Source organism: Euleptes europaea, chromosome 3 (genome assembly GCF_029931775.1).
Source record: "Euleptes europaea isolate rEulEur1 chromosome 3, rEulEur1.hap1, whole genome shotgun sequence".
Lineage (NCBI taxonomy): Eukaryota > Metazoa > Chordata > Lepidosauria > Squamata > Sphaerodactylidae > Euleptes > Euleptes europaea.
Window position 1 is genome coordinate 124,125,839 of NC_079314.1, and position 69,540 is coordinate 124,195,378.

The 69,540-nt window shown below is 56.0% G+C and overlaps 1 protein-coding gene and 1 non-coding gene across 2 annotated transcripts; one reads left to right on the forward strand and one right to left on the reverse strand.

The window, feature by feature from the left end:
* The first annotated feature begins 493 nt into the window (after positions 1-493).
* On the forward strand, positions 494-28,137 carry IMPDH1 (inosine monophosphate dehydrogenase 1). The gene is made up of 15 exons (XM_056846237.1): positions 494-543; positions 754-852; positions 7,035-7,083; positions 8,830-8,931; positions 9,480-9,554; positions 11,662-11,868; positions 12,410-12,497; positions 12,704-12,903; positions 14,075-14,165; positions 15,633-15,728; positions 16,855-16,998; positions 18,623-18,767; positions 19,802-19,945; positions 21,885-21,968; positions 28,050-28,137. Exons 1-15 carry the CDS (start codon positions 521-523, stop codon positions 28,069-28,071), a joined length of 1,569 nt encoding a protein of 522 aa, XP_056702215.1. The 5' UTR covers positions 494-520; the 3' UTR covers positions 28,072-28,137.
* A 1,169-nt stretch (positions 28,138-29,306) lies between these two features.
* TRNAA-GGC (transfer RNA alanine (anticodon GGC)) lies at positions 29,307-29,378 on the reverse strand. Its single transcript has one exon. It is a non-coding gene; the product is annotated as a tRNA-Ala (tRNA).
* Positions 29,379-69,540: the final 40,162 nt, after the last annotated feature.

Genomic DNA, 69,540 nt, shown 5'->3' on the forward strand with positions numbered 1-69,540 from the left:
CCCCCCGTCCCTCCCTGGCGTCGGGGCGCTGCCGGAGTCGCCTTGGCTGGTGGGCGAGCCCCGCTGAGCGCCAGGGCGCGGGGCGGGCCAGGCGGCTCGGGGCCGGTCCCCGCTGAGCCGCCCGGGGCGGCCACCCGCCCGGCACAGCGGCGCTCCTGGCAGCGCCCGCGCCGCCGGACGGCCGGCCTCTGCCTGCCTGCCTACCTGCCCGCCTGCCCGCCCGCCCGCCGGGGGCCGCCGCTTCCCATCCCTGCGCGCCAGCAGCCGTCGGGCGCGCCTGTGGGCAGCGGGGGCTGGCCGGAGCCGGGAGAGGCGCCTCCTCCTCCTCCTCGGCAGGGCGGCCGGGCTCCGCCTCGGCGGGGAGGGGAGGGCAGGGGAGGGGAGGGGGCCGAGGCCGATGCGCTGCGCTCCGCCCGCTGCGTGGCCCAGCGCCACAGAGACGCGGAGCAGCGGCGGCGGCGGCGGCAGCAGCGCCGGGAGGCGGCCGGGGCGCGCAGGCAGCCGCGCCCGGCCCGCCGCCATGGGCGAGGGGGAGCCGCTCAGGTAGGCCCGCAGGGCAGGGGAGGGGAGCGGAGGGCAGGGGAGGCGGGCCGCGCGTCCCTGCCCGGGCTCGGCTCCGTGGCGCTGGCTGCCAGGCGGGCTGGGCCGAGATGCGGGCGGGGGGGGCGCCTGTGGGGCCAGGCGCGGCTGACGGCCCCCCGGGCCTGCGGGCCTCCCTGCCTCCCCTCCTGCCTTCCTTCCTTCCCCGCGCAGCATGGCCGACTACCTGATCAGCGGCGGCACCGGCTACGTGCCCGAGGACGGCCTGACGGCCCAGCAGCTCTTCGCCATCGCCGACGGCCTCACCTACAAGTAAGGGGGGCGGCGCCGCGCGGGGGGGGGAGGCGGGCGGGGCGGGGCGCCGAGGGGGCGGCGCCGGCCCGGGCAGCCGGAGGGCTGGCGGGGCGGGGCGGGCGGCGGAGCAGCCGCGCCCCGCTCCACCTGAGCGGCTGCCCACCTGGCCGCAGCGCCCCTGGGGCGGGAGCTGGAAGGGCGGGGCGGCGGGGCAGGCGGAACCAGCCGGTGCCGGGTCCAGACCGCTGGCAGTGAGTTGCCAACACGGAACTGGGGGGAGAAGGCGCCTGTCCCCCTGCCTCCCCTCTGGGCCATTTCTGGGAACGTGTCCATCCCCCCCCCACACCCCTTGTACCAGGGCAGTTCTGCTCCCGCCTGCCCCAGAGAAGGGCAGAAGCCGCCTTTTGTCTTGGGGCATTTGCTGTCACTCTGCTGTCGCTCCCTTTCTGGGCTGCAGCCACACTGCTGCAGCCAGGTGACTCCATCCCGGGGGCCGCTGTGGTGTTTGCTGCCCCGGCTCCGGGTTCCCTTCCAGTTCCGAGCCTGACTTGCAGCCAGATGAGGCTCCTGCAGCAGCAGCTGCGTCTACAGGGCAGCCGGCTTTAGGGCCTGAGAAGAGCGGCTGGAACGGCTCTCCCTGGGTTTTCCCCCAGGCCCTTGCTTGCTTGCCCATCTGATGGCCAGCATGGTGAAAGGGAAGAATCCATGCCTTGCTTCTGAAATGCTGGCACGGGGCTGCTGTTCAGTGGGGATGACCCCACTTTGAACGAGGCAATTCCCAAGGCAACAAAGATGGGGAGGGGTCTGGAGACCAAGTCCTATGAGGAAAGGTTGAAGGAGCTGGGTATGTTTAGCCTGGAGAGGAGACGACCAACAGGGGATCAGATAACCATCATCAAGAACCTGAAGGGCTGTCATATAGAGGAGGGTGCTGAGTTGTTTTCTGTTGCCCCAGAAGGTCGGACCAGAACCAACGGGTTGAAATTGAATCAAAAGAGTTTCTGTCTTGACATTAGGAAGAATTTCCTAACAGTTAGAGCAGTTCCTCAGTGGAACAGGCTTCCTCGGGAGGTGGTGAGCTCTCCTTCCTTGGAGTTTTTTAAGCAGAGGTTAGATGGCCATCTGTCAGCAACGCTGATACTATGACCTTAGGCAGATGATGAGAGGCAGGGCACCTTGGCCATCTTCTGGGCATGGAGTCAGGGGTCACTGGGGTGTGTGGGGGAGGCAGTTGTGAGTTTCCTGCATTGTGGAGGGGGTTGGACTAGATGACCCTGGCGGTCCCTTCCAACTCTATGATTCTATGAGGCTCACTCGTTGGCGTCTCTGGCTGGAAGTTCTCTGGTCACAGGAGCCGCCTCCCAGAGGGCCTTTCTCTCCCGGATGCCCTGAAGAATCACTGCTAGGCGGAGTGGTTGATGCTGAGCTGTCTGGGCTGGTGGTCAGACCTGGTAAAAGGCGGCTTTGTGTGGGTGGGGGCCTGCATGTACGGGTGCCTTTGGGAGAGGGCTCTGGCTCAGCAGAAGAGCCTCTGCTTGGCATGCAGAAGGTCCCAGGTGCAATCCCCGGCAGCATCTCCAGTTAATAAAAGGACCAGGCAGTCAGTGATGCAGAAGCCGGAGTCCCTGGCCAGTCTGAGCAGATAAGGGTGACCGCGGTGGACTGATGGTCATGTTCAGTATAGGGAAGCGTCATCTATGTTTGTGCACTCTTCATGTGCTTTGGAGTAGACCTGGTTGCTGGACCATGCTCACCTGCCAAGATGTCTTTTTAGAGGCCCTTCTGTGGGTGCCCCCCTTTTCAAAATGAGGCAGCGACTGGGGAGGGGGTCATTTAATGGTGCTGCTCTGTCCATCAAGCTCCTCCCTCCTTCTCTCAGTTGCCCTTTTCAGCTCCAAACGGATTCCCAGATTTGAGAGGCAGGCAGAGAGCTCTCTAGAGCCAGCATGGTGAAGTGGTTAGGAGTGGTGGACTCTAATCTGGAGAACTGGGTTTGATTCCCCGCTCCTCCATATGAGCGGCGGGCTCTAATCTGAAGAGCTGGGTTCGATTCCCCACTCTTCCACATGAAGCCTGCTTGGTGACCTTGGGCCAGTCACAGTTCTCTCCTCACAGGGTGTCTGTTGTAGGGAAGGAGATTGTAAGCAAGTTTGAGACTCCTTAAAAAGGTAGAGAAAGTAGGCATTTAAAAACCAACTCTTCTTCTTTATTGAAGAGCGCTGAAGTCAGTGCATTGAAGGATTATATTATATTGCCTATTCAGTGTGAGCTGCCTTGCACCTATTATGGGAGCCAAGCCTTTCTGACATTTTTTTAAACAATAAATTAAGTGTGGGACCTTGTGAGGGGTTGGTGCTAATCTGCTGTGAATTCTGCAGGTGCTGTGTGGGTCGCTGAGCCAGGCTGACCTCTGCCCTGACCTTGGCTTCCCTTGGGGGCTTTGCGTCCAGAGATGAGTCGGGGCAAACTGGTCTTGAGCCCTCCAAAAACATTCTGACTCAAGGATGGGTTTGGAGTATTTGAAGACTGTTGTTACGGTGGCTTTGAGCCAGCCAGAGCTTTAAGAGGACACCCATTTTCAAATTAAGCCCAGTGAGCGCTACTCTGGGTCCCGGCAGCTCTGCCATCAGCAGGGGTCCCTGCCTTCTTGTCACTACTTTTGGAAACCGCCCCGCCTGCCTTTCGAACCAGGTTCCAGGTTGTGTGTGCGTCCATTGTGTGCCACAGCCAACCATTCACACTCAAGCATTTCTCTGTAGGGAAAAATGCATATTCCGGAGCTGGTGTTGGAACTGTAAGAACATCTAAAGAGCCCTGATGGATCAGAGCAGCAGAGTCCATCTGGTGCGGCATCCTGTCTCACACAGTGGCCAACAACGGCAGAGAGGCTGAGGCCTTCATAAGAACATCAGAAGAGCCCTGCTGGATCAGAGCAGTGAGGGTCCATCTAGTCCAGCCTCCGGTCTCACCTAGTGGCCAGCCAGTAATTTAGGAAGGCCAACAACAGGGCATAGATGCTGACACCTTCCCATCATATTGCATCTTGGCACTGGGATTCAGGGGTGGACTGCCTCTGAACATGGAGGTTCCCTTGAGTCACCATGGCTAGTAGCCACCGATAGACCCATCCTTCATTAATCTGATTGCCTTTTAAAAGTGGCGGTGGCCATCATTCCATCCTCTGGCAGTGAATTCCACATTTTAATTGCTCGCTGTGTAAAGAAGTATTTCTTTTTGTCCGTCCTGAATCTATCTCCCATCAGCTTCATTAGATGCCCTCGAGCTCTAGTATTTTGGGAGAGGGAGAAGAAGTTCTCCTTTTCAACTCTCTGCGCTGCACACATAATTTTATAAACCTCTATTCTGTTCCCCTTCAGTATTGCAAATACACCCAGTACTTCAGGAAGAGCAGTCAACTGCTGGGGCGCCCTGTGCTACCTTAGCACAGGTGTCTTAACTTTTGCCATCTGAGAGGCAGGAAAAAATAAAAGTTCAGGATCCATGGCTGGCAAGCCGTGGGAGAAACACACAGGAGGAGAAGTCTCTTTGAAGACGTGTCTCCTGTTGGCTTTCTTATAGCATGTGTAAATGGATGGCAGGATTCCTCATCACTGGGGCTGTCATGCAGTTAAAGAGGTGGTCTTAGGCAAGCCGCCCGTTGTGCAGACCTTCTGGGTTTGTTCCGTCTGCTCTTTTTGGGGTTGGTCTCTGCTTCAGTCTGTGGTGGTCAGGCCAGTGGCCGGGCAGCCCTGCTGAAAGGCCAAGCTGCCCCTTGAGCCCCCGCTCCGGATTGCAGCCGGTCAATCTGACCTCCAGGTCTGCAGCAGGGTTTGTGTTCCTGACTTTTCTGCCGAAGAAACCGCCTCAGTCTGGAATCAAAAGAGCAGTTTCAGAAAACGCACCCAGTCCTCTTCAGGGCTCAAGCATCTTGTTGCTGAACTGGGCACAAATCTCCCATCCCATAGTATAATTCCAGAAGTGTCCTGTTTTTGAACGCCACACACTCTTCATTCCGTGGCAGCAGGCATAAAGTCCTGGTCCCCCTCCTGGCCCCACTCAGGTCTATATGCTTCAGCCCAAGCCCTCTGAACAAATGGTTGTCAGCTGTAGGGGAGGGGTTGTGGCTCAGTGGCAGAGCATCTGCTTGGAGTGCTGAAGATCCCTGGTTCAGCCCCTGGCATTAGGTAGGAGGTAATGGGGAAAGACCCCTGAGCCCTGAGAGAGTGGCTGCCAGTCTGAGTAGACTAGTCTAAACTCAATGGAACGGGGGTCTGATTCAGTATGACCCGTCAGCTTCATGTGCGTTCAAAATACATAATTCATCCAAAGCAGAAAACAGGCAGAGTATCTTAAAGAATGACAAGTTGGGGGGAAAAATCAGCTGCTCTGCACAGGCTGAAGCCGGCCACAGCCAGTGGGGTTGGCCCAGAGGGGGGGAAGTTTCCACGATGTGCACCCCAGCAGAGAAGCAGCTTGCTGAAAAGTGAGCCAGCCTTTCAGTAGATTGAGGGGGTGGGGGGGACTCGGAAATAAATGTGCCAGATGCAGGTATCACATGACCTGCTGCCTGATCCTTTTAAGAGGAGATGATGCTGGGGATTGAACCTGGGACCTTCTGCGGGCCCAGCAGATGCTCTGCCACTGAGCCACAGCCTCTCCTTGGGGGGCAGCCTTTGGACTGCTGCAAACCCCAAAGCATGGCCAGGTACATGTGGCTATGTGGCACCTAAGAGATGTGAAAGCCCCCCCATCCTCAAATTAGGGGGAAATCCCTTTTTTTTTTTTTTTTGCTGATGACTTTTCTAAGGAGAAATTGAGAAATTTGGGGAAACACTGGGGAAAAGAAATTCCTATGAAATATATTCTCTTTTTTTGAATGAGTGAAAATGCTTTCTAAGACAAGGTTTTTCTCACTCAAAATGTATAGGCTGAAAAAAGTCTGAAGACGGCCTCAATTTTTCCTATGGGAAAACTGGGAAATTTGGGGGAGCGCTGAAAAAATATTAGTGTTTTTTAAAACTTCGTATCTAAACATTGTGGTAGTCCTACCTGGTTGAGTGTGCAAGAGTGTTTCTGTCCAAATAATACACTTTCTTTTGATTACTACAGAATTAGTTTTCTAACATCAACTTTTGACGCTTCCTTTCAGATGGCAAAAATCAAGATACATGTGCTATGTTAGCGTAGGGAATAGCAACTCTTTCTCAAGTACACTTGTAATTTTTTTTGTAGAAAACTAAGAAATTGTTATGTTTAAATTTAATAAATTGGCCAAGTAGTACAATTTTATATGCTATGTTATAAATGATGCATTTTGTGTTGTTGGCTCAGTAAAAGACGTTTAGGCTTGCTAGGTCAACTCTTGTTGTTTTTTCTTGGGGGGAAACTCCCCCAGAGAAGAACCGTTTCCCCCACCCTGTAGTTTCAAACTCTCCGGAAATCTTTCACCTCTAGTGGTGCTCTGGATGAGGACTGAGTGCCAGGGAGCAGGAGTAAAGCTGGAGTTGCTGTCCCTTCAGTGACCCTGAGGAGCGCGGGGCAGTCTGGGGAATTGGTCACCCGGCAGCTAACAGTATGCGGAGGGGGCTGAAGGTGTGGCCACTCTTGGTGGATTGTTTGTTAGCACTTTTCATTAACAACAACAACAACAACAACAACAATAATCTTTTATTTCTGTCCCGCCTTCCCCAACGATGCCAGGGTGGCTAACGTCAGAATTACAATCCAATACAATAAATACATTCATCAAAGACAATAAACATTATACAACGCTCAGTATTTACTCTGATTGATCTAATTACGGCACCTCAGTCATTCCCAGCGGGGGAGAGGTGTCCCTGCAGCTGTGTCGGCCTGCCTGTGAAACCGCTGGATTCGAGCCCAGCAGCACCTTAGAGCCCAGCAAGAGGTTTTTTTGGTGTGTGTGGGGGGGGGGTATCAGCTTTCGGGAGTCACAGCTCCCTTCATCTCAAATGCTCCTTCTCCCCAAACCTTCTCGGTCTCTGCGGTGCTGCTGGACTCCGATCTGGCGCCTTTCTGTGGCTGCTGCTGTGGGCACCACTCATGGCCGCTGCCCCGTTGCTGCACTCGAAGCCACGTTCTGGTATTTCTTGCTGCGGAGAAGAATCTGAAGTGGGAGCCTCTCCGCAGCACCGTGGCTGGCGAGCAGGGCTGACGGCTGACGGTTTCTGTTTCCACAGTGATTTCCTGATCCTTCCAGGCTTCATTGACTTCACAGCAGACGAAGTGGTGAGTTCGAATCTTCTGCTGGCATGTGGTGTGCTGTGGTGTCTGGTTGCTTGGAGCTGCCGGGCAGTGAGCCAGGCCCTTCTCCTGTGGGCTCTGCCTTTTTCAGCACAGAGCCCTTTTCAGTGGCCAGAATCCCAGAGCGGTACGGTGTTGTGCCCCCTTAAAGACTAGCGAGGGGTTGCTCTGGCAGAAGGTTTTGGTGAGCCACGCCTGGCATGGTCAGGTCCAGTGGAGCTGGGAAAGTCAACAGAAACAAAATCTTGTGCGTCTTTCAGGTGCCCGAAGACTGGCCCTTCCATGGGCTGCTCCAGACCCTTCCCTGCACCCGGCAGGGGTCTGGCCTCGGAGATCTGCCGACTCCCCATTGGGCCCTGTCTTTCCTCCTCCTCTGTCCACAGCAAGGGGGGGTCTGAATGGCAGGGCTGTGGTGCCCCCAGGGTTGGCACGGCTTCAGTAGGGACACCTGCAGGCCTTAAAAGAATCCCTCCTCTTTCTCTTCCTTGGACCCTGACCTGGGTAGCCCAGACTAGCCTGATCACCTCAGATCTTGGAAGCTAAGAAGGATTGGCTCTGGTTAGTACTTGGATGGGAGACCCCCAAGGGACATCAGGGTCGCGATGCAGAGGAAGGCAATGGGAAAGCACCTCTGAACGTCTCTTGCCTTGAAGACACTACAGGGACGCCATAACTTGCCTGTGACTTGACAGCCCTTTTCACCCACTCTTCTCCTGGCCCAGAAGGATCTCTGCACGTGGGCCTGCAGGTGCCTCTGCCGCAGCTCAGGGGCAGGGCCTCCAGGGAGTGCAACCTCCCCCCAGCCCCATTCTTGCGGTGCATTTCATTTTTGAAGGTCTATCTCTTGTTCTGTTTGTAGAGTTTCATCACCTCCCCTCTGATGAGAGGGGGGCTTTGGTGCTACCTTCCGTTTCGGCACCCTTTTTAGGTTGCAGATGGCCTTAATTTGGGCTTCACTATAAGCCCATGGAGGTCAGTTGTCCTTCAGCTGAGTTTGGAGGTGGGGGGGTGAGTTTGGGAGCTGGTCATTTCCCCAGGGATGCGAGCAAGATTCTCCCCAGCACATTGGGAAACCCAGTTCTCCGCCCTCCCCCGGTCCCAGTCCCAGCTTCCCCTGCTCACAGGTCGGGCTTCTTCTTGGCCCCTGTATTGGGACTGAGCTTGCTGGACAGAGACTGCTGGAGGGACGGGGCCTGCTTTCGATGGGATGTTTAGAGTGAACAGTGTTTTATTTTGAGCCAGTTTAGAAGAGGGTGTTCCGGAATGACTCCTGCCAAGCTGGCTGTAGGTCTGTGTCTTGAAAAGCGGCCCCACAGAGAGGAGGCACTGAGGTGGGGGGGGGAGGGGGCATGCTGGGGCAGATTTCCCAGCTGGCTTGGGGAAGGTCAGGCCGGGCAGGGATGGTGAGCAGCTGGGGGGCTGGCTCCCCAGTTGCTCTTGACTGGCTGTGGCAATGGGGGCAGGAGGGGGGCATCCAAGCTGTGAGTGATGTTCTAGTGTTATTCCCCCCCCCTTCCTGGCTAAGCACAGCCCCGCTGTCCCTCGTGCTCTCTGCAAGGCTGGGAGAGGCGAACAGGTCGGTTCAAGGGCTGGGAGATGTTTCCAGTGGTGGTCCCACATGCCCGCTCGTGCCCGCCATAACAGGCATGTGGAGGGTCAGCTAACCTGCTGGGAGCACAGCTGGGTGGGGCATTCAGAACTGACAGCTGTTCCTTCCTCTCTTCTCTGCAGGACCTGACCTCGGCACTGACCCGCAAAATCACCCTGAAGACCCCGCTCATTTCCTCCCCCATGGACACCGTCACCGAGTCCGATATGGCCATCGCCATGGCGGTGAGTGGCTTTCTGCCCCGAGGAGGCATTGCGGCACAGGTCACCCGCCTGTTCTCACGCTGCTTCCTACCCTTGCCCAGATAAGAGACCCTCCCAAAGCCCCTCCGGGCCACGCCACGTCAGGCATCTTCTCTGATACAGGGCGTGGGGGATGGAAAGGAGTCAGAGGCTGCCATTTGAGCCCACTGGGATGAGAATTACCCACTTTTCCCCACCCCAGAGGACTGGCAAAATATATCCAAGGTGGCAGATGGCACGAAGCTTTTTCTCCTGGGCTGAGAGCGAGGGGGTGTCCTGGCCATGAGAAACCTTTCTCTGGGGCAGATGGGCTAGTGACCCCACGGGGGTGTTTGCCTTGTCCCCCCCCCCCCGGACATAAGCCACTGGCTCTACTTGTCCTGTCCTGCTGTCTGTTTGCAGTCCTCTGCACTTGGGAGGGAGGAGGAGGATGGCCTCTCCTTGTGGCGCAGGGGGTGGGCTGGGGGCGCTGGGGGGCTCCCTCTTTGTCTCGGTGACTGCAGGGTCCCCTCCTTGTTTCTCCCTTGCAGCTGATGGGTGGGATTGGGATTGTCCACCACAACTGCACCCCGGAGTTCCAGGCCAACGAGGTCCGTAAGGTCAAGGTAGGGGCCTCTTGTGAGCTTCTCGGGACGGCCGGAGTCATGGTGTGTGGGGCGGCACGCCATACGAGGGGGGGCCCTCGCTGTGGAGGGAGGGGGGTTCTACTGGGGTTGGAGGAGAACCTCCTCCGGCGGCCTCATCTTCACAGGGGGCTCAGTTGGCTGCAGAAGCTGGGGGAGGTCTGTATCGGAGCCTCCCTCGCCCCCTGGGAACGGACGGCCAGCGGCTTCCACTTGGCCGGCAGGCCCTCGTTGCCCGGTTGCCTAGGGGCTTGTTTTTTCAAAGCCTTTTTGGCCAGCGCCTCTCCTTGGGGCAGCACCGTGAGGGGAGAGCCAGTGTTCCCGAAACCCAGCCAGCAGTGGGGAGGGGGCCAGGGGCGCTCGCTCTGCCGTGGTCTGACAGAGGACGTTGCTCCTGGCGTAGATTTTGGCCCAGCCGCTTTCTTGAGAGAGGGCCCGCAGGTGGGGTGCCGCTGCGTGGACTCTAGGATGGGAGGGGGAATGGCTGGTGGTAGGCCCCAACTCCCACTTTCTAGTTTGGGGTACGCCAGTTGGCAGTGAACATAAGAAGAACATAAGAAAGGCCCTGCTGGAGCAGCCCAAGGCCCATCAAGTCCAGCAGTCCGTTCACACCATGGCCAACCAGGTGCCTCTAGGAAGCCCCCAAACAAGACCACTGCAGCATCATTGCCCTGCCTGTGTCCCACAGCACCTCATATTACAGTCATGCTCCAGTATGACTAGTATCCATTTTGACTAGTAGCCATGAATAGCCCTCTCCTCCATGAACATGTCCCACACTGTGCTGTTTTCTCAATACATTTTGAGGTTTTGTGAGACAGCGTGGAGTGTCGAGCATCCGGCTAGGATCTGGAAGGACCTGCGTTTGAATCAGCCTCTGTCAGGGAAGCTTGCCAAAGGGACTTCATGGCCCCTGTCTAACCTACCTCACAAGCATGGTGGTGGCTATGAGAACAAAATGGGGGATTTATTTATTTTAAATGTTTACTAGCTGTCGTTCTTCCTTACGGAGCTCAAGTCCGCTTACAATATAGATAAACTACATAAAATAGAATGTATACAAAACATTAAAAAACCAAAATTTAAAATCTCAATTTAGAAATGCCGGTATACTTATGGGGATGGGAGATTGATGGTTGTAAGCCGCTTTGGATTCCCATGGGTGAGGAAAGTGGGGTATAAATGTCAAGATACATTTCCGTGAACAATGAGTCAGTGGCACCTCTTGAGTTTTCTGTGCGTCTTGAAATCTACGGGATGGTGGGCCTGTCGGCTGGCCCACAAATCACAGGAGATGCCCTGCTTCTGAAGCTGCCCACTCCAGCAAGTCCCCAAAGTAGCAAAACGTTTGATTAAGTCAAGCAGATTACCCGTCTGCTGTGTTCTCCCTGGGAAACACAAATATTGCATTTGGAATGGACCCTGGAAACATGTCTGGTGGGTGTTGTGCTTTCACCAGCAGCCAGTCTATTCGTGAGGTCGTTGTTGTTGTTTTAAAAAATAAATATGCTTCAAGAACTTCAGGAAGAATTGCCCCTCTGCCAGGCCCTGGTGATTTATGGAAGATGCCAAGCAGCTGGGACTAATTGTATCCGTACAGAGGGGCGTCGATTGTTGTTTGTGGGGCTCTTTGCAAGGGTGGCTCTTCTGAGGTCTTGGAGGGTGGGGAGCTTCTGGCTCACTGGAAGGCTTTGGGGGGGGGCAAAGACTTGTGTGGGTGGTGCAATGCCAGATTGGCACATGAACACATGAAGCTGCCTTGTACTGAATCAGACCCTTGGTCCATCAAAGTCAGTATTGTCTACTCAGACTGGCAGCGGCTCTCCAGGGCCTCAGGCAGAAAAGGGTCTTTCCCATCACCTGCTTGCCTGGTCCCTTTAACTGGAGATGCCGGGGATTGAACCTGGGACCTTGTGCTTGCCAAGCAGATGCTCTCCAAACTGAACCACAGTCCAGGGTCCACGTGGGGGGCAGAATTGTGACCACAGTGCGGCTGGGCCGTGTGGCGACTGCAGAGTCGAACTTGGAAGTGTTTCTTGAAGAGGAGGCCTCTCTCCCTCCCTCCCTATCCTGTCTTTGCTTCCTGCAGAAATTTGAGCAGGGCTTCATCACAGACCCGGTGGTGCTGAGCCCCACCCATACGGTAGGCGATGTCTTTGAGGCCAAGATCCGGCACGGTTTCTCGGGCATCCCGGTCACAGAGACGGGCAAGATGGGCAGTAAACTGGTGGGCATTGTCACCTCGCGAGACATTGACTTCCTTTCGGAGAAGGACTACGGCATCCCCCTCAGTGAGGTAAGCGAGTGCGGGGGGCCGTGCTGGGAACCTTGCGCTTGCCTTGCTCCCCGGGAGGGCCTCTTTTCCCCATGGGCAAAAAGCTCCTTACTCAGCCCTGCAGAATCTCCCACGTAAACCCTCCCCCCATGAGAGCCTATCCTGAGGAAGCTGGGGTGGGACTCATGGGCTGGGGGGCTATGCTGGGGGGCTGGGGTAGGTTGGGGGGGCTGGGAGCTCCAAGTGCCGGCAGCATCCTGTACACACATGGAGCTGCCTCATACTGAATCAGACCCCTGGTCCATCAAAGTCAGTATTGTCCACTCAGGCCGGCAACGGCTCTCCAGGGTCTCAGGCAGGGGTCTTTCCCATCACCCACTGGCTTAGTCCCTTTAACTGGAGATGCCGGGGATTGAACCTGGGACCTTCTGCATGCCAAGCAAATGCTCTGCCACTGAGCCACAGCCCCTCCCCTGTAGAAAGCCTGGACTGGCAGAATAGGCCTTGAGGGGGGAGTGGTGCTCTTGGCCCCCCTGCCCCATATTCCTGGCTTCCCGTGCAGGTCATGACCAAGCGCAACGACCTGGTGGTGGCTCCAGCCGGTGTCACCTTAAAGGAGGCAAATGAGATTCTGCAGCGGAGCAAAAAAGGTACCATCGAGGGGGGGGCTGTCAGGATGGGCGCAGAGCCCGTTTCAAGCCAGGTTTTTGGGTTGGGGCACGCGGTCAGCCCCCCCAAGCACCAGGGCCCTGTGGAGGGAGGCATGGCTCCAGTTCTGTGGCAGGGAGGGCCGCTTCCCCCCCCCACCGTGTACTGCCCGCAGGCTGAGAAGCCCGCCCCTCACCGTCCCCCTCAGGGAAGCTGCCCATTGTGAACGACGTGGACGAGCTGGTGGCCATCATCGCCCGCACGGACCTGAAGAAGAACCGCGACTACCCGCTGGCCTCCAAGGACTCGCGCAAGCAGCTGCTCTGCGGGGCGGCCATCGGGACCCGCGACGACGACAAGTATCGGCTCGACCTCCTCATGCAGGCGGGCGTGGACGTGGTCGTGCTGGTGAGCCCTGGGGGAAGCAGGGAACGGGTGGGGCTTTGCTGGGCAGGCTGGGGGTCTGGCTTCGGCCAGCCTTTCTAGGCCCCCTAGTGGGGCTGGGCGCCTCCTTAGGAGATAAGAACATCAGAAAGGCCCTGCTGGATCAGACCCAGACCCATCCAGTCCAGCAGTCTGTTCACACAGCGGCCAACCAGGTGCCTCCAGGAAGCCCCCAAGCAAGACGGCGGCAGCAGCATTTGTCCTGTTCCACAGCACCTCATATATTCGTCATGCTCTTCTGATCCCGGAGAGAATAGGTGTGCATCATGACTAGTATCCATTTTGACTAGTAGCCATGGATAGCCCTCTCCTCCATGAACACGTCCACTCCCCTCTTAGAGGCTTCCACGTTGGCAGCCATGCTTGAGGAGATCCTGAGACTCCTCAGGAGCATCTGGCCACACTTGAACAAAATTGAAGACCTTCAGCTCCCATAAAAATGAAGCCATTTCAGTCAACGTTTTTATTCCCCAACGCTTACGTCTCTGTGCAGCTTGCTCCGTAGGCATTTATTTTCAGTTTCAGCTTGCTCCGTAGGCATTTATTTTCAGTTTCAGCTTGCTCCGTAGGCATTTATTTTCATCTATCCCACCTCACAATAAATGATTTGACTTGTAGAATTCTACTAAAACAATACCCCCAAAAGCAAAACCACTGCAGGGGGCAAAGAGCACAGAAGCTCCCGAAACTGGACATCCAGCTCCCCACCCCCCACCCCAAACCCCACTTCTGTCTCCTGCTGTTCTTTTGCCCCTTGCAGGCTCTTTTTTAAAGTTGCACCGGCTGGAAAAGGAAATAGTTTCGCCTTCCCAATACCCTGGGGCCTGTGTTGGTTTGGTTACTGGATCCCAGTTCTGCCCTGGAAAGAACGAGAAACTTTATTTCTTTATCCAGAGAGAGATGAATTCCAAACGGCTTCTGGTTCGCTTTGGGAACTGCAGCAGGGGGAAGCCCACGTCCAGGCCAGCCGCCTAAGCACGGCCCCTGGGCCTGTGTGTGTGTGTACGCACATGTGGCCCCAGTCTTCTGTGAGGGGCCCTGGAGTGTGAGGAGGAAGGGCCTGCCCCCCCCCCGTCCCCTTCTGCTCTCATGGCTCTGTTTCTTCTGCTTCCCCCTCCTGCTGACCACCCCCCAGGACTCCTCTCAGGGAAACTCCGTCTACCAGATCAACATGATTCACTATATCAAGCACAAGTACCCGGAACTGCAGGTCATTGGTGGCAATGGTGAGCATTGGGGGGGCATGGGGAGCATTTAAAGGGGGGGCTGTTGGCCGCCCAGCTCTTCTGCAGAGGGGCCTCCTCCGAGGGGGAGGGCTGGGCTCCTGCCTGCGGGGGCAAGAGGGGGGCTGGCCCTGCCTCCTTTCCTGCTGGACTCACCTGGAGGCTGTTGACATCCCTGCCGGGCCAGGAAGTCCGCAGAGCTCTGCCCCCCCTGCCCACCCCCCTGCCCGCCTGGAGGTCTCTGCCTTTGAGTAAATGCTTGGGAAAGCAGCCAGATCTGTGCAGCGTTCTGCAATGTTGGAGTGGTGTTCTGTGTGAACAGCTGTGTTCGTCATAGAAGCTCATCCAGATGGCAGTTTTGCACCCGCTGGGTCAGCACTGCAGGGAATCTGGGAGCATCCCGGAGAAAAGCTGGCATTTCTGCCCACCCCGGGCAGCAGTGCACAAAGATTGCGCAGCAAGAGGCTCTGGAGTCACAGAGCTCCCGCTCCCCCCCTTCTAGAGAATGCTGAAATGTTCGGTGCACCTGTGCTCTTTGATGCGCCAAATCAATGAGCTGTTTACTTTAGCTGGCATTGACAGAGGTGTGGGGGGGTACAAAATGCATCCCCTTTCGCTCATCAACACAAGCCGGGGGCTTGGGAGGAATTGGTGGGTGGTGGTGGGGTTAAATGGTTGGTGTAGTGGTTAAGAGCGGTGGCTTGGAGCAGTGGACCCTGATCTGGAGAACCGGGTTTGATTCCCCATTCCTCCGCATGAAGCCAGCTTGGTGACCTTGGGCTAGTCACAGCTCTCTCCGAACTCTCTCAGCCCCACCTACCTCACAGGGTGTCTGTTGGGCGGGAAGGGAAGGTGTTTGTAAGCCGGTTTGAGTCTTCCTTAAGTAGTAGAGAAAGTCGGCATATAAAAACCAACTCTTCCTCCTCCTCCTCCTCCTCCACCCACTGACGCCTGATCCATCCCTCTGATGGGAGGTCATGGGGGGAGGAGCTTCTAGGATATATAATAAATACTTTTTAGTGACTATGAAGAGATGCTTGAAAAGACAGGCATGACTCAAGGTTTTTTCCCCCAACCCAAAGTCTGTGTCTTTGTTCTTTCCAAACCGTGAAGTGCCGCGCCACCAGAGAGGGAACTCTTGGTTCTGTTGCGTGCTAAGCCTGCGTCTTGCTTTTTGCATGCGTGTTTTGTTTCTGGGCAATGGCCCATTTCTTTCAAACAATGCAGAACAATCCGGAGAGGGGGGAGAGACCTTGGGTGGGCCAAGGCCTTGTCTTTGTGGTGCTTGGCAGGGCCCCGGGGGCAGGATGCGGGAGGTCTCCCAAGTCCCTCACCCCTACCCAGGGCTTGGTTTCTGCGCTGGGGGAGACTGCTTTCCTTCCTCCCCAACGTTTGCAGCGTGTCCCTGCAGAGTCCGGAGGCCAGGTATTTCATAGGCGCCTCTGTTTTCTCCCCCTATTGGATGCACAGTTGTGACAGCCGCTCAGGCCAAGAACCTCATCGACGCCGGGGTGGACGCCTTGCGTGTTGGCATGGGCTGCGGATCCATCTGCATCACACAAGAGGGTGAGTCCTGTGGGGAGGAGGGGGACGGGCCAGGCTCAGACCAGGGTAGCTGTAACAAAGCTGCCTCTGGGCATGTCCAGAGGACAGCTCCCTCCCCACTGAAAAGTTACAGATGATCAGTTTGCCTCCAGCATGCCTGGGATTCGGCTGTGTGGTCTCTGGACCGCCGTGGAGCTTGACGGTCAGGATTGGTGCGTGGTGCTTTGCGTGCCTTTGACACTTTGGTTTCCAACTCAGCATGAAGCTGAGAGGAGCCCCCTTTTTGCATGAGCCGAGGCAACCCTGAGCTCCAGCTGAACAAACACCGACACTTGAAAGTGATTTTTTACACTGAAGCCCACCGACGTCTGCCCCTTTCCAATGAGTAAAAAAAGCAAAAAACATTTGAGAGTTAGCTCAGCGTATGCTCTTTGGACTGCAAGCTTTTTTGTGTGTAAGTTGCTGGCAAAATAAGGTGTGGCAGAGGGAAACGGCCTCTCTTGGATGCTTGCAAGCCCTGCTCTGGGTCTGTGCTTGTGTTGGAAGACCCAGCTAGCAGACATTGGTTACAAAGCCTGCTGCAGTGACCGGTGTTGTTTGAAAGCTTTCCCATTCCCGCCTACCCAAAGAGTTGCAGTTCTGGTCAGAGGCGCCACCTCTTTCTGTTCTTCTTTGACCTCTGCTTTCAGAGCCACATTAGACCTCAGGTGGAGCATAAACTCATAGAGTTGGGACCACCAGGGTCATCTAGTCCAACACCCAACACAATGCAAGAAATTCACAACTGCCTCCCCACACCCCCAGTGACTCCTGCTCCATGGAAGGGACTCTTGTGAAATGCTGGGGATGTAGGGTGCCAACCTCCAGGTGGTAGCTGGAGACCTGCTATTACAACTGATCTCCAGCCGATAGAGGTCAGTTCACCTGGAGAAGATGGCTGCTTTGGCAATTTGACTCTATGGCTTTGAAGTCCCTCCCCTCTCCTAACCCCGCCCTCCTCATGCTTCGCTCCAAAAACCTCCCACCAGTGGTGAAGAAGGACCTGGCAATCCTATGGGAGTTGGGGGGGGGGCTCTTAGATGGACCCTGCCTGACTCCAGGGCTGCCCCTTCTGAGGCCGGACCCTCTTTCTCGCCCTGTGCTCCAGTGATGGCGTGTGGCCGGCCTCAAGGCACAGCAGTCTACAAAGTGGCTGAATACGCCCGCAGGTTCGGCGTACCCGTGATTGCAGACGGCGGCATTCAGACCGTGGGACACGTGGTGAAGGCGCTCTCGCTAGGAGCCTCCACTGGTGCGTGAGGGGGGCTTCTCGGCATGCCTGGGTCTGAGGGCCGGGGGGGGGGGAATGAGACACTCCACAAAGTGGGCGGCCTCAAGCTTGCATCGCATAAAAGGGTACTGGAATGTTCTTTATCAGCCCAAGCCCTGCCTCTCCCCACCCCTTACCCCCCAAAAATCTGGCACTGCTGCAGGTAGACTCCACTTAAAAGTTAAAAGAAAACTACAAGGTTCCCAAAAGCTGTAGACACCATCAAGTCACCCTCAACTCATTACACTCCAGCAAGATGGATGCCAGGTGACACCGAGTTGGGAGGGGTGGTTAATACCCCGGAGGGTAGGGCCAGGGTTCAGAATGACCTCGATACACAGGAGAGCTGGGCCCTAAACAATAAAATGGATTTCAATAGGGAGAAGTGTAAGGTACTTAACCTAGACAGAAACAACATAAGGCACAGGTACAGGGTGGGAGATAGCCGGCTTGACCACAGTACATGTGAAAGAGATCTGGGAGTCTTAGTGGACCACAAACTGAACATGAGTCAACAGTGTGATATGGCAGCTAAGAAGGCCAATGCAATTCTGGGCTGCATCAATAGGAGTATTGTGTCTACCTATTCTGTAGTAGTATTGTGTCTACCTATTCTCTCTAGTATCAGAGGAGCATGCCTATTATTTTGGGTGCGGTGGAACACAGGCAGGATAAATGCTGCTGCTGCCGTCTTGCTTGTGGGCTTCCTGGAGGCACCTGGTTGGCCGCTGTGTGAACAGACTGCTGGACTTAATGGGCCTGGGTCTGATCCAGCAGGGCCTTTCTTATGTTCTTATCAAGGGAAGTAATACTACCACTGTATTCTGCATTGGTCAGACCTCACTTGGAATACTGTGTCCAGTTTTGGGCGCAACAATTTAAGAAGGGTGTTGACAAGTTGGAGCGTGTCCAGAGGAGGGCGACCAGAATGGTCAGAGGTCTGGAATCCATGCTCTGTGAGGAGAGACTTAGGGAGTTGGGTTTGTTTAGTCTGGAGAAGAGAAGGTTGAGGGGAGACATGATAGCCATGTTTAAATATTTGAGGGGATGTCATGTTGATGAGGGAACTAGCTGGTTCTCTGTTGCTCCAGAGACTAGGACACGGAGTAATGGAGTTAAACTAAGAGAAAAAACGATTCCACCTAAACATTAGGTGAGGGCTGTTTGATGTTGGAAGGCGCTGCCTCAGAGGGTGGGGGACTCCTCGTCTTTGGAGGTCTTTAAGCAGAGGCTGGATGGTCATCTGTCGGGAGTGCTTTGATTGTGGGATCCTGCATGGCGGGGGGTTGGACTGGATTGCCCTTGTGGTCTCTTCCAACCTTGTGTGATTTTGTGACCCATGTCATCTCTGGCTATATGGCACTGTGCCATCCCTGTGCACCAGCTGTGGCCCTGTACACCATGTGGGGGTTGTCCCAGGATTGCCAGGGTATGGTCAGAGCCTGTAACAACCCCCCATGTAAGGCAGAGCGGGGTGCAGAACAGAGCTGTGTGGGGCAGGCCTTGAGGCACTCAGGCAGAGGTCAAAACCGGCCACTTGCCTTAGGCCTGGCGGCAGAGGGTCTGCCAGTTCTGCCCCGGAAGCCTCTTCCTTCTTTCCTCGCAGTCATGATGGGCTCCTTGCTGGCGGCCACGACGGAGGCTCCGGGCGAATACTTCTTCTCGGACGGGGTGCGGCTGAAGAAGTACCGCGGGATGGGGTCGCTGGATGCCATGGAGAAGAACAGCAACAGCCAGAAGCGCTATTTCAGGTGTGTTGGGGAGGGGGCTTGCGTGCCCACGGGGAGGGCGGCAGGGCCTTGCTGAGATGAGGGGGGTTAGTGTAGGGGGGGGTCTGACAGTGGTCTGGGGCTGGAGGGAGCAGCATGCACTAAACAGCGTGGGGGGCAAATCCTTTTCAAGAAGGAGAAGTCCACATTCAGCTAGATCCGGATCCACAGCGCCATGTGGCTGCTGGGGGGCAGGTGTCGCTCCTGCAGAGCCTCCCCTGAAGCCCCCCACCACCACCATGCTGCTGGTCGAAAGCCCTGCTGAAGAGGGCAGGGACTTGGGCTAGCCATGCACACAACCGGCTCTGCTGAAGCCGGCATGCCCATGCGTGTCCAGGAGCTGGGTTGGGAAGGCAGAGGAGCCAGGCCCTGGGAGGCGGGACGGGGCTTGTGGCAGGGTGGTGGGGCTGGGGCAGGAACGCCCCCACCTCCCCTTCCGGCAGCCAGCTTTGCAGTAGTTCCGGCTGGCCTTTCCTGGCTGGGTCTGCTTAGTCGTTGTGCCCATCCATCGGGAGCTGCCCGGATCGCGCTGTCTGGGCCTGCGGGCGGGGGGTGGGGGGTTCTGAGCGCATCTCTGTTCTCAGGTGTGGGTAGCTGTGCTGCGGTGGTCTTCTGCAGGGGGGTCCCCGACCTTTTTGAGCCTGCAGGCCCATTGGGAATTCTGACACGGCGTGGCGGGCGCAGCACCAAAATGGCTGCTGCAGGAGGTGGAGCCGGCCACAAAAGGGCTGCTTCATCTCAGTTTCAGTAACACAGTGAAGGTTGTTGTGTTGTGGTGGCAGCTGCTGCCAAAGCAACATTTTAAAAAACCCTGCACAGCCAATCAGAAGCCTTGCTGGGCAAAAGCCCCACCTGGCCCCACCCACTTCCTAAAAACACTTGGCGGGCCCCAGAAAAGGTGTCGATGGCCACCAGGTTGGGGACCTCTAGTCATGTGGTACTCTGCCAGAAGCTCTTGTGGGGCGGTGCGTCTGTGGCTGGTGTTTGGTTCTGCGACGTCTCTCCCTGCCCTACAGCGAAGGGGACAAAGTGAAGGTGGCGCAGGGCGTCTCGGGCTCCATCCAGGACAAGGGATCCATCCAGAAGTTCGTGCCCTACATGATTTCTGGCATCCAGCACGGCTGCCAGGACATCGGAGCCAAGAGCCTCTCCATCCTGCGGTGAGGGAGACGGTGGGTGGGGCATCCCCCTCCCAGGGCTGTCAGCATGCCCAGTGGCTGGTGGTAGAGTTGCTTGAGGATTGGCATCTTGCTGGTGTGCCCCCCCCCCATGTCTCTCCCACCCACCCTCCCCATGGCTTGTACCCTTGGCTTTGGCATAGAGCTCTGCTCCCTCTGGCTTATCAGTAGATCGGCACTGAGGCGCTGAAGGGGGCTACATTTTTTGGCTATAACATCTCTTCCTTGTTTTGGGGAGGAACAAATGGAAATTTATGGGGAGGGGGTATGACTTGTAACTGTGAGTATATTCTCAATCATTATTTTTACAGCTCAGGAATTGTGTGTCAGAAAGACAGCCTTTGTTACTTTCATGCAGACACCAAAGGGATGTTTCAGAGAAGATGGGTGTGGCGTGTGTGGGGCAGCTTCTGCGGCTGAGATGATCATCATTCCTGGGCCCTCATGAGAACCTTTTTCTTTTGTGCCTTAGAGTGTTTCTGGCTGAGACCCTGCCGTACATTTCTCTTGTTTGCTGCTGTATGTCTCTGCCTGGCTTGGTGTGCTTCCGTGGTCTCTGTGGCTGCTTCTCTGGGATCCTGGCATTCATTTATTTATTAATTTATGCCACTTTTCGCCCCAATTGGGGATCCAAAGGGATTTAAAAGCAACCTTCTTCTCCATTTAACCCTCACAACAACCCTGAACATAAGAACATAAGAGGAGCCCTGCTGGATCAGACCAGTGAGGGTCCATCTAGTCCAGCATCCTTTATAGGATGGGGGAGACTTGTCTGAGCAGTAGTTTGTGTGAAAAGGATCTTGGGGTCTTAGTAGACCAAACACTGAACATGAGTCAGTAGTGTGATGTGGTAGCTAAAAAAGCAAATGCGGTCTTGGGCTGCATCAACAGAAGTATAGTGTCCATAGCACACGAAGTGATGGTATCGCTTTACTCTGCTCTGGTTAGACTTCACCTCTTGTGTTCAGTTTTGGGCACCACAATTTAAGAAAGATGTATACAAGCTAGAATGTGTCTAGAGGAGCTCAACAAAAATGGTGAGGGGTCTGGAGACCAAGTCCTATGAGGAAAGGTTGAAGGAGCAGAGTATATTTAGCCTGAAGAGGAGAAGACTGAGAGGTAATATGATAATCATCTTTAAGTACTTGACGGGCTGTCATAGAGAGGAGGGTGCTGAGTTTTTTTCTGTTGCCCCAGAAGGTCGGACCAGAACCAACGGGTTGAAATTAAATCCAAAGAGTTTCCGTCTAGACATCAGGAAGAAGTTCCTGACAGTTCGAGCGGTTCCTCAGTGGAACAGGCTTCCTCGGGAGGTGGTGAGCTCTCCTTCCCTGGAGGTTTTTAAGCAGAGGCTAGATCTGTCAGCAATGCTGATTCTATGACAGGCAGATCACGAGGGGGATGGCAGGAAGGTTTGCATCAGTAGGGCTTTCGTGGCCCTTTCTTGCATGCCCAGGGAAATGCCGATCGCCACTTTGGGGTCAGTAAGCAATTTTCGTGCAGGCCAGATTGGCCAGGGATCCTGGAAGGTTTTTTTGTTTGTTTGTTTTTTTGTTTTTTTTTTTGTCATCTTCTGGGCATGGAGCAGGGGTCACTGGGGGTTTGGGGGGTGTAGTTGTGAATTTCCTGCATTGGGCAGGGGGTGGACCAGATGACCCTGGTGGGCCCTTCCAACTCTGATTCTATGATTCCATGAATCTGCCTATTCTGCTTTTAAAGCCGTCTATACCTGTGGCCATCTGTGGCAGCAGATTCCATATTTTAATCATTCTCTGTTTGGAAGAAGTATTTATTTATTTCTCATGCTTATATTCCATCCTGACTCTGCTGCCCATCAGCTTCGTTGGATGTGGGACGGGGTCTGGGGTGCAGCCATGGGGGGGCAGCAGGCTGAGTCACCCCCTTGGTGTTCTCTTGACAGGTCCATGATGTACTCCGGAGAACTGAAGTTTGAGAAGCGGACGATGTCGGCCCAGATCGAGGGGGGCGTCCACGGTCTCCACTCGTAAGTGTCCCTCCGCTGCCGGCCCGACCCCTCCCTCTCCTCTGATGGGCCTTCTGGCCTGAGCCCTCCCCAGAGGCCAAGCAGAAGGGAGGAGGCTGCGGTCACTCCAGCTCGGGAATGAAGGGCCCCCTGGTGGCTGTGGGGCTGGAATCCTTCCTGGGGCTGTGGGGAGGGGGCTGCAGGGTGAGGCCTCGTCCAGGCCCCTTGGTTTGCTTGTGGAGGGGGGCAGTCCAGTCGGAAACTGGCTCTCCCATCCGCGCTCTTTGTGGGTCATGTCTGCTGTATGCAGCTTGGTTCTTTCAACTCTCCAGCCTCTTTCCTGGGTCTTGCTTTGACCGAACCCCAGGAGATGTGTTCTGGTGAAAAAGGCAGGGATTTCCTTCCTCGCAGAGAACTCTCTGCCAACTCTGCCAGGGTGCTTTGCGGGGCAGCTGTGCCATGCCTCTGGAAGCCTGCCTCTCTGCCCGGTAGCCTGCCTGCTGTCTCCGTGCCTTCCGCTCAAGCCCTCCTGTGAGGGGGGGGGGCTTTGGGCTCTCCCGGCCTTCGCTTGGCTTGGGCCAAGACCCCTGCCATTTGAACTAGCCTCCAAGGCCAGGTAGACTGGGCCTGTGCTTTGTGACAGCATGGGATCTGGGGCAGGCTAAGAGCCAGCTTGGTGTAGTGGTTAACGGTGGTGGTTTGGAGCGGAGGACTCTGATCTGGAGAACCGGGTTTGATTCCCCAACTCCTCCACTTGAGTGAAGGAGGCTAATCTGGTCAACCGGGTTGGTTTCCCCACTCCTATGCACGAAGCCAGCTGGGTGACCTTGGGCTAGTCACAGCTCTCTCAGCCCCACCTACCTCACAGGGTGTCTGTTGTGGAGAGGGGAAGGGAAGGGGATTGTAAGCCGGTTTGATTCTTCCTTAAGTGGTAGAGAAAGTCGGCATATAAAACCAACTCTTCTCCTCCTGTTTGGGATGGGCTTTTAGCAAGCCTCCTCCCTCAAAGGCTGATTTTTTTAAAAACCTGTTTCTCCAGTACATGTTAATAAAATGAAGCTCACACTTCAGTAGCCCCCCCCCATTTTGAGGCAAGTATATTTCTAGCAAATTGCTTTGGCATCATGCAAACAAAACTTTTTGGCAGAAGGAGAAAAAGGGGGGAGAGGGGGAGGGAGGCAGATTGGGGAGGGGCCGACAGTCACTTCAGCGCGCACACAGTTGCCCGCCATTTTCCCACTCTGGGGCAGCATCTGCAGGGAGACGTGGTTGGTCCCGGCCCCCAAAATTGCAAAGACTGCTGTTTCTGCAGGTGGTCTGTGAGGCCTTTCTTTGGGGGTGTTGCAGGAGTGGCGACTCTGGTGTGGGTCTCGCCGCTTGCCATCTGGGCTTTCAGAAGACAGCCGCGGTTCCTGACTCGTGAATCTCCCTGGGGGGGGGGCAGGGGGGGCCTGGATGTGCAGAGGATCAGGAGTGCGAGAAGGGCAGAGAGGCCTGCTGCTGGGAGGGTCTTTTCCTGGGACAGGGCTGCTTTTCTCTGGGGGGGGGTCTTCTCTGGCTGAGCAATGGTTGCCTTCGGACTCCTCTGCCCCCACTCCACTTCAGTAGTGGTTAAGAACGGTGGTTTTGAGCGGTGGACTCTAATCTGGAGAACCGGGTTCGATGCCCCACTCCTCCACATGAGCGGCGGAGGCTAATCTGGTAAACTGGATTTGTTTCCCCACTCCTACACACAAAGCCAGCTGGGTGGCCTTGGGCTAGTCACATCTCTGATAGAGCTCTCTCAGTCCCACCTACCTCACAGGGTGTCTATTGTGGGGAGGGGAAGGGAAGGTGATTGTGAGCCGGTTTGATTCTTCCTTAAGTGGTAGAGAAAGTTGGTATATAAAAACCAACTCTTCTTCCTCCTCCTCCTCCTCTTCCTCCTCCTCCTTCTGGTGGTGTAAAAGGCCAGAAGAAGGTGTCAGCCTTGGCTTGGAGGTTGTCCCCATAGCAGAGGTGGTGTTTATTTACAGTGGGAAGTGTGGTGTGGCCGGGCATTGGGATGGGTTTTCCCACATGGAGGACTGGGTTGGGATTGGATGGAAGTGAGTTCCATGCCGACGTTCTTTCTAGTTTCTCGTCTGGAGCTGGTCAGGTTCCCTACCTCTCATGAGCAAGGGCTTGAAATGTGGGCAGCGGCTGGTGAAATCCCAGAAGGCAGAGCTGGCGGAAGACTTCAGGTTCTTCCTCCCTTTCCAGTCTCCCAGGCCTTGTCAAAGATAGTTTGGAAGCCAGAGTCTCTTGTGTGAAATCGATTATGCCGAGCTGATTTATGCCTGAGCTTATTTTCTTCCGAACCTGGTGGAGAATTTCCTCTGAGTGGGGTGCAGAAAGAAGCTCCTTTCTGGGTCTCTCCCCGCCCACCCTTTTCAACCAGACAGGCTGATGGTTGAATGGGGGGGGGGGCAGCCTTTGACATGGCTAGCCCAGAAAAACATGAATTCTCCTCTGTCTCTCTCAGGCGTTGGTGGCCAAAAGCCTCTTCTGGTGGTGGTGGCCAAAAGCCCTGCCTGATTGCCTGGGAAGTGGTTATTCATGTACCTCCAATGTATGCTGGGGAGGTTTTTTTTAGAAAAACACACACCAGCCTCGGTTAATATTATTTCACTGCAGCACTTATGGATTTTTATTTTTTAAGCCTTCAGAAATCTCTCTTGCGGGACAGCAGGGAAACGCCCCCCCCCCCAGGGCTGGCGGAAGGAGACGGGCTGGGGGGTGGGGGTGGGGAAGGAGGGCAGAACCTTTGCAAAGGTGCCGCTTCCAGTGTGTTTGGATTGGACTTGTTCTAAAAAGTCGGGTTGTGGAAGCTGAAAGGGCGACTGGGGCACAATGAGAGCTGCCCTCCAAACGTGGCTCTCCTTCAGAGGCGGAGGGGAAACCTCTATGTGGAAGGACAGCCAAATGATAAAATGTCCCCCCCCCCGCCCCCAATTGCTGATATGTTGCAGTGGAAAAGCTGGCTTTCCATTTTCAAACCTTGGATTTGGAGTCGGACATTTCAAGCCTTTGCAGGCTCTCAAGGCCTAGTTTGGGAGGGAGGCAGGCGGTGGATGATGTGGGAGCCCCCCTTGCCCCCCCCACATGCTTCCCTTGGCCCCAACTGGCAGAGTGGGGAGGAAAAAGGGGGGGCTTGGAGAGAAGGTTGTGATAGGGTCTTGAACACATGAAGCTGCCTCATACTGAATCAGACCCCCCTTGGTCCATCAAAGTCAGTCTTGGTCTACTCAGACCGCCAGCGGCTCTCCAGGGTCTTAGGAAGGGGTCTTTCACATCACCTACTTGCCTGGCCCCTTTAACTGGAGATGCCACTGAGGATTGAACCTGGGACCTTCTGCATGCCGAGCAGATGCTCAACCACTGAGCCATGACCCCCCCCCTGTTTTGGGGGGGTGCCTGCTTTGTTCCTTCTGTTCTGCCTGAGCATCAGCGACTGCTTGCTCTTATCATGGGGAGAGCTTTGGTAGCAGGTGGTGTTGTGTGCTTTTCTGGTAGTTTACCTGGAGGGGCCCCCAGAGCGCTGGGTCTCCTTCAGGTGGGGGGCCCAGTGCCTTGGAGGCCCCCTGTGCGTGGTGCTGGTGGCCAGGCTTGGAGGTGGCGGTGTTGCCGGGGCAGGGGGGGGGGGCGCGTGCTTCGGAGACAGGCCGGCGCTGACCTTGTAACCTTCTCTCTCTCTCCTGCCCATGCCGCGGCTCTCCTCTAGCTTTACGTTTCTGCCATGTAAGTAACTGGAATCCACGGATCTGCCCTGTTCCACCCTGCCCCGCCCTTGCGCGTGTTGTGGGGGGTGGACAGCTGCTGCATTCTTCCCTTTGGACACTTCCCCCCCCCTCACTTTGGGATGGGAGCCAGGAGTGTGGACTGGATGCACTGTGGTCCCCCACACCTCCACCCACCCTGCTTTTGCCAGCTCCCTACCCCCCCCCCACCCCCGGTCTTCCCAGATTTCATCTTCAGTGGGCCTCGCCAGGATCCTGGTGCTCACAGGGCAGCGAAGGGCCCACCTGGGGAGGCTCTGGGGCTTGGGGTCTTTGACCTGTGCAGAGCTGGTACCCCTGGCAGCCTGGGCTGTTTCTCAGGGTGGGGGGCTGATTGTAGGCCTCCAACAAAAGCCCTTTCTCCATAGGGCCCTTGGGCCCGGCTGCATTCTCTGGGCCGGAGCGCGTGCTATCCCAGCCTTTCCTTTTGAGGGGAGACCTGCCAAGCCCTTGCCTCAGGAAACATGCTGTCCCAATCCTGTATTTGTAGCGATAAGAGTTGGGGTACCACATGGCAATGTGTACGGCGGGGAGGGCCCCCCCAAACCCACCAATGTTGCAAATCTTTCTCCACCTCTCCATTTTTTCTCTCCACATAGTTTTGCAGTTCATAGAACCATGGAGTTGGAAGGGACCACCAGGGTCATCTAGTCCAACCCCCTGCACAATGCAGGAGATTCACAACTACCTCCCCCCCACACACACACCCAGTGACCCATACTCCATGCCCAAAGTTCAGCAAGGGGGAAGTGATTTTAAAAGTGCTGTGGGGTGGGTGGCGTGGGGGTCACACTGTCCCACCCTACTCTGTCCTCCCCTGCGATGGCCACTGCAGGATCCTTGCCCTGATACAGCTGTGCACACCAGGGTGCGGAAGGTGTTGAGGGTGCCCCAGGAGAGGCAGGGGTGTTTGGGGTGAGGCCTGCAAATGTATGTGGGGCCACCCCCTTGAGCTCTGCACAGAGCTCTAAGCAGAGTCTAAGCCAGGTGCCCACGGGGTGCGGATGTAAGAGCCCTGCTGGACCAGGCCACGGAGGGTCCAGCATCCTGCCTCGCGCAGCGGCCGGCCAGTTCCTCTACAGGGCCAACAGCAGGGTGCCGAAGCCCTCCCCTGATGCCTCCTTTTGGCACTGCGATTCAGAGGTTGACTGCCTATGAAAGTGGAGGCTCCCTTGAGTCACCGTGGCTAGGAGCCACTGATAGACCTCTCCTCAATGAATCTATCTAGTCCCCTTTTAAGGCTGCCTTTGCCTGGGCCATCGCTACATCCTCTGGCAGTGAATTCCACATTTTAATCACTTACGATGTAAGGAATCTGGGGGTGAATGTTAAGATTTCGGTGACCGAGTCATTTCTCCCAACACTGGGAGATACCCATAGCTGCCAGTGCCCCACGAAGAAATCTGGGAACAGCCCTGGAGATGCACAGACCTTCCACCTCCCAGAGTGTGAAATCCACATTTGTGTCTCTATTTATAAGGTCCAGTTACACGCCCTGCTTGTTTCGAAGTGAGTGGCTTTGCCCACCGGCCTCAGTGAGGGTGGGGAGGGGGGCGGTTCCTAGCGTGGGCTCTGTTTGTGGGAGGAGGGGAAATGGTGTCACCGTTGGTCCTCTCGGTGGTGCCCTCTGGCAGGGGCATTTGGTCCGAGGCCCTAGACCGGTATACAGGGGCTGGGCGGAATGGGAAGTGTTTGTGGCTCTGGGTCACATTTCTGCCAGCCCTTCCACACGGGGTGGTGGGGGGCATGGAGCTCAGTAGAGAAGCTGCATAAGTGAGCTGGGGAATGGGGAGTGAGGGGGCTGGCTCCGGGGGTCTCGTGGCCCAAGGCCATCTGCTTCTTTTCCTTCTGGGGATAGGATTGGGGCCTGAGGGTATCTTTGCCCCTCTGCCCAGCACCCATCCTGCTTGGGCTGCTCCCGGGACTTTGGCCAAGGCTTGGCTTAGGTGTCACAGATGGTGCGGGGCCCTGGCTTCCTGTTGCCTGGGCTGGATGGCCTAGTAGTGATGGCAGTCTTTGCTTGAGATTAAGGAGGTTCCAGAGGGCAAGAGTGGGGGGCAGTTTGGCTTTCCTGGTGCAGAATGTCTATCCGTTTCCAGCCAACGGGCTTTGGGAAGTCAGCCTTTGGGAAGCTGGTCCCGTGTGGCCGGTCCTGGTCCAGGGCCCTCAAAATGATGGGATTTATTCTGGCTTTGTGCTGGACAGAAGGAGAGGGGGTGGGCTTCTGCCTGCAGGTCCTTTGGAGGGGGCAGGGGTAGCACGGGCTGACCCTTCTCTCCTGTCTGTCCTTCTCTCCTCTCCCCAGATATGAGAAGCGGCTGTACTGAAGATGCCACCCGGAGCAGCGGCCAGCGAGCCACACCCAACGTCCCAGCCCCCGTCGCTGCCACTGGTTGCCGCCGCAGCTGAGCTTCTTGCCCTCAGCGTGCCAGCCGGGCCTGGGGGCAGAGACTTGCACTATGGACCACCACATCCTTCCCAGCTGGCACCAGGGGTCGTGCGGTGGGGACAAATTCCCCGCCGTGGGCAGGACCTGCTGGGTGCTTCCTACTGGGACCTGGCCTGGGTGTCTATGGGTTTTTTTTGGGGGGGGGTTGTGTGAACCCAGCCCCCAATGCTTTTCCTTGGTGAATGTGGGGGGGGGGAGAGCCATCAGAATCATTCCAGTAGTTGGGGGGCTCCTGGGTCATCATCCTAGGGCGCCCCGCCCCCGCCCTTCACACATCTCCTGAGGCGCCCTGGGAGGGGGTGGAAGGGGTCAGAATCCCCACTTCCCTCCCAACAACCCCTGGTGGGGGTTTCCTGGGGGGGAGCTCGCTGCTCCCCACCCTCAGGCTCACTGTTTGGCTTTTAGCAATGTGAGTGGTGGGAATGGGGGCTGGGGGGGGGCCTCCTCCTGAGAATGCCCGGGTCAGCCAAGCCGCCACACTCTCTGTGGCTTCTGGTGCTGGTGGCTGCTGCAAGGGGGGGTCTCTCCTCTTCCCCCTTGCAAGTCAGCCTGGCCTAGACAGATGTGGGGGGGGGGGCACATTCCCACCCCCAGAGCCAAACTCTTTCTGGACATCATTCCTGCCCTCTGGCAGCAGCTGCCTCCACCCAAACCCCACGCGTTTGGGCAGGGAGGGAGCCCCGGCTCGTGCTGCAAACTGCCAGGGGGGCTCTGCAGCGACTTACTGGTTTCAGGTAGGCATCTCCCCCACCCGTTTCCCCCTCCCGCTGCCTCAAAGGCTGTTCTTTCTGCACATGCTGGGGTCCAACGTTGTGTCCCTGTGTATTATGAATAATAAAGATACTGAGCATCTCTCGCAGTTTCGGAGTGGCGGCTCTCCTGTTGCCCCTGGGCCAGCATGGTGAGGAGAGGGGGGAAGGAGGGAGAGAGGGCTGCTAAGGGTCATGGCATGCTCCAATCGCATGGCAGCCCTCATGAACACATGAAGCTGCCTCATACTGAATCAATCCCTTGGCCCATCAAAGTCAGTATTGTCTACTCTGACTGGCAGCAGCTCTCCAGGGTCTCAGGTGGAGGTCTTTCACGTCACCTTACTTGCCTGGTCCCTTTAACTGGAGATGCCAGGGATTGAACCTGGGACCTTCTGCATGCCAAGCAGATGCTCTACCACTGAGCCACAACCCCTCCCTGTGAGCTCCAGGAGGCCAAAGCAGGAGCATCCTCTGACCTCTGTCCAGGGCTGGGGGGCAGCCCTGCAACTACCAAAAGGTGTGGGGAGCAGAACTGGGGGGGGGCTGCCTTCCTGTGAGTTCTTTGGGATCCCCCGGTTTCCCTTCCTCCATCATGTTCTTCATGGAAGAGCCACGAACCGGGGTCCCAGGTGGCCCGTCCTGTTCTTCTGGGTGCTGGAACAGCAGCCTGCTCCTTCCCGTCTGCTTGCCCCAAACTCCGCCTCCCCAATCGGCCCTCTTCATCTGATCTCTGCCCTTTTGCTTTGGGCAAGGGGGGGGGAACAACAGCATGATAAGAGGGCCTCCCCACCTCCACTTCCTTCTGAGAACTCGTGAGGAACTTTGGCCCGGGCACCTGCTGGGTATTGGGGGGGTGGGCATTTTTGCAGTAAGAGTTGTTCGACAGTGGAACCTGCTTCCTTGAGAGGTGGTGAGCTCCCCCTCTCTGGCAGTATTTAAGCAGAGGCTGGACAAGCTCTTGTCAGGGATGCTCTAGGCTGGTCCTGCGTTGAGCAGGGGGTTGGACTAGATGGCCTGTATGGCCCCTTCCAGCTCTATGATTCTATAGGTCTCTGCCCCCAACTGGGGAAGGGCTGTGATGCTCAGTGTTAGAGCCTCTGCTTGGCATGCAGAAGATCCTGGGTTCAATCCCCGGCATCTCCAGTTAAAAAGGACCAGGTAGCCAGTGATGACGAAGAAGAAAAGTTGGCTTTTACATGCCGACTTTCTCTACTACTTAAGGAAGAATCAAACTGGCTTACAATCACCTTCTCTTCCCCTCTCCGCAACAGACACCCTGTGAGGAAGGTGGGGCTGAGAGAGCTGTGACTAGCCCATGGATACCAAGCTGGCTTCATGTGTGAGTGGGGAAACAAATCCAGTTCACCAGGTTAGCGTCTGCCCATCATGTGGAGGGAAAGACCTTCCTCTGCCTGAGTCCCTGGAGAGCCACTGCCAGTCTGAGTAGACAGGACTGGCCTTGATGGAGCAATACTGTGGTTCAGTCTAAGGCAGCTTTGTGTGAACCCCCCCCCCCCCCAGCGAAGCCATGTCCCCCTTTTTGTAGAGGAGAGCACAATGTGAATCCTGCCTTGAAGGGGGAGATTTGGCCAGGCAGCCGCTGTGCTTCTTGCTTGAAGAGGAATTTGGGTGTGTGTGTTTTTTTTCTTACCTTCTTTCCCCTTTTCAATGTTATTGCAGAAAACTGAACAGGCGTAGAAGTCGAGTGAGGCAGGGAAAGTGCTTCTCTTCTTGCCACCTTCCTTGGTGTCCAAGCCAGCTTGAAGGCAAACTGGCAAAAATCCATCCGGTGCTTGTGGGGAGGGCAGCTGTCAGGGGATGGGGGCTTAGGAATGGGGCTTGTGGATTTTAGGGAGCTTCCCTGTCCTCAAGGCAAGAAAAACCTACTTTGACTGTGATGTTTAAAAGACCACGGTGAGGCAGGGCAAGCCATATGGACCCTCTGGGGGCAAGGGACACTGGCTTGGCAGCCAAAACCCAGCAAACCAGCCATGTGGAAGGAGCCCAGTTGGCGCTCTCAGGCACAGTTCCAACTCTGTGATACCTTTTTTCGAGATACAGTGACCAGAACAGCACTCAGTACTCCAAAGCGAGGCCACGACAGTTTTTCCCCCTGTCAAGTCCCAGCTGGGGTTTTCAAGGCAAGAGAGGAAGAGAAGTGTTTTGCCATTGCCTGCCTCTGCGCAGAGACCCTGGGTGGCCTCCCATCCAAGTACTAACCAGAGCTGACCCCCTGCTTCGCTTCCGTGATCTGATGCGATCGGGCCATCTGGGTCAGGGCCCAGAGATCTGTACAGGGGCATTATAATATTGGTCATTTATTCCCTCAGTTGCTTTTGTATGAATCCCCATAACTTGACGACAGACCAGGAGGACCGAAGCCCCTTTCCCCCACCCCCAGCGGGCGGCTTTCTGGCCAGGACGGCTTCAGGGAAGGACTGGCGCAGGGTGGAGCCAGGCGTCATTTTCAAGGCATCCTTTCATCCCCACTGGCTCCAAGGGGTTCCCTTTGCTTGTGGCAGCTACACTGCCACCCTCCTTGATTTTTGCCACCCGGCCCTTGGGCTATTTCAAAGCAAGCGCCCCTTCCCCCTTGGCTGCCGAGCAGGCTGTTCTTTCACCCTGTCCCACCCTTCTTTGAAATGGCGACCCAAAGTGGCTTACAACCTCCTCCCCTTCGTTCTATCCTCACAACCCTGTGAGGTGGGTTAGGCTGAGAGCATGGGGCGGGCCCCCTGAGGACACCCAGCAAGTGTCCATGGCATGAGCGGGAATTCGAACCTGGGCCTGCCAGCTCCCAGCCAGTAACTCCAACCACTGTCCCAGGGTGGCCCCCCACTGTGCTGCAGCGGGCAAAAGGGCGCCGTGAGGAGCCACAGTGTGTGTGTGTGTGTGTGTGTGTGTGTGTGAGACTTGGCTCACCAGGTCTTCCAGCTGGTCTGGCCAGGGGGGCCTCCTTCCTTGAGCTGTCGGGTCAAGCCCTCTCGGAGCCTTTGGGGGCTGATGTGGGGCAGCCAGTGCAGGGGGGGCTACGAGTCTGGTGCTGGGAGGGTGGCAGCCGGGTCCTCCCCAAGGTGGGTGGTTCTTGCTTCTCCTTCCTCCTTGTCTCCCACGAGTGGCCGGAGTCTGCAGCCGCGGGCGAGGATGCTCCTGGGGAAACCCAGCGGTGTGTGGGGGGGGGGGAGGCCAGAGACCCACAGCCGCCTGCCAGAGGAAACCCAGACACCCCATACATAAAAACCTTTTATTGATAATTTAAAGGTTAAAACTCTGTGTCTGGCTTTGCCTCCGGGCTTGGCTGTGGGGGGGGGGGGAGACACACCTTTCGCAGTTCGTGCCACAAAACGGGGCCAGGAAAAACGCTCCTCCTGTATCTGAAGGGGGCACTGGGGGGGGGGGAGTCCGGGGCGGAGAAGTCTGAGACGGAGGAGGGAGGTGTGGGGCAGCATGTAGAGCCCTCACCAGGACAGGGGTTGCGGGTGCCACACTGCGGGGGGGGGAGGCGGTGTCCTTGGTTTATTGCAGCGGGGGAACGACAAAAGGGGCAAGCCCCCCCCCGAGACCCCCTCCCTGTAGACCCTGTTGCACTTTGCGGAGAGCTCGCCGAGCGGGCCGAGCGCAGCGCCCTGCCCCGCCGCCCCTACAAGTCGATGGTGTCGCTGCCCACGCTGAGCGCGTCGATCTGGCGGCACACGTCGAGGAACTCCTCGTGCAGGAGGGCGGCGGCGGCCCCCCGAGGCGGCCCCGGCTGCCCCGCCGAGGCGAGCGCCTCCTGCGAGGCGGGGGCCAGCGGCCAGGCCTGGCGGGCCGGGGGCGGAGGGGAGCGCGGCGGGGGGCTGCCGCCGCCGCCCTCGCGGGCCCCGGGGAGCAGGCGGGCGCTTCCCGGCGGGCTGGGGGAGAGCGCCGGCGAGGAGGAGGCGTCGTCGGGGGTCCGGGCGGGCGCCAGCTCCAGGCACGAGGCGGTGCGGAAGAGGTGGGCGTCGGAGGGGCGCGGCCGGGCGCAGCGCAGCGAGAGGGTGCTGGAGGCGGCGAGGGGCGCGGGGCCGCCGCCGCCTGGGCCGGGGAAGAGCCCCTCGCTGCACAGCGCCTCGTCGATGCTGCGGCTCAGGTCGATGGGCGAGGGCGGGCGGAAGTCGTCCGTGGGGTCGGCGTCCAGGGTGAGGCTGAGGCGGGCGGGGCTGGCGGGCGGGGCGTGCAGGGGCAGGTAGCGGGCCTGCGGGCCCTCGGGGGGCGGCGGCGGGGGCGGCTGGTCGCGCGGGGGGCCCGGCGCCCAGGGGCCGGCGGCGGGCAGGGCGGGGGCCTTGGCGGCGAGGCGCTGGGGCGAGCGGCGGGCGCAGCAGGGGCCGTCGGCGGGCGCGGCCAGGAGCGGGCGCAGGGCCAGCAGGGCGAGCGGCAGCCCCACGCCCGCCTCGGCCAGGCGGCCGGCCAGCTGCAGCGCCCACCAGGGCCAGGGCGCCAGCCGCGCCGCCCGCCGCCCGCCGCCCAGCGCCTGCAGCAGCCCGTAGGCGTGCAGGGCGGCGCCCAGCAGGCCGGCGAGGGCGGCGGGCAGGGCGCAGCGGCGCGCGCCGGCCAGGGGCGAGCGGCAGGCGGCGGCCAGCAGGGCGGCGGAGAGCAGCGCGCCCAGCAGCGCCCACAGGCCGCGCGCCGCCAGCAGCACCAAGGGCGCCTGGGGCCGGCGGGCGGCGGCCAGCGCCGCGCCCGCGCCGCCCGCCGCCCAGTGGAGCAGCAGCGGCAGGGCCAGGCAGCACGCGGCGGCGGCGGCGGCGGGGCGGCACGGCGGCGGGGGGCGCTTGGGCGGCGGGGGGCGGCGGGCGAGCAGGCGGGCGGCCAGGGCCAGCGCCGAGGCCAGGCAGGGCGGCGGCAGCTCGTGCAGCAGCCGCAAAGGCAACTCCGGCAGCGCCGCCCGCCGCCCGCCCGCCTCGCCCAAGAGCAGCGCCGCCCGCGCGCCGCCCGCGCCGGCCAGCAGCAGCGCCAGCAGCGCCAGCAGCCGCCGCGTGGGGCGGGCGTCGGGGGGGCGTGGGCAGGGCGCGGCGGCCAGCGCCCCCAGCGCCAGCGCCGCCAGCAGCCCGGAGAGCGCGCCGGCGCCCAGCAGCTGCGCCTGCCACGCCGCCCCCCAGCCCGCCGGCGCGCCGCCCCGCCCCGCCCGCAGCGCCACCGGCACGGGCAGCCCCGGCGCCAGCAGCAGCAGCGCCCACGGCCCGGAGCCCTCCACGCCCGCCCCGCACTCCTCGGGCCGCTCGCGCCAGCAGCCCGGCGCCGCCGCGAAGGCGCCCTCGCTGCCCGCAGAGGCGGCCGGGCTGCTGGACTCTGCGCCTGCGGGGAGACAAGAGGGGAAGGGGGGGGCAGCCGTTAGCGGGCTGCGACACACGGGACACAACCCCACCCCCCCCACCGGTCCCAGTCCCATCTTCTGGCTCCTGTGACACCCCCCCTCCGCCCTCACCTTGGCCAGCATTTTTCGACGGAAATGTCCCAATAAAGAGTTTCACTTCTGAAAAACAGGCCTTCTCTGCCTGAGACCCTGGAGAGCCGCTGCCAGTCTGAGCAGACAGTACCGATGCACCCGTGGGCTGATTCAGGATAAGGCAGCCTCGTGAGGAGGGGCTGTGGCTCAGGGGAAGAGCCTCTGCTGCTTGGCATCCAGAGGATCCAGGATCAATCCCCAGCTGCTGTAGTTAAAGCATCTCGGGTAGCAGGTGAGCCACAGCCCCTCCCCTGACTCTCCAGGGTCTTAGGCAGAACATCTGCTTGGCATGCAGAAGGCCCCAGGTTCAATCCCCCCCCCCCACATCTCCAGTTAAAGGGACTAGGCAAGTAGGTGATGTGAAAGACCCTTTTTCTGCCTGAGACCCTGGAGAGCCGCTGCCGGTCTGAGTAGACAGTACTGACTCTGATGGACCAAGGGTCTGATTCAGTAGAAGGCAGCTTCCTGTGTTCAAGAGCCGTTGCCAGTCTGAGTAGACACAACTGACCTTGATGGATCAAGGGGGTCTGATTCTGTAGAAGTCACCACCTCATGTTTGTGCATTCCTAGTGCTCAGGGCACAGATGAGGAAGAGGCTGCTGACCCATCAGAGGGGCTCAGCTCCCCCCCAGCCTTCAGCCGCAAGGGAGGCAACCGCCACCCCCTCCTCCTGGACCCCGGGGCAGAAGCCCAAGTCTCAGACTCATGAGCTCGGGGGGGGGGGCAGGGGGCAGGCTGTAGCTTTGCACCAGAAGTATCCCTTCTCAGCCCCCAAGTCCAGAGTCTCAAATAACCTTGCTTGAAGTGACCAACAGTTGAACCAACCCCGGTACTTTGAGTGGGAAACACCTTGAAATTACAGGGAATTGAGAGCTTCTTCCGCCAATGAACCACCAAAAGAAGCAATTGCTGTGAATGGGGAGGGGGGGATGAAGGGAGGCAGCCTGTTCATAGGATTTGGAAGCCCCCCCCCCCAGGGCTGCAATTTGTATTCCATTCAAGGAAAAGCTTCCAGATGTGACACTGAGGAAAAACAAGTTGCCGCAAACCCACGTTCTGAAAATGAAAAGGGTCTCCCTCCCTGAGAGTGGGCGCCCTGGAGTCGTCCAATCCATTTTCCTTCCTAGACCCGCCTACAGACAGGTGAAAAGAGGAGGCTGGAAATTTGCCCTGACCTGGATCTAGTCTGATCTCGTCCAAACTCAGAAGCTAAGCAGGGCCAGCCCTAGTTAGTACCTGGAAGGGAGACTTTCTCCTAAAGTGGTTCATGGGGGAGACATCGATGGGGTACAGAAAAGACAGGCTGGGAGGCAGAGGTGGGCCCTGCCAAGAACCATGGCAAAATGAGGGCTCCCAAAGGTGACGGCGGGGGGGGGGGAAGCTTTGTCATGAGCTGATCCATGAAGATGTGACTCATAAGCAACACAGATTTCTCGAACAGCCCCCAGAATTCGGGGATCAGGATGGAAAGGTGACAGAATCGCCCGGCAGCCGCCTCCCTCTTGGTAACAAAGGCGGAGAAAACCGCAGCTAGGAAATTTCCATCCACCCCATGGCGTGGGTAGGCCAGTGGGATCCTCATCTGCACACATTGCCTCGTTGACCTGACCCTGCAACAAACCAAGAGCCCTTGTTAGCCATTAGAGCTAGCCACTGAACCTCCATGTGCAGAGGCAGTATATCTCTGAACTTTTGGGAGGGTGGATAATAGGAGAAGGCTGTTGCCTTCCTGCCTAGCTCATGGGCTTCCCCGGGGCATCTGTGGGAAACTCTTCCTGCCAGGTGAGCAAATGCCCGTCGCTGAGCCAGCAAGGAAGGGCACCTGCCTCCTTCCTCCTGCCCGGTTGTGCGAGCGAAATTTGCCTGGATTCCTGGCTCCTGGGAGCTGCTGTGTGTTCTGGGGAGGCCACAGGACTCTGCAAACAGTACCAGGCAGGCTGATTGTTCCTCTAGGCAGCTGCGACCTTTCCCAGTTTTCTTTCAGTCTAGCTTGGGGTGGGGGGAGCTCATGCACTGGAGCTCATGCATGGTTTGTCCGTGTATTTTGGGCCCCCTCTGGAGCTCAGAGGGGTGGGGAGAGCAGCTGTCTTCCTCATATTCAGCAACCTCAGCAAGTCCCTTCAGCCCCACAATGAACTGCCAAACCACAAGTGATATGATAACCATCTTCAAGTACTTGAAGGGCTGTCATATAGAGGAGGGTGCCGAGTTGTTTTCTGTTGCCCCAGAAGGCTGAACCAGAACCAAAGGATGGAAATTAAATCAGAAGAGTTTCTGTATAGACATTAGGAAGAAGTTTCTAACAATTAGAGCAGTTCCTCGGTGGAACAGGCTTCCCTGAGAGGTGGTGAGCTCTCCTTCTTTGGGGGCTCTTAAGTAGAGGCTAGATGGCCATCTGTCAGCCATGCTGATTCTATGACCTTAGGCAGATCACGAGAAGGAGGACATCTCGGCCATCTTCTGAGCCTGGAGTAGGGGTCACTGAGGGTGTGGGGGGGAGGTAGTTTGGAATTTCCTGCATTGTGCAGGAGGGTTGGACTAGATATCCCTGGTGGTCCCTTCCAACTCTGATTCTAACTTTCTTCTGTTGTCCTCTCCCCATATTTAAGAAGGGGGCACTTAACTCTCCAGGCTGCCTTCCCATTCTGACAGCTGGCAAAAATGCATTTCAGACTTTTGTTTCATCTCCCCAGTTCAACACAATCCTTTGGAATTCTTCAGTGGTGCAGGCAGAGGAAGAGCACACATAGAGATCTGCCTTTCCAGATGGGGCAAGCTTTTCCATTCCACTGCATTCTTCATCTGGCAAAAGGGGGAGTGGGGGGGAGCATGGGATGGCATCAGCTCTTCCACCTCCCTCACTGTATTAGGCCGGGCTGCTCCTGACAGGCAGGCTACGCTGGCACTGGGATTCTTCCGTGGAGGGTTCTCCTCCCACAGAGTTGGGGGTGTGTGTGTGTGCCATGGAACCAGATCTGTGTTCTCAGGTTAAACCACCGAATTCTTTGGCTTGGCGCACCAACTCTGTCAGATGTCGTCTGGATCCTGCTAGACGTGCTTTTCTGTTATTTTTAGCTGCTTGTACAATTGAAATTGCCTTATAGCGAGTCAGACCGTTGGTTCAACAAGGTCAGTATTGTCTACTCAGACTGGCAGCGGCTCTCCAGGTCTTCAGGAAGAGGGCTTTCACACCATCTAACACCAGATCTTTTAACTGGAGATGCTGGGGACTGAACCTGGGACCTTCTGCTTGCCAAGCAGATGCTCTTCCACTGGGCCACAGCCCCTCCCTGTGCTTTGTATGTCCATTGGGCTAGAAAGCTGAGCAGAGAAGGCTGACATCTGCCCTTGCCCAGAAAGCCCTCCCCCCCCCCAGCAGAGACCCCTCAGGCTGTCCTGACAGTCATGTCTCTCTCCCCACCCCCCGCACACACACACACACTCACACAAACACAGGAGTGGAGCTGTTTGGCGCCTGCCCGGGCATCTGCAGCAGCCCTGGGGAGGGGTGATCCCCTCAGTGCCGCGGGCTTATCAGCAGAGCCCGCTTGGATTTGCCTCACTGGGGAATAAGCCTGTGGAAAGGGTGGGGGGGGTGAGGGAGCTGATTCCCTGCTGATTAATGGCACTTATTCTGAGGTCAATGTGCATAGAATTGGCAGCTTTCGCTGGTTCCTTTTGCTTTCTTTCCTCTTCTGTTTCTCCCCCTCCCCTCCCAGTCTGCTTCTTGTTTTTGTCATGGGGGGAGGGCAGCTCTGTGCTCGCCAAAGTCGACAGATGTGAGCCCGCAGGTGAGAATAACATTTAGTAGCTTGGGAGAAACAGCTCATATCTTTGTAGATCCCTCCTAAGCCTGGTTACTCACAAGTACATGGGTAAAGGAAATTAGCCAGGGCTTCTGGATAACTTGTAACGAGGTTAAATTGTATATTTAACTATTAGAGCGGTTCCTCAGTGGGACAGGCTTTCTCAGGAGGTGGTGAGCTCTCCTTCCCTGGAGGTTTTGAAGCAGAGGCTAGATGGCCATCTGTCAGCAATGCTGATTCTATGACTGTAGGCAGATCATGAGAGGGAGGGCACCTTGGCCTTCTTCTGGGCATGGAGTAGGGGTCACTGGGGGTGGGGGTGGGGGAGGTCGTTGTGAATTTCCTGCATTGTGCAGGGGGTTGGACTAGATGACCCTGGTGGTCCCTTCTAACTATGATTCTATATCAGTTCCCCTTGGTACAGCCGTTTTTTAAAAAAATCACAAAACCACACTGATTCTCTGTCTTTTCTATGTATCATTTGGAGGAAGCAACATAAACCTTGTAATCATTTTCCTTTTTTGAAAAAAATTGTGATGCCTCACAGGGCAATAAAACAGTGTCTGGCTACTTAAAACTGGGCCATGGTTTGAACCATATATGTCGATAACACAAATTACAGGGCTGCATGTACGAAGAACCGAGGGCTCACGGTAGTTTATGTGTGGCTTTTGAAGGCAGATAAATCACTCTGACCTTTGGCCTCAGGTTTATTCCAGAACAGGAACGATGGGGAATGTTGGGAAATTCTCCACCACAACCACCATCTCACGCATACCCATCCCTCCAAGATAGTATATTCTCTTAGGGGTTTTAATTGCCCAGTTTCCCCATTTTCCTCTGTTTGTTTAACTAGCTCTTAACAGTTCCAGGGCAAAGACTGTGCTAGCACAGGCCATCCCCCCCCCCTCCTTGATTTAAGAAATAAATATTTTTCTGCATACCTACAAAGTCTTCTGTCAAGTCACAGCTGACTTATGGCGACCCTATAAGGATTTCAAGGCAAGAGACATTGAGAGGTGGTTTGCCATCACCTGTCTCCGCCGTCACACCCCTGGTATTCTTTGGAGGTCTCCCATCCCATTGTGTTCCAAAGCACCCAATATATTAGGCATGCTCCTCTGATCCTGGAGAGAATAGGTATATGGGGGCACCATTTTTTGTACTTTTGCCCCCCTTCCCAAAAAATGTAGATTCAGCCCTGGGCTCTTGGGTAGGGATGCTGCACACTTTGCGGTGCACAGATTTGTCAGGCGAACACAACCGTGTCTGGCAGCTGCGTTCACCTGTTGGCTGAGCCTCCGCTCTGTTTGCTGCCTGCCCCCCCCCCCCATCCATCTCAAACAGCGGCTGTTCAGCTTCCCGGCTGCAGTGGTGGTATTTTGTTTCCTTCTGCCTTGCAAGCCAGATTTGCATCTGTGGTTTGCATCTGTGGGGTAGAGGAAATCAATTCTTGCCCAAGGTCATGAACGACGGGTCTGGTAATTAAATGGCATTGGGGGGTGGTTACTATAGCAAAAAATGCACGTGTGAAATAAACCCCACGATGCCACATCAACTCAAACACCAAACAGGCACTTTTTCTTAAATACGGTGTTTATAATCACTGACTCACTGCCTGAGTGGGTGACTTGATTTATGCCATCGGCAGCTGAGTGTTCAGCAGTGAGGACCCGCTCGGTTGGGGGAAGGGGGGGTCTCCCATCAGGCTGTGTGAGAGCGGGCAGGTGGGGAATGCTGACCAGGGCACTGCCCTGTACTTTTTGAAGGTTCAAAAATAAAACCCATAGTCAGAAGGGAGGGGCCGTGGCTCAGTGGTAGAGCATCTGCTTGGCATGCAGAAGGTCCCAGGTTCAATCCCCGGCAGCATCTCCAGTTAACAAGACTAGGCAGGTAGGTGATGTGAAAGGCCCCTGCCTGAGACCCTGGAGAGCTGCTGCCGGTCTGAGAAGGCAATACTGACCTTGATGGACCGAGGGTCTGATTCCGCATAGGCAGCTTCATATGTTCATGCGTTCATCTTGGGGAGACCACAGCAGCATTCTCCTGCCTGCGTTCCACAGCACCTAATGTAATAGGCATGCTCCTCTGATATTAGAGAGAATAGGCATGTATCATGACTAGGATCCATTTTGACTAGTAGCCATGGATAGCCCTCTCCTCCATGAACGTGTCCTCTCCCCTCTTAAAGCCTTCCAAGTGGGCAGCCATCACCACATCCTGGGGCAGGGAGTTCCACAATTTAACTATTCTTGCTGTGCAGCAGAGAGACAGGGAGTATCACTATGGTTGTCCAGAGGTGCATTTCCTTTCTCTCCCACCCCTTACAATGTGGGCCTTGGGGAGACCTTAGTGTGGCTGAACCTGATTGGATATATGGCATCGTTTGATCTTGTTCGCTATGTGATCACTCATTGGCTGGAATCGTACAAAGAAGTCTCCCCTTCCCATAAAATCAATGAGACCCAGAAGCGACAGACTAGGAAGCCGCAGCTCCAAACAGGCAGAAAGAAGTGGGTTAGAAAGTGGAAGGGTTTTTTTTTTCTGCACTGTCAACCCTCCCCTTTCCCACAGTTGAATTAGTAACTTCACCATGAAAAAGTGAGCCTTGCAAAAATTTGGCTCAAAACTATGTTACATGTGTGCATGTGCACCCTCCCCACACTCCCATACATGACTGCCTCCGTCCTTCTCTGCCGAAACTCCTCTCTAACCCCTTATCCGTTCACATATATCTGCCCACTGAAGTGTGCCCTTGCTTAGTTGATGTGGGAGTCAGGCTGGGCAGAAAGAGCCACGCCCCCTGGGCTGTGGATGGAGGAGCAAAGAGAAGACCCTGAGCACAAGCCACCCACCCACCCCCAAGACAGGAAAGCCAAACTGCTGGAGGTGCTGGGAGGAGGAGGCCTGGCTCCTCAGAGGAGCAGAGGCAGGACTCAGCCCTGGCATACCTTCTCAAGCAGCAGAATTCAGCCCTAGAAGATGTGAAGCCGACCGCAAGAGAGGGCTTCTGAGCTCCGGAGGACCGCCTGGGGAGGAAAAAATGCCTTGTCCCTTTAATGGAGGCTTTGGCGAATGTTCTGCACCAGGTGATGTCAGCTTATGGTTGCCAGGTCCCTCTTTGCCACGGGAGAGAGGGTTTTGGGGTGGAGCCTGAGGAGGGCAGGATTTGGGGAGGGGAGGGACTTCAATGCCATAGAGTCCAATTGCCAAAGTGGCCATTTTCTCCAGGGGGACTGATCTCTGTCGGCTGGAGATCAATTGTAATAGTAGATTTCCAGCTAGTACCTGGAGGTTGGCAAGCCTATGTTAGCTACCTCCATGCCCTGAAAAACTTCTGTGGTCCATTTCCACCCATTAAGCCTTCATTCAAAGGGCAAGACGTTCCCCCCCCCCCCGGTCTGCTGGCAACCCTACTCTGAGCATGTGTAGAGCTGCACCGAGGAACCGTAGCCAGCCCCTGGCAGTCGATACGCAGGTACCTGGGCTTCCACATCAGGAGGTGTCCTTTGCAGACAGCCTTGTGCCCGTGGCCTCTTTTTGAAGCAGTGCGGAGCGTACCGGCCCCACGTTAATGAAGGCAGAAGCCGCAGACCCCATGCAGAAGCCAAACTCTTTATTCTCTAAACTCTATGGACACGCGCTCACGCGCACGCGCACGCGCACTCCCTGTCTTGCCCACTCCTCCTTCCAGAGTTCTGAGCACGGATTGGGGCTGCCTCCCGGTGCCCACCGAGGCTCACCGCCCAGAGACAGGCAAGGGCTTCACCAGGCAGCTCTCAATGTGCTCAAAGATGGAGTAGGGGTCCTGGTCGGCATTGAGCAGAATGCCGTTCTCGTAGAATTCCTCCATCTCCCTCACTTGCTGGTGGTACAAGTCCGCCTTCACCTCCACCCGGTCAGGCCGATCCTTGGGGTTCTGGCGCAAGCGCTGGTTCACCACGGAGTCGGTGGGGGGCTTGAAGATTCTGTGGTACCTCTCCCCCGAGACGGGGTCGGTGGCCCGTTGGCTGAGGCGCTGCAGGGCCACCTCGGTGGGCAGGTTGAGGAAGAACACCCGGTTGGGCTCGAAGCCGGTGTGCTTCATGAGACGCGCTTGGTCCACGTCACGGGGGAAGCCATGGAGCACCCAGCCGCGGGCCAGGCAGTCCTGCTCACTCAGCCGGTCCTGCAGCACCCTCAGGACGATGCTGTCGCTCACGGGGTAGCCACTGTCGAAGAAGGGCTTGATGAGCTCACCCACCGGCGTGCTGCCGGCCACTTTCTCCCGCAGCAGGTCCCCCAAGCGGAGGTTCACCAGCTCGTATTTCTGGGCCAGCAGCGCGGCCTGCAGGCGCTTGCCGCTGCCAGGGGGCCCCAGGAGGATGACGCGGGGGCTGAAGGGTGCATTTGAGTGCGGGCGGCTTTGCACAAACTTCAGGGCCTGGGCAAAGACATCCACGCAGGGCTGGTCGGCGTTGATGGCCTTGTGGTTGTCCTGGTAAGTCTGGATGATGCCAGGGATGTTACGATGGCTCTCCATGAGGCGGCTGGCGGTGGCTTGCTCTGAGATGCCTTCCGGGACCACCAGCCGCCTCTGCACGAAGAAGTCTATCGGCCAGTCAAAAGTGGCATGGTAGACTTCGTGGGTGATGGGGTCCAGCCGCTTGCCCAGGTTCCTCTCCACCAGGACGGTGTCTGGCGCGTAGAGTACAATGACGTGTCGAGGGGCGATGCCCTTGGCCTGCAGCTGCAGGGCCTGCTCCCTCGTCTTGGGAAACCCATCCAGCACCCAGCCCTGGTTCTCACAGTCCTCCGCAGACAAGCGCTCCTCCAGAAGGGAGGCCCACAGCTCATCAGGGATCGGCTCCTCCAGGGCCAGGGAGGAGAGGGCCGACCTGGACAATGTGAGGTTCCTCCGATGCATGAGGTCCTCTGGGCAAAGGTAGGTTGTGCTAAGATGCTTGCAGATCCAGCGGGCGATGGTGGTCTTGCCAGAGGCGGGCGGCCCCACCACAAAGACCCTGGGCACCTCGTCGTTGTCCTTCTGCAGGTGCTCGATTATGAATTCTACAGGATCCTCAGGGCGGTAGATGAGGAGGGCTTCCATGATGGACTGCATGAGCTCAAAGATCTGGTGCTTCTCGGCATAGAGGCCCATCGCCGGAAGGATCTGGTGGGGTCTGCTAGTGGCATCCATCTCTCCCTGCTTCTGCCTGCCTGAGCCAGATTCTGAAAGTGAGCACGCATTCCGAGGCTTCTCAGCAACACATGGTGATGTCACAGTCCTCGGAAGCAGCATGTGGAAGGAAAGCGCACGCGTGCACCCCACACACACACACCTTGCATCAGAGAATCATAAGAGTTGGAAGGGACCACCAGGGTCATCTAGTCCAACCCCCTACACAATGCCGGAAATTCACAACTACCTTCCCCCCCCACACCCCCAGTAACCCCTACTCCATGCCCAGAAGATGGCCAAGATGCCCTCCCTCTCATCATCTGCCTAAGGTCATAGAATTGGCATTGGTGACAGATGGCCATCTAGCCTCTGCTTAAAAACCCCCAGGGAAGGAGAGCTCACCACCTCCCGAGGAAGCCTGTTCCACCGAGGAACTGCTCTAACTGTTGGAAAATTCTTCCTAATGTCTAGACGGAAACTCTTTGGATTTCATTTCAACCTGTTGGTTCTGGTCCGACTTCCTGGGGCAACAGAAAACAACTCGGCACCTTCCTCTCTATGACAGCCCTTCAAGTACTTGAAAATGGTGATCATGTCCCCTCTCAGTCTTCTCCTCTTCAGGCTAAACATACCCAGCTCCTTCAACCTTTCCTCGTAGGACTTGGTCTCCAGACCCCTCACCATCTTTGTTGCCCTCCCCTAGACACGTTCCAGCTTGTCTAAATCTTTCTTAATTTGCGGTGCCCAAAACTGAACACAGTACTCTAGGTGAGGTCTAACCAGAGCAGAGTAAAGCGATACCATCATCCACAGCTCTTACTATGTAGTGGTAAGCCCTTAAGAGGGGTGTTGAAGACCCCTGCAAGATCAGGCTGTATTCTGAGCAATTCTGCCCCCACGTTGTCCTCTTATCCCCTGACTGCTAAGCTTATTCAGAGCCACTGTAGTGTAGGGGTTAAGAGCGGTGGGCTCTAATCTGGAGAACTGGGTTTGATTCCTCCTCTGCATGCAGCCTGCTGTGTGACCTCAGGCTAGTCACAGTTCTCTCAGAACTCTCTCAGCCTGACCTACCTCACAAGGGGAAACTCACTGTGGTGACAGTTGCCAACTTGGAAGGCTTGGAGGGGAGTGGACATATTCAGGGAGGAGAGGGCTCAAAACAAATTCTAGTCTTGATGCATACCTATTCTCTCCAGGATCAGAGGAGCATGCCTATTATATTGGGTGTTGTGGAACACAGGCAGGACAGTGCTGCTGCAGTCATAGAATCATAGAGTTGGAAGGGACCACCAGAGTCATCTAGTCCAACCCCCTGCACAATGCAGGAAATTAACAACTACCTCCCCCCACATCCCCAGTGACCCCAACCCTCTCCCTGCAATTCAGGATCCCACAATCAAAGCTCTCCCGACAGATGGCCATCCAGCCTCTGCTTAAAGACCTCCAAAGACGGGGACTCCACCACCCTCCGAGGCAGCGCATTCCACCTTCGAACAGCCCTCACCGTCAGGAAGTTCTTCCTAATGTTTAGGTGGAATCGCTTTTCTCTTAGTTTAAATCCATTACTCCGTGTCCTGGTCTCCGGAGCAATAGAGAACAAGCTAGTTCCCTCATCAATATGACATCCCTTCAAATATTTAAACATGGCTATCATGTCTCCCCTCAACCTTCTCTTCTCCAAACTAAATAAACCCAGCTCCCTATGTCTCTCCTCATAGGGCATGGATTCCAGACCTCTGACCATTCTGGTCGCCCTCCTCTGGACACACTCCAACTTGTCAACGTCCTTCTTAAATTGTGGAGCCCAAAACTGGACACAGTATTCCAAGTGAGGTCTGACCAATGCAGAATACAGTGGTAGTATTACTTCCCTTGATCTAGACACAATACTCCTATTGATGCAGCCCAGAATTACATTGGCCTTCTTAGCCGCCATATCACTCTGTTGACTCATGTTCAGTTTGTGGTCCACTAAGACTCCCAGATCTCTTTCACATGTACTGTTGCCAAACCAACTCTCTCCCATCCTGTACCTGTGCCTTATGTTGTTTCTGCCTAGGTGAAGTACTTTACACTTCTCCCTACTGAAATCCATTTTATTGCTTATGGCCCAGCTCACCAGTCTATCAAGGTCATTCTGATCTCTGACCCTATCCTCCAGGCTATTAACTACCCCTCCTAACTTGGTGTCATCTGCAAATTTGATTAGCATGCTCTCTATTCTATCATCTAAGTCATTTATAAAAATATTAAATAGTACTGGTCCCAAGACAGACCCCTGTGGTTACCCCACTGGTCACTCTTCTCCAGTTGTGCCATTAATGAGCACCCTTTGGGTTCAGTTGGTCAACCAATTACCAATCCACCTAACGGTAGCAATGTCCAGCTGTCAGGCCTGCTTTCCACAGCTCTAAGCAGCCTGTCAGACTCTGACTGTTTTAGTTTCGATTCTACCAGGTGCCTCTCAAGGCCAAGCTTGCTAACTGCTGAATTCCTGTTCCAGTGCTATCTCCCGTGGGAATGGTTCCTCAGTAGAAGGGGGGCCGCCTTGACCTGTTGTGACTAACGCTTTCCCTTATAGACCTACCCGTGCTCCCAATTGCCATTCGTGCCAATGTACCTGTAAGCTCTGATTACCTGTATGTTTTCCATTAAATCAGCTCTCTTTTGGACTCTTTGTCTCTGGATGCTGTTTGTGGGATTACCATGGGACAAGTGCTTACATTTTGGCACGAATCCCTTCTCTATTTTTCCCTGCCTGGCTGGAGCCCTGGAGGGTTCACCGGGGCCTCGGATTGGAGCAGGGGACGTGCTCTCCGAGTGAATTGCCTGTGGCTGAAGCCCCGGAGGGTTTGCCCAGGCCTGTATGGAAGCAGAAGCGACGCTCCCCGGGTAGAGGGTTTCTGGCCGAAACCCTGGAGGGTCCTGGACCTTGGTACCCTCCATTGGAACCGTCGGACGAGTACCCCGACGACCCTTCTTTGCTAGATGACATCCTTGCTGAGGCGCTGCGAACGGATGCTGAGGTCAATCGCCTGATTGTACTCCTTCGAGCTCAGTGGCGGCATCTAGCTGACACGACCCCCTGGACGGATCCCGACGCAGACCAAAGTGCCCACCACGAACTCCGCGTACTGGACGGCTTGGTGGAGGAAGTTCGACTGGCGCAAGAGGATTTAGTAACTTTGACCCATTTGCTAGCGGGGTTAACTATAAGTGAAGAACGACCGGAACCGGTAGCGGCCCCAATCCGCCCCGATCCATGGCGGGATCATGGGCGGAGGAGACTCGGGCCCCAACCACTCCTGATCCCAACTTGTGCTTGAAAGAAGCACGGGATGTAGTGGCCCGAACACCCTTACTGTTCCTGGGGCTGACCTCAACTATGGCCATGGTGGCTGACCTCACGAAACTTTTAACCCCTGAGTTTGGAGCAGACACTGCTGCTCTGGCAGTTCGGGTTCAACCGTTATTGGACCTAACAGATTCCTCTGAACTCCTTCTGCTTTTGGAGAACGAAGCTCTCCCGATTGTCACTACGGTGATTGCCACCAAGCTCAAGGCCGACCAAGTGCTCGCAGACCGACAACGGGCCGAGGAACAGTTGCGGGCTGCGGATGCAGCGGCTCGGGCGCGGGCTGCGCAAGAAGAGGAGCAACGTTTGGCGGCGGTTCGAGCCCGCATGCTCACAGACGCGTGTCCCAAAGACAGCACCAACTTTGGATTTATCCCCTCATTTTCTCCGAGTTTTGGTCCATATCGCGACATGAACGCGCACATCGGCGTGCAGGTCGCTTCACTGAGCCGGACTTCTCGGATAAGGAAGACCTATATGGTGAGGAACCTCACTGGGCTACTGGTCTTCGGGTCAGCCAGTCCCGACGCACGGGGGGAGTTGGAGATGAAATGCGTCTCTTGCAGGGCCAAAACCGGGACTTAAATGATCGTGTGGCTCGCCTGTAGGACCAAATGGAACAATTGCTTCGAGAAAATGAACGTTTGCAACAAGCTCTAACTACCCCATCCCAACCGGTGCTAGCTCAGCCGGTTTTACCGCCTTGTCAAAGTTGCAGGAGGGCTGCGTTGGTTTTGCTAGCCCCTGGCACCCCTGTTTTACTGGCTCCCAGAGCACCGGCTTTGCCGGCCCCTGGAGAACCGTTTTTTGCCACCTCCAGGGCAACCGCCTGCCCCCCTGCCCATACAAGGGAAGCAACCTCGGTTGAGAGTGACCTACGATGGCTCGGTCGAAGCCCTACCATGTTTCCTACACCAAGTGGACAGTTATATGCGGGAACAGGGACAGCACTTCCCTACTGAAGACAGCCGGGTGCGCTTCGCTGCCTCCCTCTTGACTGGAAAAGCCGCTGACTGGATGGTCCTCCAGTTTGACACTCGGGCCCGATCCATACGCTCGCTCAATGAGTTCATGCAAGCATTAAGGCGCCACTTTGAGGACCCTTTCCTGGGAGAAAAGGCCAAGGCAGCCCTCCTGCAACTTCGACAAGGCTTTACGACGGTGTGGGAATTCGCAGACGAGTTCCAAAGGCTTGCCAGTAAAATAGTGGACTGGACCGAGGCCACCCGAATACATTATTTCCGGGAAGCCTTACATCCTGACATATTGAACGGGGCTTATATGCAACGAGACCCAGACACTCTTGAAGAATGGATTTTACTGGCCGAGGAAGTGGAGAGTCACCGCCAATTCATTTCGCTGGCCCGCCGTCGAGCCAGGGAAGGGGGCACTCAAAAGCCCCTGGCCAAAGCCACAGCTCCTACACCGCGGAGACCTGCTCTACCCTCGCAAGACCGCATGTCTCGGTTTCAGAGGGGAGCCTGTCTCGTTTGCGGAACCATCGGCCACTTTGCAGCGGCCTGCCTGCTTCGGCCGGACCCAGTCACTGTGCAACTTTCACTCCCAAAATCACACAGGAGAGTCCATCCTGTCTTTCACATCAGTTTGCTGAAGCCACATGTGCCTGCCCCCGAGTGGCATCCTGAACCACATCCTGATATACCAGTGATGGTTGGGGGGGAGGAACATTTTGAGGTTGCAAAAATCTTGGACTCTCACGTGCGTCATGGATCCCTCCACTACCTGGTCCGTTGGAAACATTTCGGTCCCGCCCACGATGAGTGGGTACACGCACGTGACGTGTCAGCACCCCGCTTGGTCTGCCAATTCCATACTGCCTACCCTGACAAGCCTGGACCGGTGGTGGACGGTGGGGGGGGGGCTAAAAGAGGGTGGAATGTCAGGCCTGCTTTCCACAGCTCTAAGCAGCCTGTCAGTCTCTGACTGTTTACCACGGGATTACCACGGGACAAGTGCTTACACCAGCCCACATTTTACTAGCTTTGTTTCAAGAATATCATGGGGGACTTTATCAGTCATCTTGCTTGTGGGCTTCCTAGAGGCACCTGGTTGGCCACTGTGTCAACAGACTGCTGGACTTGATGGGCCTGGGTCTGATCCAGCAGGGCCTTTCTGATGTTCTGAGGTGTCTGTTGTGGGGAGGGGAAGGCAAGGCAATTGTAAGCTGCTTTGAGACTCTTTAAAGGTGGAGAAAAGCAGGGTATAAAAACCTCCTCCTCCTCTTCTTCTTCTTTTTCTTGGAGGTGCCTTGTTAGGAGCCTTTTCAAAGTCCAAGCATATGATGTTAACCAGGCCCTTCTTATCCACATATTTGTTTCCTTTTCAAAGAACTCCACAAGACGGATGAGGCAGGATTTCTCTTATTCTCCGACTCCTGAGCGTTCCCGGGAGTCTTTGGTGAGCCACCTTGTCAAAAGCCTTTTGACAGTGCAGGTATACATGTCACATCGCCCTTGTCTTCATGCTTGCTCACTTTCTCAAAGAATGCCAAATGGTTGGCAAGGCAGGACTTCCTTTGGCAGAGGTCAGGCTGGGCAGGTTGCCAAGGCAGAAAAAGCTGAAGCCGAGGCCAGACAAGACAGAGGTGATTCTGGTGGAGAAGGCTGATATTCTAGAGGGTCGGAACCCACGTGTCCTAGATGGAGCGACGCTGGCTTTCTCAGAACAGGTGAAGAGCTCGCGGGTGCTCACAGACCCTGCCTTGCTCTCTGAAAAACAGGTTGGCACAGTGGTAGCCAGGGGTGTCTACTATGAGCTGCATCTGATTCTCAAATACTCGTGTTCTCTAGACTTAGTAGCAGCAACAGAGCTGGGAGCTGGCAGCAGCTCTCCAGGGACTCAGGCAAAAAAGGGTCTTTCACATCATTTACTTGCTTAGTCCCTTTAACTGGAGATGCCGGGGATTGAATCTGGGACCTCCTGCATGCCAAGCAGATGCTCTATAAACTCAGCCACAGCCCCTAGGAAGGGCACTGATGCAGCCCGAGGACTCGGTTGACTCCCAGACATCAGGGGAAGAGGGGAGGGGGAACTGGCACCCCCACCCCACTGCCAGCCAGGCCAAAACCAAGCCCTTGTGCCCAGTGGTGGGCTGAGCTTGGGGTTGCCAATTCTGGAAATCTTCCAGAATTATGGGTTTGCCGGCCCAGAATTGGCTAAATGGATGCTTGCTCAGAAATGTTCTGCGTTTATATAATACTAATAAATAAACAAAAATATAAACTTTCTTAGAGTTGATGTGAGAATCTTGTACTTCATGTTGGGGAGGGAGAAAGAAACACAGAATTACTTTGCAAGGGGTGTCCCAAAAACTACAGTAGATTTCAGACGGCTGCTGGGACTGAGGGTATCAGCAGCTCTGGTGAGCAGAGGGACCCCTCATCAGACAAAGGAGCGGAAGGGACCCTTTACACACCCGGCCCCACCCTGCCCTGTGGGCCACGCCCACCAAAGCAACTGAATCTCACCCGCTGGCAGGTTCCCAGAAGACACAAGACCACGGCTGCTTTGGCCAGAGTGGGCAAAGTCAGCAGAGAGATCCTCTCCCAGTCCCACCCCAAGGGGAGCATTGGTGGCACTCTTCCTGCCGCCCCTGGCACAGTGGGGTGGGGGATGTGGTGGGCCTCTGTTTCCCCTTTGTGGCACTGTGGGGGGGTGGCCCCTTCCACAAATCAGGCCAAAAGGACAAAAACCCTGGGAGGACAGAACTCCCCCCCAAAACACACACACACACACACACACACACAGCCTGCACAACCACTTGGCCAGCTTCGTCCGGCCACATTCCCCGCTGCTGGCTGACACACCCCGCCAGCTCCTTTGAGAGGTGCCTACCTCCCGCCCCCGCCCGCCTGGGGCTCAAAAGCTCCCTTCCCTCCTGCTGCGAAGGACCGGCAAGACCCCTCCCCAAGAAAACAGAAGCAGCCACTCCGGCCTGCTCACCTGGCTCCGAGGCACCCTCGGGGGTCCGAGGGGAGTGCCCAGGCGGCTCCCAGGTGCTCCCGGTGGCGTTCTGCTCCGGTGGTTCCCACGTCACTGGGGGCAGCCTGGATCCAAAGAGGCCTGGCCAGAGAAATGTACCATTGAAAGCAGGCTGGGGACAGCTGGGGACCGGGGCTGATGGGTTCCCCCCTGATGCCAGTCCTTGGATGCCCCAAAGCGGGGGGGGGCAGAAGGCCCACCCCTTGCCCAAGCAGCTCTCATTCCGGGCAGTGGCAGGGCTGGCCGAGAGGGCCCCACAGCGCAGCCAACCCACGTGGTCACTTGGAGAGCGACAAAGGCAAGGGGCACTGCCAGCCATGCCCCAGGGAATCCTGGCCTCCCCCCACACCCTTGTCCCACGGGACTCTGCTGGACTCTGCCTCTTTTCTACCCCCAAAGAGAGTTATGTGCCAGTTCATGGCTGGCGCTTCCTGACCCACACCCTCTTGGCTGACAAGAGTTGCCTGAGGGGGGCTGGCTGAGCCGTTATGGGGAGTGGTCCGTGCTTCCTTGAGAGCAGGAGTTGTGCCGTCCATGCTCAAGGAGGCAGTGATTGGACCTGTTTGTGGGGTGGGGGGGGGACAACATCCCCGAGCCTGGCAACCCTAGCTGGAGCGGGTTGTTGTTCCTGGGCTCAAGGGCAGACTGGGCTCCTGGGCCCGTTTCAGTCTGGTCTCAGGCCAGGGCTGGGAGGCTGCTTTGGCCACCTGGGTCAATGACCTCTCTCGAGAACTAGATGGGGGTGGGTGGGAATGTGACCCTGCGAGTTCTGCTGGATCTCTCAGCAGCCTCTGATACGATCAGCTACAGTACCCTGCTGAGCCACCTCTCGGCACTGGGACTGAGGGATCCCATGTTACGGCAGTTCAAGTCCTGTCTGGAGGGTGGATCTCCGAAGGGGGTGTTGGGGGGTTCCTGCTCTGCTCCATGGCTGTTCCAACTCCGCCCATAAACCTCCCACCGGTGGTGAAGAGGGGCTGGGCAACCCTATGCCCACCCCAGCCCCCCTGCAGTCCCCAGGTGCGTTCTCTGCCCTGGCAGAAACACTCACCAGGAGACTCCCACCATTTGCTGGCGACCTCTGCGATTCCGACCCGGAGGCCCGGGAGCCGCGGGAGGTGTCTGCCGGGGCTGCTGCTGTTGGGCGCCAGGCTCCCCTCCTTGCCCACGCCGGCCGTCAGGTCGATGTCAATCTTGAACTCCAGCTCACTACCGTCCTCCCCTGCGACGGGCACTGCCAGGCCCTTCTTGGTGAGCCTTGGCCACAGCGTCAGGGGGAGCTGGGGCGTGGGGCTGGAGGCTTCGGCGGGCACCGGGGAGCCCTCCCAGGCCCATCCCCCAGGGCCAGAAGGGAGCTCCTCTGCCGGGCCGGGGCCCAACCAGCCGGACCCCCCCAGGGCTTCCGCCCAGAAGCGGCTGCCTGGGGCCTGGGAGTGGGCCGGGGGCAGCCGGGGGTCTGCGGTGGCTCCCCGCGCCCCCTCGCCCACCTGGCCCTTCCCCTGACTCCGCACCTTGATCTTAAAATTGAGCCCCAGGTTGAGGGACAAGGCGGGGGCTTCACTGTGGGGGGGCAGCGTCGTGGGGGTCACTGCTGGGGCAGGGGAGGTGCTGGTGCTCCAGAGGTCCGGGCTGGAGTCGTTCTTGGAGGGAGCCGGGAGCCGGAGGGCATTGAGGGGCAGCCCCAAGCCCAGAGAGGGCAGCCCCACGAGGACGAGGAAGATCCACATTGGCCCCTCTCTCCAGGTCCAGCAGCCACAATCAGGAGCCACCTGGGGAGAGAAAAGGAACGGGGTCAGGGGGGCAGCAGAGGAGGAGGAGGAGGAGAGGAAAGAGGAGGAGGAGGAAGAGAGGGAGAAGGAGAAGACGACTACAACTTGGTTTCTCTATGCCGACTTTCTCTACCACTTGGGAGAATCAAACCGGCTTACAATCACTTTCCCTTCCCCTCCCCACAACAGACACCCTGCAAGGTGGGCGGTAGGGTTGCCATCCTCCAGGTAGTAGCTGGAGATCTCCTGCTGTTACAATGGCTTTTCAGCCGATAGAGATCAGTTCCCCTGGAGGAAATGGCTGCTTTGGCTGTGCCCTAAAAACCTCCCACCGGTAGCGAAGAGGGACGTGGTAACCCTAGTAGGTGGGGATAAGAGAGCTCTAAGACAGCTGTGACTAGCCCAAGGTCATCCAGCTGGCTTCATGTGGAGGAGTGGGGAATCAAACCTGGTTCTCCAGATCAGAGTCCACTGCTCCAAACCATCACTCTTAACCCACTGCACCATACTGGCTCTCAATGAGGGCCAGAGAGGCAGACGACACCAGGCCCAAAAGCAGAGACCACCCCATGGGCCTGGGTCCTCTTTTGGCAGCCAAAGGAGCTTTAAGTGATAGTAAAGAATGGATTGAGAGCCAGGGAGGGTTCAGTGGTTAAGAGTGGCGGACTCTAATCTGGAGAACTGGGTTGGTTTCCCCACTCCTCCACATGAAGCCTGCTGGGTGACCTTGGTCCAGTCACAGTTCTCTCCTAACTCTCTCAGCCCATGTGGAGGCAGGCAATGGCAAACCGTTGGCCTTTCTGATGGCTGACCTACAGTGTCCAACAACCAGCAGATACTCTTCTTTATAGGTACGTCCTTGCCTCCATTTCTTGAACATTCCCTTTTTTCTCCCTTTGCTCATCATGGAGTTTTTTGTTCATCCACATTGGCTTCGTGGATCCCCTCCCATGTTTCCTTCTTATTGGAACAGTGAGGGCTTGAGCTTGCAAGAGCTCTTGGTTTAGGAGAGCTCACCCTTCACTTGCTCCTTTCCCTTCTAGCAGTCTTGCCCATGGAATGATTCTCATCAGGCCTCTGAGTTTGCTAAAATCTGCCCTACCAAAATCTAACAGACACGAGTGGCTACGAACTTCCCTGGTCCCCCACAGAAAAGGCATTCTAGGAGGACCTGATCGCTTCCCCCTAATGCCCCACCACCTTCACCTCATCTACCATCTCTTGCCTGTTGGTCAATATTAAGTTGAGTATGGTGGAGCCCCTCGTAGCTACCTCCACCATTTGATGAAGGAAGTTGTCAGCCAGGCAGGCGAGGAACTTGTGTGAGTGGGGTCATTTTGAGAAGTTTGTCTCCCAGCACACATCAGGGAAGTTGAAGTCACCCATAACTACAGGGTCCTGTCAAGCTGCTCAAGAACAGCAGCATCCACCTCCTCACCTTGGTCAGGAGGTCTGTAGCAGACTCCAGCCACAATACTGGTTGTCCTTCCTTCCTTCCCTTATCCTCACCCAGATACTTTCCACTGGGCTGTCACCCTCCTCCCCCTCCAGTATTTCCTAACAAGCAAACCTTCTCCTCACCTACAGCACCACTCCGCCACCTCTTTGACCGTTTTGGTTTTTCTTGAATAACTCATATCCATCCACTGCTACATTCCAGTCATGGCGAATGAGGCCTCCTGGCTTTCCCAATGCTTGTAGGGGGCAGGAACGGGGAGCACCTAGGAAACAGCACTCGGCATTCGCAGAACACCCTTCAAGTGACCCCAGGGGGCTCTGCATGCATTATCTCAGTGCTGTTTGAGCAAGTCCTGTACCACGGGGAGAGACTGTGTGGCTTGTCTCTAGGGAGATCTGGTCGAGAGCGGGGCTACAAGAGCTCAGAGCAAACATATCACGGCATCTCTTGGAGGGGCCTGTTTTCCTCTGGGTCGCCTCCCTCCCCCACACACAATATGCTGCAATCGCCAAGTCAAATCCCACCACCTCCCCCAGTAGGAATGCACAACTCTGCCCAGGAGAGTCTGTTAAACGTTGGGTTTGCAACACCACAGTGCCAGAATTTCTGTCCCATGTGGACAAATCAGATGGTAAGAAGTGGCAGGATACGCGAAGGCGTGGTTGCTGGGGATGCTGATGCAGTGGTGGCTTTGTAAACCCAGCTAAGAACCCTTTTTCCTAACCAAACCCTTTAGGAAACAGTCTGGGGCGCCACAGGTTCACCAGTGGCCGGCCGAGCCCAGCACAGGCGGCCCTTAGGATGGCTCTGCCCACGGACCTGGTCTAAAAATGCATCCTTTGTTTCCGCTGTTTGAGATTTCTGTTTGCTTTCAGGTTTCTGTCGTCCAAATCCTCTTGCCCTGTTCATTGGCTGCCCCATCCTGTTCATCGTATGTACACGATGCAATCTGCCCTGAGTCTCAGTGAGAAAGAGGGACTATAAACAACCTAAATAAATCAGTGAAAATAAATGCATCTCTAATCTCAAGGGCGAGTGTGGTGCCCATCCCAGGCTGAAAAGGCCAGAGCTTCCGGTCTGTGCTCGTCTGTGAAACTCACTGGTGGTGACCTTCGCCCAGTCACTGTTTCTCAGCCTACTAAGGCTGACCCTAAGCACTTACTGGAAGCATTCTTAGTAGGGTTGCCAACCTCCAGGTACTAGCTGGAGATCTCCTGCTATTACAACTGTTCTCCAGCCGATAGCGATTGGTTCCCCTGGAGAAAATGGCTGCTTTGGCAATTGGACTCTATGGCATTGAAGTCCCTCCCCTCCCCCAAACCCCACCCTCCTCAGGCTCCACCCCAAAAACCTCCCACCAGTGGTGAAGAGGGACCTGGCAACCCTACAGCCTACCCTACCTCACAGGTAGGTGTGAGGATAACATGGAGGAGCAGAGCATCATGTACGCCACCCCAAGTACATGCAAAGGGAAATCTGCCCAAGTACAAAAACCTCAAGTACAGTAAAAGAGAGTCAATGAAGATGAACAATCCATTCATACCCACATTTCTCAATGGGTAGCATAAGATTATATGGGGAGAGAGTTGGGTTTTTGTTTGTTGGCTGTTTTAGAAGTTTAAAAATTTAAACCAAATACAGCACAATTTGCCGGTTTCCCCCCCTTACTAAGGTATTGACAAATGTCTTCCCCACAATGCTCTGACACCCTTCTCTCTCCCACAAACTGAGCAGGAGCACACACACACACACCCCAATTCCAAAGATGGGTTCAAAAAGCGCCTTCGTTTCCCCAGATAGGGGACGGCAGCCCTCCGGTTTTGGCCTCCGTTCTCCTCACCCAGCATTCCTGAAGGAAGGCACAAACCTCACATCGAGCTCGGCTGGAAAGGAGACGCTGTACTATCGATGTGACAACGAGGGAGAGAGAAGTTGCCAGGTGACAATTTCTGCTCCAGCCTCCCCGTTTGCACGAAGTGTGCGACAGACAATTCCTGCAGCGATTGGGGAGCATGCATGACTTCACATTGAGAGGCGACAAGAAGACGCTCGCTCGGACGGGATCAGGTACAGGGCGCGGCCTCGGGGACTGGGTGCCCGGGCTGAGCCGTTCTGATCTGGGCCTTGAAAGCCAAACTGCAGGCATGAAGGCCAGCCCCGTTTCTGGAGGGCTGCCATTCACAAGAACATAAGGAAGGCCCTGCTGGATCAGACTCAGGCCCATCAAGTCCAGCCATCTGTTCACACCATGGCCAACCAGGTGCCTCTAGGAAGCCCACAAACAAGACTTTGACTGCAGCAGCATTTCCTGCTTGTGTTCCAATGCACCTAGTATAATAGGCACGCTCCTCTGATCCTGGAGAAAATAGGCATGCATCATGACTAGGAGCCATTTTGACTAGTAGCCTTGGAAAGCCCTCTCCTCCATGAACATGTCCACTCCCCTCTTAAAGCCTTCCAAGTGGGCAGCCATCACCACATCCCGGGGCAGGGAGTTCCACAATTTAACTATGTGATGTGTGAAGAAATACTTGCTTTTGTCTCTTTTGAATCTCTCACCCTCCAGCTTCAGCAGATGACCCCGCCTTCTAGTCTCGCCAGTCTGCCCTGGGTTTACATTCAAGTCTCACCAGTCTGTCCGGGGTTCCCTGCCCCACCAAGCTTGGCCATGTGCGCCTGGGAGAAGGGGAGGGCTGGGCCGGGCTTTCAATCTCATTCCCTACACTCTGAATGAGAGTCCAAAAGAGCCAAGCTGCATGCCCTTTCTTAAAACAAAACACACAAAACCCCTTTTTTTGGAAGTGGGAACTGAGCACACAGCATTTGGGGCTTCGGCGCAGATGCCAGGGAATTAACCACCCACTCACCCATGTGTACAAAATAACAGTGGCAACTGTGAAGGAACAGACTTGTAAATCCTGCTGCTTTTTTTTGATCTGGGAGCTTGAAGAAGCCCTGAGGCCGTGCCTGCAACCCACCCGGCGCCTCTTTCCCATCCTCCCTGGCTAATCACCATGGCCACCAACAAATCTGACCAAGTATCTCCTGCTAGACAGATTTGTGCCTCTAGCACCCGTATCTGCATTGCTGCTTAAAGGCTCTGCCATTGCGCCCCTTCTCCTGCTCTACTCATGCTAGTGAACGTGGAGACGATCACTTGCTTCTTCCACACTTTCGTGCCTTTGAGGGGGAGGACTCCCCCCCTGCCCCTCCTCCCCTTCACTGTGTGTTAAGTGCCATCAAGTCGCTTCCGACTCATGGCAACCCCATGAATCAAAGTCCTCCAAAATGTCCTATTTTTGACAGCCTTGCTCTGGTCTTGCAAACTGAGGGCTGGGGCTTCCCTGGTGGAGTCAGTCCATCTCTTGTTGGATCTTTCTCTTTTCCTGCTGCCTTCAACTTTTCCTAGCATGACTGTCTTTTCTAGTGACTCTTGCCTTCTCATAATGTGACCAAAATACGACAGCCTCAGTTTAGTCATTTTAGCTTCTAGAGTCAGTTCAGGCTTGATTTGATCTATAACCCACGGATTTATTTTTTTGGCGGTCCAGGGTATCCGTAACCCCCTCCTCCAACACCACCTTTCAAAGGAGTCTACTTTCTTCCTTTCAGATTTCTTCAATGTCCAGCTTTCACACCCGTACATAGTAAATGCTACTCTTTGGAAAACAAGACTGAATAGATGTGGTACATTTACAGAGACCAGGCTTCAACCAGTCAAAATCTGAGAAAGTTTATCATAAACAAAAATAAAAAGAATACCCATGATCTGTACCAACATCTAACTGAGCAAAAATATAAAGTTAAGGCGAAAATACGCAGTCCTCTAAAACCTAAACTTTCACAAGTTCACAAGGTTGAAAGAGACCACAAGGGCCATCCAGTCCAACCCCCAGCCATGCAGGATCCCACAATCAAAGCGCTCCCGACAGATGGCCATCCAGCCTCTGCTTAAAGACCTCCAAAGACGGGGACTCCACCACCCTCTGAGGCAGCCCCTTCCACCATCGAACAGCCCTCACCTTCAGGAAGTTCTTCCTAATGTTTAGGTGGAATTGCTTTTCTCTTAGTTTAACTCCATTACTCCATGTCCTAGTCTCTGGAGCAACAGAGAACAAGCTAGTTCCCTCATCAACATGGCATCCCTTCAAATATTTAAACATGGCTATCATGTCTCCCCTCAACCTTCTCTTCTCCAAACTAAACAAACCCAACTCCCTAAGTCTCTCCTCATAGGGCATGGATTCCAGACCTCTGACCATTCTGGTCGCCCTCCTCTGGACACGCTCCAACTTGTCAACGTCCTTCTTAAATTGTGGAGCCCAAAACTGGACACAGTATTCCAAGTGAGGTCTGACCAATGCAGAATACAGTGGTAGTATTACTTCCCTTGATCTAGACACAATACTCCTATTGATGCAGCCCAGAATTGCATTGGCCTTCTTAGCCGCCATATCACACTGTTGACTCATGTTCAGTTTGTGGTCCACTAAGACTCCCAGATCTCTTTCACATGTACTGTTGTCAAGCCAGCTATCTCCCACCCTGTACCTGTGCCTTATGTTGTTTCTGTCTAGGTTAAGTACCTTACACTTCTCCCTACTGAAATCCATTTTATTGTTTATGGCCCAGCTCTCCTGTGTATCAAGGTCATTCTGAACTCTGACCCTGTCCTCTGGGGTATTAACTACCCCTCCCAACTTGGTGTCATCTGCAAATTTGATTAAATTTTATACTTATTCTAAACAATGTTTATTTAGGATAGACTAGAAATCCTTGGAATTGCAGTATCTAACAGTCCTCCATTACTTTGGTTCTCTGAGTTGGGGCTTGTCCCCCTCCATCCCTTGACACATGATCAGGACGCTTTGGAAAGGTTTAGCCCTTCATGGCTTGAAACTTCCAGCCCAAAAGGCCAAAAGATAAGAGCTGCTGCTTCATGTCCTAAGAATGAATATAACCATAGAACCATAGAGTTCGAAGGGACCACCAGGGTCATCTAGTCCAACCCCCTGCACAATGCAGAAAATTCACAACTGCCTCCCCCCCACTCCTATTCCATGCCCAGAAGATGACCCCCCCCCAAAAAAAAAAATACCCTGCAGGATTCCTGGCCAATCTGGCCTGGAGGAAAATTCCTTCCTGACCCCCAAAGTAGCGATCGGCATTACTCTGGGCATGCAAGAGAGGGCCTGGAGAGCCAAACACTGACGCAACCCTTCCTGCCCTCCCTCTCATGATCCATGTTGTTGTTCAGCAGCAATTTTGAGAGTCCAGCCCCCTCTGGGGTCAGCCCTGACCTTTCTGCCCCAAAAGGAAGAAAATGCTTTTTGTCTTTTTGGTGGGCCCAGACTCTTTCCCTCTCAGTGTGACACCCTAGCAGGGTTCCAGAGGGCCTCTGTGTTGGTCTGCCGGAGCCGCTTGTGCTGCTGGACTCCTGTCCAGCTATGCCAGCAGAGGTGTTACATGGGCGAGCTGTTTGTCATACTTGGGCTGGAGCCATTTGCATCTATGAGCCCAGAAGTGTTCAGTGCTTGGGGCTTGATGACTCATCCCCGGCCCCTTTGCTTTTTGCCAGCTCCGAACTCACAGCTGGGTACAAGTTCAGAGAGAGAGAGAGAAAGAAAGAAAGAAAGAAAGAGAGGGAGGGAGGGAGGGAGCAGTCCAAACAGCGGAATTATTGGGGTGAATTCTAGGGTGGAGGGCATTTCTCCACAATGACAATCAGGAGCAGGCTGGAATACACAAAATGATCAGGAACAAGCTACACAGGGCACTCCAGTGGGGCTGCTGGGCTTCCATTCTGTTGGCCCTGCCAGCTAGCAGCCTTCCAGGACAGCGGCCCACAAGCAAGCCAGAGGGCCAATCTGCCCCTGAAAGTCAGGGGTCTAGAGCAACTGCCCTATGAGCTTGGGGCTGTTTAGCTTGGAAAGAAGGCGGCTGAGGAGAGACATGATAGAGGTTTACAAAATTATGCATGGTATGGAGAGAGTGGACTATGCAACGCATAGTTAAATTGTGGAACTCCCTGCCCCAGGATGTGGTGATGGCTGCCAACTTGGAAGCCTTTAAGAGGGGAGTGGACATATTCATAGAGGAGAGGGCTATCCATGGCTACTAATAAAAATGAATGCTAGTCATGATGCAGCCCTATTCTCTCCAGGATCAGAGGAGCAGGCCTGTTATATGAGGTGCTGTGGAACACCTAGAGGCCCCTGGGTGGCCACTGTGTGACCAGACTGCTGGACTCGATGGGCCTTCTTAGTCTGATCCAGCAGGGCTTCTCTTATGTTCCTACGTTGGGTTAAAGAGCTGGTATAAAAGGGACCTCAGCCAAGAGTCAGCAAGTCCCCTTGAGAGATGCCAGCCTTCTTCTGCCTTCTCTCAGGGGGAAATTCTCAGCTGCACATCTGAGCAAAGTCTGAAGATGCCAGATGAAGATGTCAAACACCAACAACATTTCTGAAATGAAGGGCAAGGGGTGACTCAGCTGCCCCGCACATGCTAACATCACCCCAAAGAGACCCCACTTCACCATGGCATTCTACACAAGCACAGGGGGCTTCAGTTGAGACAGACCTTGGAGACAGTGCCCTTGGGCGTGTGCAGAATTCATTTTCACCACTGCTGTGCCACCCACAGCCCACCTCATCAGAAGAGCCCTGCTGGATCAGAACAGTGGCCCATCTGATCCAGGATCCTGTCTCGCGCGGTGGCCAACCGCTTGCTGTGGAGGGCCAACAAGCAAGCCAGAGAGGCTGAGGGCATCCCCTGATGCTGCCCCCTCCTGACTCTGGGACTGAGAGGTTTTCTGCCACACCGTTTGGGGATTAGAAAAGGTTTATACCCACTGCATTCTTTATTGGATGTCTTGTGCCATCTGATTCTATATACACACAAACACACACATGCGTATACACACACATGTTAAGTGCTGTCAAATTGCAGCCAACTCCGTAGGGTTTTCAAGGCAAGTGATGAAGCAGAGGTGGTTTTGCTATTGCCTTCCTCTCTGCAGAGTCTTTCTTGGTGGTCTCCCATCCAAGTACTGACCCTGTTTGGCTTCCGAGATCTGATGAGATTGGGCTATACCAGTGAGAAAGGTGGACTATGTATAAATAAATATCCTTCTTTTCTGTAAAACCCTCAACAGTAGTACTATAAGGTACTATTATTAGGGGACTGGAGCACCTTTCCAGTGAGGAAAGGCTGAAGAGTCTGAGACTTTTCAGTTTAGAAGAGAGATGAATAAGAGGAGACATGATAGAGGTTTATAAAATTATGCACAGAGTGGAGAGAGGGGACAAAGAGAAGCTTTTCTTCCTCTCCCAAAATTACTAGAAGATGAGGGCATCCAATGAAGCTGACAGGCAGTAAATTCAGATGGAAAAAAGGAAATACATCTTTATGCAGTGTGATTAAAATGGGGAATTCGCTGCCAGAGGATGTAGGGATGGCCACAGGCACAGACGGCTTTAAAAGGGGCTGAGACAGATTCAAGAGGATGGGTCTATCGGTGGTTACTAGCCATGGTGACTAAAGGGAACCTCCATGTTCAGAGGCAGTCAACATCTGAATCCCAGTTCAAGGAGGCAACATCAGGGGATGGCCTCGGCCTCTGTGCCCTGCTGTTGGCCCTGCAGGGGAACTGGTCAGCCGCTGTGTGGAACAGGATGCTGGACTGGATGGACCCTCACTGGTCTGATCCAGCACGGGTCTTCTGAGGTTCTTATCAGAGGAAGGTCTTGGCCTCTATGCCCAGTTCTTGGCCCTCCAGAGGAAGTGGTTGGCCACTGTGTGAGATGGGACGCTGGACTGGATGGACCCTCCCTGGTCTTTTACAGTAGGGCTCTTCTGAGGTTCTTATGCCTTCAGGATAAAACCAATATAGAATCATAGAATCATAGAGTTGGAAGGGGCCATAGAGGCCATCTAGTCCAACCCCCTGCACAATGCAGGATCAGAGCATCCCTGACAAGTGTTTGTCCAGCCTCTGCTTGAAGACTGCCAGAGAATCACCACCTCCCTAGGTTGCTGATTCCACTGTTGAACAACTCTTACTGTAAAAAAATTGTTTCTTAATATCCAGCCGGCACTTCTCCGCCTGCAATTAAACCCATTATTGCGAGTTCTACCCTCTGCTGCCAACAGGAACAGCCCCCTGCCCTCCTCTAAGAGGCAGCCCTTCAAATACTTAAAGAGAGCAATCCTGTCCCCACACCCCCTCAGCCTCCTCTCCTCCAGACTGAACATTCCCAAGTCCCTCAGCATATCCTTGTAGGGCTTCGTGGTCACCAGACCACACCAGGCCCCCAATCATCCTCGTCGCTCTCCTCTGCACCCGGTCAATTCTGTCCCCATCCTTTTTGAAGTGAGGCCAAAATATAAGATCATAATAAAAATAATCAAGAAACTATTAATGGGAAGCATTTAAAAACAACCCCAACACAGCAACAGAAATGCCCAGAGTCAATATGAACCGACGAATCCCCCAGAGAACAATCCAGGTATATTCTGGGATCTGAAGGGAAGCCAAGGAAGTGTCCAGAGCTTGTCTCTGGGGTGATGGCTTTTGTAAACAAGGCACCAGCACAGAAAAGTCCCTCTCTCCAGTCACCTGCTACCAGATCTGACCCAGAGCAGGTGTCAGAAGGAGACATTAAAAAACAGGCTCCCTCACCTCAATAGGCAAATTCTGGGAAGGAAGGAAGGAAGGAAGGAAGGAAGGAAGGAAGGAAGGAAGGAAGGAAGGAAGGAAGGGGCTCCATCCCCACTGGGCCATTCTGTCCCCTCCCCTCTCAGCAGTTCATTGAGCACCCCTTTGTCTTGCCTGCCTGCCCCTGATCTCAGAGGCCTTTGGGTGGACAGAGACTTATTCTCTTCCATGTGCCACTGTAGTGCCACTCAGAGACGAGCCACACGCAGCAGCACCCTTTTCTGGAGGACGATGATCCTGACATACAGAGGTGCCCCCATCTCATCTGGCCCACCCCATGGGGCCACTGGACCACATCTCTCTCCTCCCTACAACGAATGCTCTCTTCAATCACAGCCATTTCCACAAATGCCTCCGAAATGGGAGGGGGGACCATGAGGGAGCGGTGACAGCTTTTCAGAGGAGCTGCTGCCATGCCCGCTACTTTGCCCTTCCTGGCGTTGCCACCAAGGGCTGTGTCCTCAGAGTTCACCCCTGCAGGAGGCAGAGGAAGCAGGCCCGGCTGCCCCACCATGCGCTGAAAAGCCAGACTCCAGTGGCCAGTGCCATGCTGGGACACTTGTTGAGGAAACAGGCCCTCTAATGGGAAGGCCTCTTCGTCCCAGCCGGTCTCTCCCTGACTGAATCCGTGCAGGGACCAGGGCACAGCTCTGCCCTGGGCATCCTCATTCTGACAAGCTCTCTCTCCGCTGTGTCACATCGGTGCAACCGGGATGCCCATCCCAGGCGCAGGCAGGGAGGGATGTGAAGCGACAGGCCCCAATGCAGCCTGGCATCTCAATACCACTCGCCCCCTGCGGCTGCTGGTGAGCCAACAGGTGTGGAGACAGGCTGTCGGCTGAGCTGACAGGCCGGTGCCCGGCACAGCACCTTCTCACGTGGATGCCCGGCCTGGACATGGGCAGGGGGCTGAGCCACACAAGGCGACTCCTGCAGCCCTGGTCGACACCAGCCTGGTGCACCCAACAGCCCCGGCACAGTCACTGAATGTGCAGGGAGGGAGACCTGAAGGGAGCACGCTCACTCGCCCCCCCCACCTCCCTGCAATTGCCTGGTCATCTATAGGGATGACCATGCAGAGGAAGTGGCCATGTGAACTCTCTTGGGGAGGGGATGACAGGAAGGAGGAGGAGGAGAAGAAGGAGAAGGAGGAGGAGGAGAAGAAGAAGAGTTGGTTTTTATATGCCAACTTTTTCTACCACTTAAGGCAAAATCAAACCGGCTTACAGTCACCTTCCCTTCCCTTCCCCACAACAGACACCCTGTGAGGTAGGTGGGGCTGAGAGAGTTCGGAGAGAACTGTGACTAGCCCAAGGTCACCCAGACTGGCTTCATGGGGAGGAGTGGGGAAACAATCCAGTTCACCAGATCAGTCTCCACCACTCATTTGGAGGAGTGGGGAATCAAACCCGGTTCTCCAGGTCAGAGTCCACCGCTCCAAACCACCGCTCTTAACCACTACACCATGCTGGCAGAATTCGTGCAGCCACTCCCTCAGCACAGTCACCTCTGCAGATGACCAGGTGATCACACAGAGATCTCTCCCATTCAGTGAACACCTGGGGCTGTTGTGTGCCCCGGGCTACTGTTTGAAGGTGAACCCCATGTGGACATTCTTCTGGTGAGGAACACCCTTTGTGCAGCTACACATCAACAGGACTGAGTGTACCTGCTGGCACACCTGCATTTCTGCCCTTGTGCTCAACTGACCCTCAAAGCTCCCGCTGGTGTGGTGGGACTCTGAATCACAGGGAGGCTTTGCACAATCCTGTTCTAACAGCCCTGGAAATGCATTCACCGAAAAGTTCAGCCAGGGGCTCTTGGGTCAGATAAGCAAGGCTGTTCCCTTTGGTATGCAGAGAGGGTTGGGCTGGGGGTCAGAATTCCTTGCAAAGGGTCCTGGCCTATAAATGACCACAGAAAGGGAACACCAGGACATGTGCCGGGAGCACCCTAATTCCCCACAAACCATCTGTTTGGGAAGCAGAGCGGAGCCAGAAAGAGCCTGTTTCTCTCCAGTTGGGCCTGGCTGGTTCACAGGGAACGAAGCTGGGGCTAAGTAATGTGTAGACAGAACACAAACAGCACAGAGCTCATGAAGACTCAAGAAGGGGTTAATCCATTGGGAAATTTCCACAGGGTGCGAGGGTAAGAGATGGGCAAACTCCCGGGCTAGAACAGACGCATCCTGCTCACCTGTTTCTGGGGCTGCGGAGTCTACAGGGGCAGCGCCCTCACTCCAATGGCGGATGGCGCAGGCCAAGCGGACAGGAAGGGATTGTAACTCCTCCATCTCCCATGGAGAGAGAAATTAGGTTAGGGAGTTCTACCCTAATTTCATACACACACACACACACATTCTAGGTTTGAGCTGTTGGAGGTTTTGCCTGAGGATGTGTGTGAGAGAGATTAATTAGGTTTGGAGGAAATGATTTTCCACAGGTCCTAGTTAATTCTGTCCCCACCCCCACTGGAGGAGGAGGAGGAAGAGGAAGAAGAAGAGTTGGTTTTTATATGCCAACTTTCTCTACCACTTAAGGCAAAATCAAACCGTCACCTTCCCTTCCCTTACAGTCACCTTCCCTTCCCTTCCCCACAACAGACACCCTGTGAGGTAGGTGGGGCTGAGAGAGTTCGGAGAGAACTGTGACTAGCCCAAGGTCACCCAGCTGGATTTGTGTGTAGGAGTGGGGAAACAAATCCGGTTCCCCAGATTAGTCTCTGCCGCTCATGTGGAGGAGTGGGGAATCAAACCCGGTTCTCCAGATCAGACTCCACCGCTCCAAACCACTGCTTTTAACCACTACACCATGCTGGCTCCGCTCTTAACCACACTGCTCTTAACCACTACACCTTTCCATTGAAAGCCCATAAAAACTCACAGCAATGTAGAAGTAGTGGGGATGGGGAACATGTAAGGGGAGACGTGCACCTCATGACCCCCTGTCCCCCTTTCAGGATGCTACAAGCTGGCAGGGGCCAGACCCGGCCAATTCCCCTCTTCCCTCCCCCCTTTAGTCAATGCTCGCCTTTCGGTGGCCTCTGGCGGATGATGCGCAGCCTCAGCTCTCTCTGGGCCATTTGAGGGGGGGGGGGCTTCTTTCTAGTTTGCATTTCCAATCCAAGCCTTTCCCCTCTGTGCTAATCCAGCTGATTACAAGATGCCCGGTGCCCTCCCATCCTTTAAGAGCATCCTGTACAACGCCCCTCCTGACTGGAATATAAAGACTCAGAGATCTCCATTCCTGCTTGTGTCTGATGAAGGGGGCTTTGGCTGTTGAAAGCTCATGCCCTGAAAATCTTGTTGGTCTCTTAAGGTGCCTGGGAAGGTCCCATAAACAAGGAGTCCCAGCTGTGCCAGCACCCGATGCCCGCAGAGGGCAGCGCCTGATGCCCACAGACCACCCTTTGCTTTTAGCCTGGCAGGACAAGTGGAGGCATGAGGGCAGGAAGGGGGAATGCAAGCCCAGGCACTTCGGAATTTTCACTGCAGGGGAGAATGACCCGGAGAAGCGTGCGAGCCCCCTGCCCTGTCCCTGGAGACCCCTCAGCCCCCTTCCCCCTTGGAAAGGGGCTGTGACTCAGCGGTAGAGCACCTGCTTGGTGTGCAGAAGGTCCCAGGTTAAATCCCTGGCATCTGCAGTTAAAAAGGACCAAGCAAGTAGGTGATGTGAAAGACCTCAGCCTGAGACCCTGGAGAGCCGCTGCCAGTCTGAGTAGACAATAGCGACTTTGATGGACCCAGGGGAGGTCTGATTCAGTAGAAGGCAGGTTCATGTGTTCCCCTGACCCCCCACCCCACCCTCCTCCTGAGCATCTTCCCACTGGCCCCCCTTTATCTCCCTCCTGACTTGAGGGAGAAGAGAAGGGGCTGCTGGGCCACGGCCAGCCTAAGGAAGGTGGGGGCTGTATTTACTGGGGTGGGGGCAGGAAAAGGCAGCACAGCAGCAGGGCCCACTGTAGAACGCAGCGTGAGCAGGGATGCAGAGAGGCCTTCCCTCACCCCACTGTCCAGAGCCAGGAGGGTCTGGCGGGCGGGGGCTCAGCTGGTCTGTCCTGGGCGAGGAGGCTGAGGTCGGAGGCTCGTTCCACTCAGCCAGGCAAGCTCCAGATCTCACGGCTCCAGATCTCAACCAGCACACCACAAGGCACCCCGAACTAGCCCGGAGCACCAGGCAAAGCCAGTCGCCCACCACCAAGTCACCTCAGAGAGAAGCCACCCCCCCCCCCCACAAATGCTCACTGGTCCAGAGAGGGAGGGGCAACCCCACCATCCCTAAGACTGGGAAGAGGGAGGAAAAGATGACCAGCAGAGGCCAGAGAGAGGAGGGATGCGGGTCTTTGAGCCCAGGGGGTATTTCCTTGGGTCACAGAACGCCCCACTCCCTTACACCGACTGTAAAACTGCACAGATGCGCGCCGGGCAGCCTCGGTGCATGTGCAGAGCGCCCGTCCTTACCACAGCCAGCCTCCGTACACGCGGGCTTGTCCAGGCCAGGCGGCCCCTCGCAGCCCCCTCCCCGAGAAACCCCAGCAGATCGGGCCGGGCGGGCCGAGGCTGCCCCAGCGCCGGCCAGATGCGGTGGGGACCCCCGAGCCCAAAGGCGAGGGATGCGGGTGCGCCAAGAGCCCCCCACCCCACCGCACCTGTGCCGGAGAAGGGCCCTTCACACGAACTCCCGCGGGGGGTGGGGGCTCTCCAAAGTCACGACTCCTCCACCAGCCCCGAATCGCCATCCGTGTTCTTGCGGACCCGCGAGCGCACGTGTGGACAAGCCACCCGGGTCGACCAAAGACCGCCGCAGCGCTTCTCCCTCCCCGCCAAAGACTGCGGCGGCGCGGGGGGGCAGTTCGGCAGCCCCCCGCCTCCCCCCCCCGTAGCGCCGTGCCCACGCGTGCCACCCTCCCGACCAGGGGCGTTCTGACGTGCACGCGACCGATCCCCCCCCTCTCCAGCGCCCCGTGCCCGGGCTCAGGCCGAGCTGGCTGCGGCCGCCGGAGCCACGCGGGTCCGCCGGGCTCACCTGGCCTTGCGGGGCAGGTCCCGTGGGGCTGGGCTGGACTGGGCTGCCCGCGACGCCTCCCGCGCCCGCCCGCTCGCTCTGGCCGCCGCCGCGGCGGCTCCTCCTCCTCTCCGGCCCGCCCGCCCGCCCGCCCGCCCGCGAGGCGCGCACCGGAGCCCCAACTGCGCCGCGCACGCAGCAGCCGGCGGGCCGGCGGGCCGGCGGGCGGGTGCCAGCACCAGCCCAGCTCGGGCAACGCTCGGGTTCCCAGCCGCCTGGCAGGCCGGGCGTGCCCACCGGCAGGCGGAGCGAGGCGCCGGCTCTCCTGGGATTGCAACCACGGGGACGGAGGTTTCATCGAAGCATAGAGTTGGAAGGGACCACCAGGGTCATCTAGTCCAACCCCCTGCACAAGGCAGGACAATCACAACTACCTCCCCCCCACACACACACCGAGTGACCCCTACTCCAGGCCCTACTCTGATTCCGAGAGGAATCAGACCAATCCTGGGAGGACGCATCCATCAAGGGCTTTTAGACATGGCAACCACATCTGTCTCTAAACCCCTGGTGCTGGAGGCAGAGGGACAAGAGGGGAATGGTGCAGCTTCTGTGCCCTGCTTGTGGATTGGACTCTCTTGGGAACAGTGGGATCCGAGTCCAGGAGCACCAGAGAGACCCACACGGTTTTCAGGGTATGATCTTTCAAGAGTCACATCTCCCACAGTCAGAAGCATTGGCCAGATATGCCCTTGACCAGATGTGGTGCTCTTTGCAAAACTTTGGCTAGTTTCCATGCCCTGGCTGGCCTTCTGGTAAGGGGAGCTTTGACTCTTGAATGCTTTTCTCGTTCTCCAGGGTGCTCCTGGATCCAAGTCTAGCTGTTCTTCTGCAGGCCAATATGGCCAGCCCTCTAGAGGACCTCTCTTGGGAACAGGCTGCTGGGCAGAAGCTCGAGCAGATCCAGCAGAGGCACTCCTGATGCTTTCGGACCATGATGGACCTGAAGAGGAGAAAACTGAGAGGGGACATGATAACCATCTTCAAGGACGTGAAGGGCTGTCATATAGAGGAGGGTGCCGAGTTGTTTTCTGTTGCTCAAGAAGGTCGGACCAGAACCAACGGATTGAAATTAAATCAAAAGAGTTTCCGTCTAGACATTAGGAAGAATTTTCTGACAGAGCGGTTCCTCAGTGGAACAGGCTTCCTCGGGAGGTGATGAGCTCTCCTTCCCTGGAGGTTTCTAAGAGGAGGTTAGATGGCCATCTGTCAGCAATGCTGATTCTATGACCTTAGGCAGATGATGAGAGGGAGGGCATCTTGGCCATCTTCTGGGCATGGAGTAGGGGTCACTGGGTGTGTGTGTGTAGGGGAGGTAGTTGTGAATTTCTTGCATTTTGCAGGGGGGTGGACTAGATGACCCTGGTGGTGCCTTCCAACTCTATGATTCTATGACCTTCCGCCCTCTCCTGGGGTGCCAGGCTGGAGAAGCCACTGTGGCCATGAAGCCCATTCTGAAGCCTTGGCTGGACCGGCCCTATTGGGCTAGTTTCCACTTATGTGTCAGGCTGTTGGGAGGTTGAGAAGGCGCGATCCTGACTGTGCATCCCACTCTGAACTCCTTGGAGACGAGTGATCAGCGATGGGTCTCCATGTGTTGGCCGTCTGCACATGCCACGCCAGCTGCTGCTCAGGGTCTGAAGGGGCATCATCAGTGGAGAAACATGGGGTCCCAGATCCTGCTCTGTGGGATCTGATGTATGGGAATGGAAGAGATCCTGGGGAAAGAGATCCACTCAGATGCCATGACGCACTTCTGGCAGCCAGCCCCCCTCCCAGCAACTCAGTGGGGGGCTCAGT

What these genes read in the sequence shown, in the direction of transcription:
- IMPDH1 (XM_056846237.1), top strand. Translation starts at nt 521, where the DNA reads ATGGGCGAGGGGGAGCCGCTCAG. An exon ending in GCCGACGGCCTCACCTACAA is followed by an intron (nt 853 to 7,034) that starts GTAAGGGGGGCG and finishes CTGTTTCCACAG; the next exon opens with TGATTTCCTGATCCTTCCAG. An exon ending in AGCCAGAAGCGCTATTTCAG is followed by an intron (nt 18,768 to 19,801) that starts GTGTGTTGGGGA and finishes CCTGCCCTACAG; the next exon opens with CGAAGGGGACAAAGTGAAGG.